The sequence below is a fragment of the Rosa rugosa genome, chromosome 1, assembly GCF_958449725.1.
Source record: "Rosa rugosa chromosome 1, drRosRugo1.1, whole genome shotgun sequence".
In the NCBI taxonomy this organism is placed as follows: domain Eukaryota; kingdom Viridiplantae; phylum Streptophyta; class Magnoliopsida; order Rosales; family Rosaceae; genus Rosa; species Rosa rugosa.
Genome location: NC_084820.1, coordinates 40,928,652 through 41,000,740, shown reverse-complemented (window position 1 = coordinate 41,000,740; position 72,089 = coordinate 40,928,652). Strand labels below are relative to the sequence as shown.

General features: G+C 41.6%; 3 protein-coding genes and 2 long non-coding RNA genes across 10 annotated transcripts; 1 reads left to right on the top strand and 4 right to left on the bottom strand.

The window, feature by feature from the left end:
• The first annotated feature begins 18,329 nt into the window (after nucleotides 1–18,329).
• On the top strand, nucleotides 18,330–28,368 carry LOC133724918 (uncharacterized). Its single transcript, XM_062151833.1, has 2 exons — nucleotides 18,330–18,960; nucleotides 28,046–28,368. Exons 1-2 carry the CDS (start codon nucleotides 18,550–18,552, stop codon nucleotides 28,088–28,090), a joined length of 456 nt encoding a protein of 151 aa, XP_062007817.1. The 5' UTR covers nucleotides 18,330–18,549; the 3' UTR covers nucleotides 28,091–28,368.
• A 15,569-nt stretch (nucleotides 28,369–43,937) lies between these two features.
• LOC133724919 (G-type lectin S-receptor-like serine/threonine-protein kinase RKS1) lies at nucleotides 43,938–47,295 on the bottom strand. The gene is given in 7 exon segments (XM_062151834.1): nucleotides 43,938–44,316; nucleotides 44,391–44,541; nucleotides 44,622–44,859; nucleotides 44,958–45,168; nucleotides 45,350–45,481; nucleotides 45,662–45,840; nucleotides 45,930–47,295. Coding segments are annotated over 7 exon segments (2,532 nt in total). The 5' UTR covers nucleotides 47,248–47,295; the 3' UTR covers nucleotides 43,938–44,013.
• A 1,885-nt stretch (nucleotides 47,296–49,180) lies between these two features.
• LOC133737497 (uncharacterized) lies at nucleotides 49,181–50,787 on the bottom strand. 2 transcript variants are annotated; one of them, XR_009859859.1, is made up of 5 exons: nucleotides 50,566–50,787; nucleotides 50,398–50,476; nucleotides 50,021–50,064; nucleotides 49,583–49,687; nucleotides 49,181–49,335 (listed from the first exon to the last, which is right to left on the bottom strand). It is a non-coding gene; the product is annotated as an uncharacterized LOC133737497 (long non-coding RNA). The 2 variants fall into 2 exon arrangements; XR_009859858.1 differs by lacking the exon at nucleotides 50,021–50,064.
• Nucleotides 50,788–60,393: 9,606 nt separating this feature from the next.
• LOC133724915 (photosynthetic NDH subunit of subcomplex B 2, chloroplastic) lies at nucleotides 60,394–62,555 on the bottom strand. Its single transcript, XM_062151830.1, has 3 exons — nucleotides 62,032–62,555; nucleotides 61,012–61,449; nucleotides 60,394–60,777 (listed from the first exon to the last, which is right to left on the bottom strand). Exons 1-3 carry the CDS (start codon nucleotides 62,461–62,463, stop codon nucleotides 60,583–60,585), a joined length of 1,065 nt encoding a protein of 354 aa, XP_062007814.1. The 5' UTR covers nucleotides 62,464–62,555; the 3' UTR covers nucleotides 60,394–60,582.
• Nucleotides 62,556–62,626: 71 nt separating this feature from the next.
• LOC133724916 (uncharacterized) lies at nucleotides 62,627–70,860 on the bottom strand. 5 transcript variants are annotated; one of them, XR_009854111.1, is made up of 9 exons: nucleotides 70,725–70,860; nucleotides 69,487–69,603; nucleotides 69,232–69,276; nucleotides 69,064–69,138; nucleotides 68,893–68,963; nucleotides 68,633–68,728; nucleotides 64,919–65,201; nucleotides 64,378–64,434; nucleotides 62,627–63,633 (listed from the first exon to the last, which is right to left on the bottom strand). It is a non-coding gene; the product is annotated as an uncharacterized LOC133724916 (long non-coding RNA). The 5 variants fall into 5 exon arrangements; XR_009854107.1 differs by having other exon boundaries at nucleotides 62,629–63,633; nucleotides 64,999–65,201; XR_009854110.1 differs by having other exon boundaries at nucleotides 62,629–64,434.
• Between the last annotated feature and the right edge of the window lie 1,229 nt (nucleotides 70,861–72,089).

Here is a 72,089-nt window from a genome sequence, read left to right as displayed (position 1 = left end):
CACTCTGGGTTCCAATTGATGACTTTCTTGTGAGTCGTTTTAAGGACTTTGAAGAATGGGGCACACCTGTCAGTGAGCCTGGAAATGAATCTAGAGAGGGCGGTTAACTTGCCCTGGAGGCACTGGACGTGTACCTTATACTCAGGTTCTGCTAGGTCGAGGATGGCTTGTACCTTGTCCGGGTTGGCCTCGATGCCCCGCTCACTGACGATATATCCCAGAAATTTGCTGGCGGTGACGCCAAAGAAGCACTTTTCTGGGTTGAGGCGCATGCCATAGGCCAGGAGAATGGTTACTATGATCTTGAGGTTTGCCACGTGTCCGCCGGCCTTTATGCTCTTGACTAGCATGTCGTCCACGTAGACCTCGATTATTTTTCCGAGATGCTCCGCGAACATGGCGTTCATAAGCCGTTGATAAGTTGCGCCGGCATTCTTCAGACCGAAAGGCATGACATTGTAGCAGTATAGGCCCTTGTCGGTGGTGAAAGTGGTGCACTCTTGGTCGCCGGGATACATCTTGATCTGATTATAGCTGCTGAAAGCGTCCATCATGCTAAGGAGCTCGTGCCCGGCGGTTGCATCAACCAGTTGGTCAATGCGGGGTAGCGGGAAACTATCCTTTGGGCACGCCTTGTTGAGATTCTTAAAGTCAACGCACATCCGCCACTTCCCGCTGGGCTTCTTGACCATAACCAAGTTGGAGATCCACTGGGGATAGATGACCTGGCGGATGAAACCAATGCCCTGAAGCTTGGCGACCTCTTCTCTAATTGCTCGGTACTTCTCCTCATCAAAGGCCCTCCGCTTCTGCTTGATGGGATAGAAGGATGGTTTGATGGTCAGTTTGTGCGTGATGATCTCAGGGGAGATACCCGGCATGTCTGCATATGACCAGGCAAAGATGGCAGCGTTGTCACGTAGGAACTGAGTGAGTTCCGCCGCTATCTCTGGGTCCAACTGGGCGCCTATGCGGACTGTCCGCTCAGGGTGCTCGTCAGAGATGCTGACGACCCTTAACGACGTCTCCGGGTTGACCGGCTCCTTCTTCACATATTTCTTCTCTTCATCCCTAGGGTCCTCGAAGATATTTGGTGGCGGTGCCTGGTTTCCTACCGTCAGGATTTCATGGCAGCGTGCTGACCGCGCTATAGTCGTTGAATAACACTCTCGTGCCAACTGTTGGCTTCCCCTCACACAGCCCGTGCCGTTAGGGGTGGGGAACTTCATGAGAAGCATGTATCCGGCGATGATGCATTTGAGCTTGTTGAGCGCCGGTCGTCCAATGATGGCGTTATACGAGCTGAAACAATCGACGACTATGAACTCCGTATGTATCTCCGCCATACATGGACTAGTGCCAATAGTCAACCGCATGTAGTCAGAACCTAGCTGTTGTGTGACGTCGCCGGAGAAGCTGAGTAACGGCTCATGATCCTGGAGTAATTTCCTGTTCCGCCTGAGGTGGTTGTAGCAACCACTGAAGATGACGTTGACAGCGGATCCGCTATCCACCAGGATTCTCCCCACCGAAAATCTGCCCAGGATGGCGTCCACCAGGAATGGGTCGTCATGGGGTAGATGCACTCCGCGTTCCTCCTCCTCTGAGAAGGTAATAGGTTCCCAACCTGACTTTGGGAGTTTGGCGGATCTCTCGTAGCGGATGTTGCAGACTTCTTTTGGGTGATTGGCGCGTGCATAGCGCTTCCTTGCCCTGTGAGACATGTTAGTAATTGGGGCACCGCCGTCGATGGTGTTGATGCGGCCCAAGGTCTCAATGTTGGCGATCACAGGTGGCGGTTGGCGCACCTTGAACTGTTCCATCTTGCCGTCACGGTATAAGGTCTCAATGGCCGTTTTCAGAGCGTTGCAGCTGTTGGTATTGTGACCGCTGTCCTCGTGGTACTTGCACCACTTGCCGGTGTTTCTTAGTTTTCCCGTCTTTGGGTATTTTCCTGGGGGTGGCGGTGGGATCTGATTCTTGCACTGATTGTAGATTTCCTCATACGAGGCTGTGAGGATCGTGAACACTGCGTATCGCTGAGAAGACTCCGTTTGCTTATTGCGGTTATCCCCTTGGGATGGGCGGTTGCCCTTGTTGTAGTGTTGATCCTTTTGCCGCTTGTTCTGGTGATGGCCTTGGTGCCATTCCCGTTTCTTGTCAGTTGGCGGGGCAGCAGGGGTCTTGTCGGCGGTCTCCTGATGACTGGAGGATGGCTGTGTTGACTTTGTTGGTGTTGCTGGTGGCGGTGGGGTTTCTCCATATGTGATGAATTCCGCCTGGGCGTGAATGACCGCCTCACTCATGACGTGGTCATATGCCGCATTTGGATGATTGTAGTTGAGGTGGTAGAGGAATGGCCCCTTGAGGAGTCCCTGCTTGAAGGCCGCCGATGCCATCGATTTGTCCAAGTCGCGGCACTGAGACGCTGCCGCTCGCCACCTTGTGACGAATGCCTTCAGTGACTCGTCTGCCCCCTGCCTGACGCTGAACAGTTGGCTTGTGTTGTGATGTCCGGCGGATAACAAGATGAACCGAGAGAGGAAGGCGTGTGATAGTGCATGGAATGAGTCAATGGATCCCAGCGGACACTCGAAGAACCAGTTCATTGCCTCACCATCCAACGTTTCGCTGAACAAGTGGCACAGGGTGGCGTCGTCAAATCCCTTATTGTTGGTGACCTTCTTGAAGGTGTCCATGTGCACAAAAGGGTCAGACATGCCGCTGTAGTGTGACATCTTTGGAGTTTTTGCATACGCAGGTCTGACGGCTTGCAAAATCGTAGTGGTAAACGGCCCTGGTCTGGACGCGAAAAGCGGACTTGGAGTTGGCGCTGGGGCGCCCAGCTCCGCCAGGATTAACCTCTGCTCCAATTGTTGCATCCTCTCCAGTATTTGGGTGGTTGCACCGCCGGCGGAATCCGCCTGGACATTCCGCTGGACCAGTCTGCGCCTTGGCGGATTGCCCTCCGTTCTTGCCCTGGCCGCCGAGCGGTTGGTGTGTGGTAGAGACTCCGCCTCCTGCTCCAACATTAGCTGGGGAATGGGCGGTGGTCCTCTTCCCAATAGTTCAGGTGGGTCCAGCGGTACCTGCATCTGTATGACTGGTCTTGGTACCAATGTGCCAGTGTTGGGCCGACTGCGCCTTGTGCTGTGTGATTGCTCGCTTCGTGCTGGATTGGCGGCTACTTCCAGCGTCCTTTTTAGTTCATCAAAACGAGACATCAGCGTGGCCACCTGTTTTTGGGCCTCGGCCTTCTCCCTGCGCTCCTCCTCGCGTTCTCTGTTTGCCTTGTGAAGGTCCGCCAGTGCCAGCTCGTACATGGCGGCAAGATCTTGGACCGGTGGGCGGCTGCTGCTTGGATTTACCTCACCGCCGGGATTGGCTGGGGTGTTGAATAGTGCGCGGTTAACACCTACCGCTGGGTTGGAGGTCTGGGGGATGGCGGGCTGGTCCGCCGGCTCTTGAGCGTTTCCCCCGCTACCGTTAGTCATGGTGATTGTGGCGGGATGACCTTTTGTTCAAGGGTTCCCACAGACGGCGCCAATGTTAATGCTCAAAGTCTGGCGGTAGCCAAACCGCTAGTACTCACAGTCGGGCGGTGGCCAAACTGTTTAGTACTCAGTCTGGCGGTAGCCAAACCCTTACTAACGCTGATCCGAGAGGCGGATCGATACTTGTGGTATTCCCAAAGCCTCCGCTACCTGTCAAGTGAAATACAAAGGGCGTCAGAGGGAGACCGCGCTGGGCGGCCTTCAACTCTCCGATGCCTAAGTTAGTCAATGTATTTATGTTGACAAAGTAACAGTAGGTAAGTATTGAATGCGTAATTAATGAGGAGAGAGGAGAGAACCTTTTATAGGTGGGAAAGAGGCCGAGCTCTTCCATGTTTTCGATGTGGGACTGACGTGCTTCAGTTCCCAGCTTCAGGAGCTTCTGATGTTATCTTGACACGGCGCGTGGCGGCGCGTCGGCGGTGATCTGGGGGTGATCCGAGGCTCAGGCGGTAGCTCGCCTGGCAGTGTATCCGTGGGTTACCCCATTGGCGGGAACCAGTACCTTTGGTGGTACAATGAGCGTAGCTCATTATAGCTAATTATGCTTGTCAATGTACATGTATGTACAACTAATTTCCACAAGACCAAACCAAACCTTTAACTATAATTTAGTTTCTGCCAAACTCAACCGAATCTGCAACTTACTCTAGAATAAGACAATTATACAAATCCGAACATGCAGCTCAATGGAATTCCATACAAAGCCTTCAACTTTAATCTAGTTTTGGAATAAGCAATTATACCTAATAATCACGTCCATCACTTTGGCTCCCACAACACACAATTATGTATATAAATATACATATACCAAGACCAAACCATTGACTAGTCTTGCTGGACGTCACCTTTCATAGAACATATTCCAAAGATCCTTTATTAATCAATTATAGTAACCTACACCACCACTAAAAGCTGACCAGATTTCTACTTTAATTATAATTATACTCAAGAATGCTTCTTACCTCAATTTGGTCAGTTGCCGTCCAACAACTTTCACCCAAAATCCTTCTTCTTCAATTTTTGTACTGCACAATCCCACCTTTCAACTGGCAAAGGCTTTCGATTAACTCCAGCTCCAAACTTCTACTTTTCCCCAATTCCAAACCTTGATTTAAGAAGAACTATCAATTTCCCAACCTTATAATCAAATCGAAATTACCAATTGAACACCAAGGATGGGTGGAGATTGTAAGCAAACTAACATTGCTTATGGAACAAGACATTGTTTAGAACTTGTGTTCTGCATATATACTTCATAATACTTCATATATGTAATTAATCTAAGTTTAGACTATAGTATAAGCTTATGATGTATTTCATATTAAGACAAGCTTATCTGTTATTTAAATTTAAATCAAGTTGCAGTTGAAAGAGCAGTTGAGGTTTGATAAGCAGTTAAGGTATTGCAGCAGTTTCTTTATGGATGAAACTGATTTGCAAAGTTGCTATAAAAATGTCAGATCAGTCCCTTCTGATGCACGTGTGGTTCTTGTTTTAGTCCCATATACTAAGAGAACATAAGGGTGAAATCAGGAGAAGGCTATCATTGACAGTGCGAGTGCATCAAGTAAGTTTTCTGGGTTCATGTTCTTATGTTCTTGTTTTCTGCAGGTTCAGGATTGATATGTTGTTTTCAATCCCTATTTCATACTTACATTCAATGTTAGAGTTTGAATGGAAATCAGTTTCCATTGAAGAGGATTAGATCTGTCTCAAAGGGATCCGTTAAGGATTTTCTTCCTCACTCGGATCCATCTCAAGGGGATATTACCTCTCCAAGATCTGTCTAGAGCAGATTTCACCTCACTTGAATCTTCCTCAAGGAGATTTCTTCTCACTTGGATTTAACTCAAGGAGATTTCCAAACACTGTTGGAACACAATTCAGTTTTTGAATATACATGATTTGATCTAGTATAGGTTCTAAATTATGTGTTTGTGATTGCTTAAGCATACTGTTTCTAACAATTGGTATCAGAGCGGCCATACATAGATCAATTACATGTTGAAGAAACTAACTGCATTAAATTGTGAATTCTGGGAATTTTTTGTTCATATAATCCGCATACAGTTATTTACATGTATATTGCATATCTGATGCATCTATCCACATATGCACGCTCTCACCTTTGCAAATCCATTTTTCTCTGGATTGATGTAAATGAAATTGGGTTTTCCCAAATTTATTATCCATTACCCTCATTCATTGAGAGGAGGAGAAAATGACCAGAGGGAAATTAAGACAATCACCAACCTCTATCACTTCGGTTGATCACCAAATAGTGCCTTCTACCAAGTTGGTGTCGATCCAAGTCTTGCTTTATGAACAGATGAGATATGTATCCAAAATATCAGTCTTCGATTTGGTGAGTTCCCTTGAGGCATTATAGTTTTCACTATAATTTTATTTGGTTGTTTGATATTAATGTATGCTATTTACATTGTTAGTGTGTGGCTAGATTAATTGGTATGTGTTTATGTATTACTTTGATTATAATTGATGAGTGGATATTGGAGAAGCATCAATGGACTCTGGAACTGCAGCTTGTTAGTATCACATACTCTTCAGTTTTGATTTCTGGCTTTAATATTTAATTTGGTGCAGATTATATTTTGGCTTTGATTCATATTGCTGTTGATTTACAATCTTATATTTGGCATAGTCATCTTAATTATCTAGCATGTGTTGATCTGTATAATGGCATACTCAGAATTAACCAAAATTCATAATCAATTTATATGCATGATTTGTATGACAGATCTTGACAAATGCTGTTGCTATTTTAATTGTCTCTCAATTGCTATATATGTCCAAGTGTTTACATAGTTAGAGATAACTGTTGACTTAATGGTCAGCAACAAGATCAAATTTGCTTTGCCATTCATACATTACATATTGAGCATTGTATCATGGGGACATAGGATGTTTACTTGTTTAATTGATGTGCTTTCAATCGAGCAATAGCCTTAGAACATTGCTTAGAAATCACAATGCTTTTCTTGGTTGGTGAAAAGGCTTTTGGCCAAAGAAAGAGGTTTTAGCCATTTTCAGATTTTCTGGAATTTCAACCCAGTCGCTTTCTTTTGCAAAACTGTGCTGATCTACTGGGAATTTGAGGTCAGTTTATACTAAAGAGTTTTAGTAGACATCTTAAAGAGTCATTTGGAACTGGAATCACCCAAAACGGAATTTTCTGAGATTAGTTATAATTTTCTAAAGTCAGGAGTCAGTCACAGAAATTTTTGATATCAGCTTATTAAGTTTAGCCAAAGGTAGACTCTTATAGCACTTTTGATTCAAAGAGGATCTCTATTTCATATGAAGATTACATTGTATTCATCTCAATGCATATTTATGTTATCCATGTTATTTTGAAATGCTAAATGATGGATATGCATGTTTAAGGTTTCTAATTAATATTGATTTTGAAAACTTCATATGTGGTGTGCTGTCAAAGTGGCCTCATATATAAATATCCTAAAGGATCAACAAAACTGATGAAATATATAGAATGAATTCAGTTGCATTTTGCATTTGAAAATGCTATCAAAATAGTCTGATATAGATAGCAATGAAACTGTCTTCAATTTCATCAGAAAAGAGATTATGAAACTTAAAATTGAATTTGGTCCTAATTTCCAAAGAAATTCTGCATCAAACATTTGGTTTCATAATCTTGTATATATTAGGTGAATGAGCATTCAGAACTATTAGAGAATAGTACTCCACAAAGGATGTCAAATCTCGAAAATAGAAGAGTTCATTTTCTGCATATATACATACATATTTCAGTAAATGGCTTTCAGGTTGGTCATGATCACATTGTTGATATAAAGTCAATTAAATCTTCTTAGATGCTAAATGCTGTCAAAATGGCTTAGTGTAAAGGAGATTAATTGTCTTATTTGGTTTTCAACAATAAAATCAAGCAACTTAAAATTGAATTTGGTCCTTAATTCCAAAGAAGTCTGGTATCAAACATTTGGTTCTTGATTTTGTATATGATGAAAATTGAACATTCAGAAATCATTGGAGATTAGTACACCCCAAAGGATGTCAAAATCTTGAAAATGATTGAGTTTTATTTTCTGAACATATGCATTTGGTGTGAAATGAATGTTCAAATCATGAATTTTCATTTTATTTGGGACATACAGAAAATTCTAGTATCATGATAAACTAGAATGATTTTACTGATCAATGTCATACACATTTATGCATTTTCCTTTGAGCATCAATTAGGTTGAACTACAGGATGACTCAAATTTTGGGAAATGGTAAAGTGACATAGAGTTGAACTTGGGAGTACAAGATTATGATCAATGTGTTGAAGGAAATCCATCTGAGAACTGGCAGCAAATAAAAGCAAGGAGAAGCATTAAAATGAACCAATCCAGTTCCTCAAGTAAGTTTGTTGTTCTTCAATTTTTGTTTTCTGGAATTCTAAGATTACAAGTGCAGTATCTATTCCAGTTATATTTGCACAGAAATGTTAATGTTCATGTATAGCTTCAACGGACAAGGCAATGTTAGGGGAGTTTATCAAGAAAAGGAAAGGTACACTTTTGGATGGGTCCAAAGTTTGAGTAAGAAGAGCACTAAAGGTCTAGAGTAACTGAAAAGGATGATGGAGGATTTATGGACCGGATTTTATAGGAAATCTGGAGTTTGAGAGTTCCAAATTTCAATTTTTGACTCTTCCTTCTTCATGCGTTAATCACGCGTTGATAATTTCCTAGACATAAATCTTCTTGTGGTGCTCTTGCTTAGTATGTTTATGAAGTCATCAAAATGAGTTCATGTTCTAGAAAGTTATCTAGGCTTTTCAAGTTAGCAAATATTCTCGACAATTTCAATGGTGGCGTTGGATTTCAGTACTTGTTTTTGAGAGCTTGGATTTTGGAAAAGAAGCTGAGGAATATACATACTATTTTGGCTTTTGAATTGGTGGTTACTTGGTATTTTCAAGGCTTCACATTGTTGGTTTTGAAATTAACTCTAAGCATCAGAATGAAGTAACTTTCAAGACTATTGTGCATCCTTGTTTTTGTTTTCTGGAGTTGTCTTTGCTCTATCGATCTTTGGTGTTATTTTCATAAATGAAAGATCATTTTGGTGGTTAAATTCATTGATGAAAATAGAGAGGGAGGAAGTTCTGAAGGATGAATAGATACCGAAGTTGCCTAAAGAAAATAGAGCAGAAAGTTGCAATACGATAGATGTTCATGGAGCAACTGACCAAGCATAAACAAATTGAGCCATCCTCCCAGCCATTAGCATTAAAGATTTTCATGACAGAAAATAGGGATGGTAAAAGATCCTTATTAGATGGAAATTCTATAAGAGATATTCCATGAAGAGGATCAAGTTACTCCTAGACTGATTACAGTTTGGTGGAGGATATTATGGCTGCAATAAATAATAATTTATATAGACCAAAGCTTTCTAATGGTGCTGGAGATATGAAACTAACTACTGGATTTTTGGAGTCTGTACCCATCAAACCTAAGTAAGAAAAGGATGATGTTTACTTGAGGATACGAACAGATGCATTACGGATGAGGAGGTCAGCGTCTCAGCATTCGAAAGCTGCCACTAATGTCTTTGTAAGAGATGACCATTATTCTGCTCAACAACACTCAATCAAGGCTAGAGAGGAATGGTTAGCTGCTGAAAGCCTCAATAAAAGGGCAGCTAAGGAGATTTAAGTATTAGAAATTGCAAAAATGATGTTTGGAAATTAGATTTACAAGCATGGTCTTCATACATCAGAAGCAATTCGTGCATTGCAAGAACACATGGAGAAAATTTGGATCAACTACATCAACTTTAGACATCATCAAGACAAAGACCAACATCCTTACAAGCTATAACAGGTTCGCAAATTGTCTCGATTTTGTGTATATGCATATAAATACATATATTGATAAGCAACAACAATCATATATATAACAAAGTCATCAAAGTCATCAATGTTGAAGAATCCAAAGTAGTTGGATATATGATAAGCAGTGACACAAAAGTACTCGGCTAGGCAGCAAGAAGTATGGTTAATGAGATTAAGGAGTATGTTACAGGAGAGGAGGTTGGGACTATATGTGTTTATGGAATGGCTGATTCTAGCAATATAGCAGCAAGTTGTTCAGAAATAGATGCAAACTCATCACAAGTAGCTAATGAAATGGATAAGTGATTTATCTATCAAGACAGCAACATATCAGTTCCAGATTAGGATTGCAGCAATATATCAATCCTAGACAATGGAGAAAAATCCAAGTGTGCAGCACAATGTGATTCAATTATGGATAATGTCATTATTGGCACAAATGCACAAAATGAGCAGATTGCAGGTGGTACAGTGTCAATACAAACCATAGAAATTGCAGAAGCATCACAAGCTATAATCTTGAGAAAATCCGTAAGAGCAAGAAAACCAGCCACATCAGATGATAATTACATGTATCTGATCGTCATGGTGACTGATTTAGAAGAAGAGAATGATCCTATTTCAGTTATAGAAGCAATGCATTATATGAATAATGAAAAATGCAGAAATTTAAATGCAGCAGCTTGAAGGTTTTATAGAAGATGATCACTAAGGCCGTGGGAGGAAATTCATTTTTCTGATCCTACATGTTGATGATATGTTATCTTCTAGCAGCAACATTTGTGTGTTGAAGGAAACAAAAGGAGAGTCAACAATGTCTAAGGGAGATGAGTCTCATAAATATTAGTACCCCAAGAATGCATCACCGAAGAAAAGCATGGAAAATATGTCCTATACAAGGCTAGTTGGATGTTCGTCATCCTTACGTATCATGGCATAGAGTGGTTTTCATTGTTCTGCAGTAAATTGGTCAGTAAAGTTCATCTACATTTTTGCAATTTCACCTTATTGTCTTTCTGCATACTCAAGTTGTACAAATTCAGTTGGCTATCAATGAATAGCAAATCTTGCAGATTGACAATATTAAGTAGTGTGAAATATAATTAGGTTGCCAATTCTATTAATTTAGAAATTTTGGTAGGACTTTAAACATACATATGTGTGGTTGAATGCATTTATAACACAGGTGTGTTTATACTGTTATTGTAACTGAGATTCATGTGATTTTAGTCTGCTGCAATGTGATTTTGGAACACTAGTGTTTATCCTTATTCACTATAATGTTCTTAGGTTCTTTGTAGTTAGACATTATTGATAGAATCTAGATATGCTGGTTTAAATAACCTAAGTGTCTAAACTTGCAGTGCACACTTTAGTAGATCAGTTCATATGTGAGTATCTATATATGCATTCACTTACAATTTCAAATCAATGTCAAGTTCAGTGGGAGATTGTAAGCAAACTAACATTGCTTATGGAACAAGACATTGTTTAGAACTTGTGTTCTGCATATATACTTCATAATACTTCATATATGTAATTAATCTAAGTTTAGACTATAGTATAAGCTTATGATGTATTTCATATTAAGACAAGCTTATCTGTTATTTAAATTTAAATCAAGTTGCAGTTGAAAGAGCAGTTGAGGTTTGATAAGCAGTTAAGGTATTGCAGCAGTTTCTTTATGGATGAAACTGATTTGCAAAGTTGCTATAAAAATGTCAGATCAGTCCCTTCTGATGCACGTGTGGTTCTTGTTTTAGTCCCATATACTAAGAGAACATAAGGGTGAAATCAGGAGAAGGCTATCATTGACAGTGCGAGTGCATCAAGTAAGTTTTCTGGGTTCATGTTCTTATGTTCTTGTTTTCTGCAGGTTCAGGATTGATATGTTGTTTTCAATCCCTATTTCATACTTACATTCAGTGTTAGAGTTTGAATGGAAATCAGTTTCCATTGAAGAGGATTAGATCTGTCTCAAAGGGATCCGTTAAGGATTTTCTTCCTCACTCGGATCCATCTCAAGGGGATATTACCTCTCCAAGATCTGTCTAGAGCAGATTTCACCTCACTTGAATCTTCCTCAAGGAGATTTCTTCTCACTTGGATTTAACTCAAGGAGATTTCCAAACACTGTTGGAACACAATTCAGTTTTTGAATATACATGATTTGATCTAGTATAGGTTCTAAATTATGTGTTTGTGATTGCTTAAGCATACTGTTTCTAACAGAGATTACCTTAAAAGTGAGCCAATTTCAGTCTAATTTCCAAAGCCAAGCTTCTGTACTAGCAACAGAAAGAGATGGGGCTTCAGTGGCTTCTAACCCGTTGCCATGGTTGGTTTCTCCATTCTTTGGCAAGGTTGGGTAAGAAAGGTGATTTGGGTTTTGGGTGGATGCAGATGAGATTAGTTGGTGTAATATGTGGTTCTGAGAATGGTTTGCATGCAAGTGACGGAAAAGTCTAGAGATATAGGTGGAGAAGGCTGTCAGTGAGGTGGTGAGCGTTGTAGGCAGGAGGTGTAGACGCGTGACTGACCAAGGCTAACGTGTTCCATTTTCAGATACCCACCTCAACTATCTCATGCACTCTTAAGTTGGCTATTGTTCCAATTAAACTCCTTCTCTACGTTTACCAACATGGGCTGACTCAAATCTTCTATAGGCCCAACTTGTACTAGTTTACTATAGTCCAACGAGAACCATTAATTCCGAACTTAACCGATAAGTTCCTACCTAATCGGAACTAACTCATTCTCCAACTCTAGGAGATAAAATTCGAAACCAAAGCCTGAGAAAATTCAAAGTAACTAAACAAAATTACCGGCCGGGGCTCACAGTTCCACCCTCCTAAAAAAAGTAATTTCGTCCTCGAAATTACCTGATTGGTCGAATAGGTGAGGATACTTCTTTTTCATGTCGGATTCCAGTTCCCATGTGGCTTCCTCAACTCCATGGTGAATCCATTTGACCTTTACAATAGGTACTTGCCGATTTCGGAGCTGTTTATTCTCTCTCTCAAGTATACACACTGGTCCTTCTTCATAGGACACATCTTGCTCCAACGGCAATTCATTCCAGGTCATTATTTGCCTAGTGTCTGTACTTTTCTTCAACTGAGAGACATGAAATACATTATGTATATGTGAAAGTTCTTCTGGCAGCTCAAGTTTATATACCATTGCCCCAACTTTGTCCACAATCGGAAATGGTCCGATATAACGTGGAGCCAACTTCCCTTTGACACCAAACCGGTGAATACCTTTGCGAGGACTAACTTTAAGAAATACACTATCACCCGGTTGGAATTCTAGGGGCTTCCTTCGCTTATCCGCATAGGACTTTTGTCTACTTTGAGCAACTTTCAAACGGTCTCTAACAACTCGAATTTTCTCGGTAGTCTCTTTAATAATGTTAGGACCTAAGACAATACGGTCCTCAGCATCGGCCCAACACATTGGTGAGCGACATGGTCTACCGTACAGAGCTTCGTAAGGTGCCATTCCGATGCTACTTTGATAACTGTTGTTATATGCAAACTCTGCAAGTGGAAGGTATTCGTTCCACTTACCTCCGAAGTCCAACACGCACGCTCGTAGCATATCCTCGAGTACTTGAATAACCCTTTCTGATTGACCATCACTCTGTGGGTGGTAAGCAGTACTAAAATCTAAGCCAGTACGGAGTTCAGTTTGTAACTTTTTCCAAAGACGTGACGTAAATCGAGGATCTCGATCCGAGACAATGCTTGTCGGAACTCCATGTAATCGGACAATCCAATCAACGTATAATTTGGCGAAATAGTCGATCGGCGAGTTAATCTTCACTGGCAAGAAGTGAGCAGACTTCGTAAGCGTATTGACTATAACCCAAATACTGTTATGCCCATGCGAAGACCGAGGTAAATCGGTGATAAAATCCATCGTAATGCAGTCCCATTTCCACACAGGAATTTCGAGAGGTTGCATTAACCCTGATGGCTTTTGATGTTCTGCTTTCACCATTTGACAAACCGCACATTGGCCGACATACTTTGCAACATCGCTCTTCATTCCTGTTTGGACCCAAAATGAGCATTTTGGCCTGACAAGGCACGTCTTGGAGAAATTGAGCCAATGTCAGTGGCTCAAGCTATATATTGTCGACAAGTTCGAAATATATATTTAGAGGCTAAATAAAGCCTACTATGGAAGCATGGAAGCATGAAAAGTCAACTTTAGCACATTTTCCTACTTCGGCTAGGAGAAACCGAGCTAAACAAGGAAGGAGGGGCGGAAGACTAACCAAATGAAATTCAAATGAGCTAAAACTGTCCAGATTAAATCTAGACATCCCAAGGATCATTTCTTATGAAGAGTGCCAGAGCTATTTTTGAGTGGAAGGCCTTCAAACAATCAGTCCAATCTTTTGCAGAAGCAAAACTGGAAAACTGGACCTGTAAGAGGTCCAGCAGCGTTTCCGGCCCAACCACTAAATGAAAATCTCTGAAATTTGACCAGGATGATCTACACTCATAGTGGAACATTTGTTATGAAGAAGTCACGGTCAAATTCTGAATGCTTGATGGAGATATAATTGAAGGAATAAAGGAGCCGAAAGTGCTTCCTTATCTCCAAAATTCATCATTCCTTATCTCCAATTATGTGATTTATGCCTCCTTATCTCCTTATCTCCGAAATTCATCATTCTTTATCTCCAATTATGCTTCCTTATCTCCAAAATTCATCATTTCTGATCTCCAATTAATGTTCCACTATCATTTGTTTAATGCTAAACACTTTGGCATGGTAGCCTATAAATAGAGGTTACAATGAAACACAATTCACAAGACAATTCACTCATCAATACATCTCTAAGATGATCTAAGTTCTCTCTAGAGCAAACCTCTCTAAGAGCAAGTCCTCTCCTTCTCTTTCTCTTACTGGTGATCACACTCCTAGTCCTAGTCTTCTCAGAAGCCGACTTTCAGTGCCACCAAACCCTCTGTCAACGTACTTCGGTCCTACTCTCCTCGGGAGCCGATTGTAGTACCACGACCACAACGGTTATGGAACCAGCCAAGAAAGGGTAACGCCCTCGCAAACCAGCCAAGCTAAAGTCACGCTTTAGCAAGTTCTCTCTACTTCCCAGTGGTTCTCGCTCTGCTCGATCTACACCATCGAGTATCGATTGTGATTTTCAAGAAGATTAGCAAAAGTCCTCACCACGAGGCATAAAGAATCCCACGACGAGGTTGGTGCTCTCCTCGTCTACAATTGCTTGAAAGAAGTCAGGTCAAGGGACACCCCCGACGACCGCACCCGAACGGTGCTGGCACGCCCGCGCAGAAAAGAGACTGTTGACCAGCTGTAACAAAATTGGAGCCAAACATTTTGGCACGCCCAGTGGGACATACTGTGAGCTGTAAATCATACCACTATTAAGAAGTTGAGGTTTGTAAGGGGTTGTGAATCATAACGGAATAGGTGAAGTCTCTTTTGTTAATATTGACCTAAACTCCTTATTGGTGCCTAGTTCAGGTCCCTTAAGGTTAAGGGCGGTTTTTATTAACACTTGTTGAACTGTCTTCACACTTATGATCTTTCTCATCTTAGTAAGTATAGCCTATGTGAAATGGTGTCTAGAAAGGGGACAACGTTCATAACAGGTTATTGAATCCAGAAGTGCGTACAAATGGGCCTAAACCACTATGTGGGAGTAGTTCATGCCAGAATGGATTCTGCCTCTTTTGTTCGTCCTCCCCCATCTGGCCATTTCAGTAAGGTTGCCCAAAGGATTTGAAAGAAAATTTGTGTCTAGGCGACTATACTTGGGCCGCACGTCTAAACCTTGATTCACAGTGTCTTATTGAATTCAGCTACTTTCAATTCAGACTTCCAGAAGCCATTGGGAAGTCAAGCGCAAACCCTTATCAAAAGGTTTACGTTAACTGCCCGAAACATAAGACCTCCAGTTACAGACCGCACTCGCGTGCAGACTGTCGTGGTCTTTCCGAAGAACAAGTAATCCAAAGATTTTCTCCCCACCCTCCATCGACAGAGATGTCAACTGAACGAGGAGGAAATCAACATCCTACTACTGAAGGCGAGAAAGTTCCCACCGCCTAGCCTAATCAGGCTGGCGATACGTCTAGCATCACCCAGGTAGCCGTGAGCGCAGTTACAACTATTGACTTTGTGCCTATTCTCGTTCCAGAAAATGCGACCATAGAAGAGCGGCTTGACATCCTTCAACAGAATTCTGCTGCATACCATGAGAAGATGGAAAAAGCCCTTGCGGAGGACCGTCGACGGCTTGATGAGTTCACGATCTCGGTCAAGAGGCTTGAGCTAGGGGCACAACAAACACAAGGGCAATTGGATGGCATGAACCAAAAAATGCAAAAGAACCACGAAGAGCTGTTGGTCGCAAGCAAACACATCGCTTCAGAAGTCGCGGCGATTCGCAAAGAAGGATCCAACGTCGCGACCCAGGTGGCCATGCAGAAGGCTGACCTCGATCAGGCCAGAGAGGTTCTACATAAAACACTGGGAGATCCTAGCGCCATTCTGGGCTCTCTAGGTCAGTCCCCCATATCTGGCAAGTACATACCACCAAATGCTCGAGAAAAAGCAAGCGGCGGCAGTACAGCCACATCCGCTACTGCAGCATCAGTCAGAGGTAAAGAGACTACTCTGGCAACGGGTGGGAAGAACAACGCCGCGTCATCAGTCACCCAAGGGACTAGGACTTTGAAAATCAATGAAGGGGCCTTTGTTGATCATAGCCTGTTTCCCCAATATGACAGCGACGGAGTTGAATACGTGCACCACGATCCACCTCCAGCAAACCATTATGGTACCGACCGGGTTAAAAGTCCAGCGAAGGTCACCACAACCACAAAGGGTCAGCCAGCAGTGGGTTTTACGTCACAGACGTCAACCCTACACAAAGTGACCCATGGAGGCGGCATATCTTTGATTAATCAGGCTTCACAGGCGCCACCGCTGATCTGGCCAGTTGATGATACAGTGGTTCACCCACCTCCTCCTGATCCAAGATATATAAGGAGAGAGGAGGTAGAAGCAATGATCAGGGCCACGAACCAGAGGCCTAACCTGGAGGAGGCCTACCAGGGGCCCTTCCCACCGCATATTACACAGACACCTTATCCTAGGGGATATAAGAACATTACGTTCTCTACTTTCTCAGGAGAGGAAGTCGAAAATGCCGTGGCCCATTTGGTTAGGTTTCGAGTACAGTGTGGCCAGTACCAGAACGACGACAATCTGAAGTGTAACATCTTCGCTACTTCTTTGTCGGGGTCTGCCTTCACCTGGTTCACTAAGCTGCAACCGGGATCAGTTGCAAGTTGGCCCGCGATGGAGAAGCTGTTCAAGGAAACCTTCGGGACTATGGAGCCGGAAGTAGATCTGGCTTCACTCACTCAGATGGCTCAGCAGCCAACTGAATCCGCTGTCATGTACCTTCAGCGCTTTCAGATCCAGAAAGGAAAGTTGAACGTGATTCTGCCGGAGAAAGAACTGGTAAAGTTGGCAATCAAAGGCTTAGAGCCCCGCCAACGCAAAAAACAGCATGGAAGCATGTTCAACTCTATGGGGGAACTGATCACAGAAGTAGGGAGCTTTGAGCATCTCCTCAGGGAAATGGACGCCATGAGAAACTCATCCAAAGGAACATACATGCCCGGGAAGCATAGAACTGTGGCTGCGCTCAGCCATCAATCAAGTTCCTATGATCCTTACTATAGGAGCGAGGAATCCAGCCTGGCAGAGGCTGACGAGTCTGAAGAAGACGAGATAGCTGCGCTGGAACTCACCGGGAAAAAGGATTCAACGTTAAAGCAACTGAAGTTGTGCAAAGAGCCGGTGGAGCTCAAGTCGGTGGTTTTCACCAAACCAGAGTTCGCAAGTTATACTTACGACGCGAACAAAGCGCATGAAATCTTGGATGAAATGATCGCCGCGAAGATGGTGAAAACCGACTTCGGACCATTTCCCAAACCGGAGCAATTAAGGGGAAAAAAAATACTGTAAGCTCCACAATTTGTGGAATCACAACACAGCCGACTGTGTCAGGTTGAAGGATCAGATTCAGATCTGGTTGAATAATGGTAGCTTAAGGTTGAAGCGCCAGCAACAGCTGCGGCGTTGGTAGATTTGGATCCTTTCCCAGACACTGGAGTCAACATGGTTGACGTAGTTTGGGACACAAAGGATCAACAGAGGCTCAGCCCAAATCGTACCACTGGGGCCTTAGAAAAGGTGATGGAGCAGTCCGTGATGCGGAGACCAAAGCCGGCTCCACCTGTCGTGCTATGTTCAAAGTGCAAGGAGGAATGTGATATCCAGGCGTTGCACGAAGAGGAAGAACAGACCGTTCGCTTTGGTACTTTACCACCAATAAAGTTATCAGCACATTCTAGAAGCTTCCAACCAGGTAGTCCGAGAATGCACGCTGGGTCAGGAACTTCTTATCCAAGGGACTCTAATTTGTTCAAGAAATTGAAGGTTGCGAGGGAAGAAGAAAAAGCAAACGAGCGGTCAGACGTTATGACCGGACCGTATATTCCTCCGGTGTCGACGTCCACTATCAAGGAAGGGAGATGGTATACCCAGAAGAAGGGCAAGGCAGTGGAAATGAGCTCTTCAAGGAAGAGAAAACTCCAGCGGAGGTTTGGAGAAGCAAAGCGAACCTTGGAAGCGCTGGATCAGGGGTTGATTAAACCATCGCAGTTGGTGAGATCTCCAGAAGAATACCAGAGACATGTGGAGGCACTGACCTCCAAAAGGTTCATCGCCCCGCGGGTTCTCCAGCGGCTTCCTAAGATGTCGCAACGGGCTTCAAAAACCAGCGCTCGCCAGAAGGAAAGTCACGAGAAGTCCCTAGTTCCCGCGAGGCAAGAACCGCCGCCAGCTCGTAAAGTCAATGTTTGGCGGAGAGTATCTCGCGAAGGAAGAAATAGCGAGCCTTCCATCTTTGACAGGCTGGGGGGCAAAGACAATCGGTCCGCAATTGTGCAGAAAGTTCAAAGCTTGGTGGTCGCTCTCCCAGAGGAAGTGCCAGCGGCAAAACAAATTTTAGAATCACTGAACCAGGTTCCCATGGTACAGGAGCACGAACAAACCAAGGCGGTGATCCCCGCAGAGGAATCATTGGTTGCTTTCATGGTTAAACGGTTCAACGCCGATATCCCAGCAGATGAACCCAAGCTCAATCTTGATGATGACATGGACGAAACAGAAATGGTGGATACCTCTTGCAATATGGTTTATGTGCTCCCTGCTAAGTATGCCTTACCAGTCGCTGCGCAGGAATGCGTAGAAGCTGATGCGATTGGAGAACAGCAGTTGCAGATCACTTCAGCCGCAACAACGCAGGTGAAAGAAGCAGTGTTCCTTGAGACTGAAGATGCTAACAGCAAGGGTTTCTTCATGAGCTTCACAAGACCCACACCCGCCATGGTGCAACACATGCGACCTTTGTATATCACAGCAGAAATTAATGGGACTAAGGTCAGCAAGATAATGGTTGATACCGGCGCGGCTGTGAATGTCATTACTACCAGAACCATGCATCTGCTAGGGATCAAGAAAGAGAAGATCCAATCCACGTCCCTTACGCTAAAGAACTTCGCGGGGACTGTGACCAAAACATTGGGTTTGATTTTCCTACGAGTCAAGGTGGGTCCAGCAGAAGGGGTTTACGCTTTCTTTGTTACAGATTGCTATGCGGCATATAGCGCAATTCTGGGCCGCGACTGGATCCACAGGAGTTATTGTGTCCCATCCACCTTTCATCAGGAGATGATCATGTGGGACAGAGTCGCGGACAAGGCGGAAATTGTTAAAGCAGACCCACGACCTTTTTAGGTGTCCGCCAGCTACGTAGACGCAAGGTATTACCTAGAACCAATCTCTCCTTTACAAGTCGGTGGTATTGATGATAAGGGCCGCCCCACAGGGGTGACGACCTCTGAATTGGCACAATGGGGGCTCGCGGTCGCAAAAAACGACCTCGAAAGGCCTGGATATGCGGTGTCATCTCCAAATGTTAATTAATGGATCACGAACTCATGGAGGAAGAGGTAGAGGCCTTCCATTCCTTGTACGAGAGGCTATCCTCATACATGGTGGAAAAAGAGGCCTATGATCGAGTCGCGACCTTAGAAATTGTTAATGAAGAGGTCACGGACCAAGAAGAGGAGGAAGAAGAGATTCAGCTTGCTCCAGCGACATTGGATGACACACGTCCGAAGGTTAGGGACCCTACTGAAAAGGTCAATCTGGGAACAACTGATGAGCCTATAGAAGTGGCTATCAGCACTTACTTAGAGCCTAGCGAGAAACAGAGGCTCGTCGAATTATTGCTGGAATTCAAGGACTGCTTCGCGGAAAAATACGAGGACATGCCAGGCCTATCACCAGACTTGGTATGCCACCAACTACCAACGCTGCCTGATAAGAGGCCTTTGAAGCAAGAGCCGCGAAGAATGAACTCGGAGACCCAAGTTCTGGTCAAAGAGGAAGTCGAAAAGATGCACAAGTCGGGCATTATCAGGGTAGCCAAGTACAATCAGTGGCTGTCCAATATAGTGCCTGTTCGCAAGAAGAATGGCAAGATGAGGATATGCGTGGATTACAGAGACTTGAAGAAATACTTTCCCAATGTCTGGGACTCGGAGGAGTCGTAGACAGTTTATTCCCTATCAATGGGAGATACTTGAAGAAATACTTTCCCAATGTCTGGGACTCGGAGGAGTCGTAGACAGTTTATTCGCATAAGACATGGGGGACAATTCTAGTGTTCCTACACTCGCAAAGCCCATTCATGAAGGCTTGTTTTTGAGGCCCATAATCATTTCTTCACTATGCCTAGCAACACTAGGGGGGGGGGGCAACACTATACTATACTAAGCCCATTTAGCCTCCAAAAAAAAAAAAAAAAAAAAAATCGTTAACTTTGTTTTAGGTTTTATATTCATATTTCGGTTTTTGGTTTATCTTTGTTCTTTATTTCGGTGGTTGTTTGTTTATTATTAGAGTCAAAATGAATTTTGGGTAAATATCTTCTTCATCGTAGGGCGCATCCAATGGGATGTGAGGTCTAGTTTGGATACGAGAAGTGCTGACAAAGGGTCTCGTCCCCTGTCAATCAAGTGAGCTGAGCTCCGCCAAAATCGTTCCTCTCTTCACCTGGTCATGTTCCAAAGGAGTTACCGACAGGAGAAGAGAAATATCCCTAAGTCCAAAACGTTTTTTCTTGTATGTTGCGTCACTTTATGTGTTGTTCTTGTTTTTATTTTGAGTCTTAGGATGCCCTTTCAACTGTCTATGATGAGTTTATATCTACAAAATTATGGCTTAAATAAATTAAAAAAAAAAAAAAAGTCATAAATACAACTCTTAGGGGGCAATTCTAAGTGTTCCTATACTCGCAAAGCTACTAAGCCGAGTCAGCGGCTCCAGAAACTTTTTCCAGCTTTGCCCTCGCGGGAAAGGCTGAGCTCAAGGGAAATGTGAGAGCCACCACCGTGACCGCCACCTCCATCGGAGTAGTCTTCATGTTGCCAAAGATGTCCTCACCATGCACAGGAAACAGTGAAAGGGTTTCAATCTCCTGGTGATCTTCTCCTCTTTGTTCCATGAAAGTTTGTTCTACATTCATGTCAAAGAAAGTAGAACTAGTTCCCCCTCCAACTGAGATGGAACAATCCCTAGCACTCTTCTCCATGTTCATGGATCCATAACCGCCATAGTTCCCCATCTGCCCGTTAAAAGCAATCATCACACCAGCAGAAGAAGCAGAAGCAGAAGCAGGTGCAGATGAATTGGTAACATTGTCATCACCAACAAGCCCTGATCTTTGCATGGGCACATGAACATCCGAAGTGGACCTCTTCTTCTGCTTCTCCCGAGCCCTTTGGTTCACGAACCAAAAATAGACGTTCTTGAACTCGATCTTGCCGTACCATTTCAGCTGGAGACAGATCCTCTGAACCTGCTCTATAGTTGGGGACCTAACTCCCTTGTTGTAGAAAAGCTCCTTGAGGATTCTTATATGATCTGTAGTGGGAGTCCACCTGCTCCGCCTACAAAGCATGTTAGCACTACTCCCGGCTGCTTTGTTGCTTCCTCCATCCTCGGCTGGTTGCTGGGTTTGTGGTTCCATTGGTGATGGGTTGAGAGAATGCAAGAATTGAAGAGTGATGATGATGAGTAATTAAGAAAGATTGCTGTTAGAAATATTCGAGTTGATGAAATGATTTTGGGATTGGAAATTTGGGTTTATAATGTGGAGGAAGATATAGGCATGCAAATATCCACCCTTGGATGAAGCTCAATTTCAAAACCGATGTCAGTAAATCGAGATTAGCGATTCCAAATCTCGGGAAAAAAGGGACTAGCAGCATGTGAGGAGCGGTTTTTGAGGAGTTAGCTATTATTAAAGGATTAATAGCATGTGGGGAAACCGAACGGTTTTCGAGGAGGTAACTGTTCTTTTCACGAGATTATTTTTCACGACTGTTATTTTTCAACGAGTGATTAGTGCTTAAATCTCGGAAAAGAAGGAGTTATTGACGCTAAGAGTTTTGAGTTGGGAGCCAGCAAGTGGATCCAAAAGATACATATTTTCTCAAAACCCTCGCCGCGAGGCTCTTTTTGACGCGGAGCATATTTTAAAAATTCATATTATTTTCAATATACAACTTTGGGGGCCTATATTTGGGGCCTTGCGAGACACAATTATTGGCTTCTCACGGATATTTGGACATCAGGATAGGAAAATATTATTGTATTCATAAAGTGGCTTTGCGGCCAAAAGCAGTACATTCATTACAAAGCCAAAAGTGGCTAGAATACAAAACAGGAATCTTCGGATTATCTTCTAAATCTTTTCTCAAGTGGAAGCAGCTATGGAATCCAACGTCGGGTTGAGCCGCGCCATTATCTCAAGGAGGGGCAGACTTCAGGGAAGGAAAAAGAGGAGTAACGAAGCCCCCGCGCCCCCTTTACATGGAAGCGGCGGAGGAATACAACATAGGCTTGGCCAACGCCATTATCCATGAGAAGGGGAGACTCCAGTGAAAGAAAATGGAGTCTCCAAGCCCCCTCAATTGGAAGCAGCTATGGAATCCAACGCCGGGTTGAGCCGCGCCATTACCTCCTGGAGGGGCAGAGAGTGAAGGAACCGAATATCAGCTTGAGTCTCTGTACCCCCTCTAGCCTTGGTAACCACCATTAGTTGGACGTGAAGTATAGGAACAGCCATTCTGTAGCCTGAACCCATTCTTTCAAAGAGTCCATCCCTTCTCATCCCTCCAAGATTCTATCAAGAAGAGAAAGGGGGAGAAGGAGGTGAGAACCAAAGCCCCTTCCATCTGGAGGGCACAACACGGGCCAGGTCCAGAAGGAAGGAAACAGAGGAGGAAAGATGAACCACAAAGTGGCCTTCTTCCCTTTCTCCGTTTCGCTCCGCCTGTGGGATTCTAACAAAGATGATCTCGCATGATCGTGGATCCCACACTCGGAGCCCCCTCGAGTTTCTAAACCAATCTGAAACCTGGCATTGTTGTTGCATAATTCCAGAAGGACGAAACAAGGGGTTGCCTAAGATTACGCCATAAGGCCTAACCCAGGCTTAAGATTACGCCATAAAGCCTAAAATTTAGAGGCTAAAGGTCATTTCATGAGGGGAAGATTTGTGAAGAAGGAGAAAAAGAAGCAAGGACTGAAAGGCCATTTCTTGAATATTTCAGAAAAGTTGTTGTGAGTATTCCCTTCCCGAAATACAACTATTTATAGGGACTTCAGGCAAATCCCCACCTTTGGATGAAGCTCAATTTCAAAACCGATGTCAGTAAATCGAGATTAGTGATTCCAAATCTCGGGAGAAAGGGACTAATAGCATGTGAGGAGACCGAACGGTTTTCGAGGAGGTAACTGTTCTATTCACGAGATTATTTTTTCACGACCGTTGTTTTTCAACGAGTGATTAATGCCTTAAATCTCGGGAAAAAAAAAAGGGACTAGCAGTATGTGAGGAGCGGTTTTTGAGGAGTTAGCTATTATTAAATGACTCATAGCATGTGAGGAGACCGAACGGTTTTCGAGGGGGCCTACAGAGATTGGCCCGCAAAGCTCAATTTCAAGCAAAGTTCCTCCACGCGGAGGTTCGCGGCAATAGCACTAGCTTCGGCCTGAGTGGCCCGTTCTCTGAGATGGGCCAGGTTGCGGCCCATTTCTTCAGAAGCATCCAGAGGTTCATCGAGTTGGGCTTCTTCTGTAGCAATCGCGTTTTCAACAAAGGCTAAACCGGTATGGAGGTCCTCGATCCGAAGTTTGAAGTCGGACCTTTGGATTTGTAGTTCCCGCAGGCGGTTGGTTTGCTCATTTAAAATACCGCGAGAGATGTCCATTTCTCGAGAGAGGCTATTCAAAGCCTCTCGAGTGTCGTGAGCCTGGGCGTTCGCGGCTGGTTGACGTTGGCGGGCCTCACCAAGTTCATTCAGCAGATCGTCAATGGCACTAAATTGCTGCAGGGTCAATGCCTTCTCCTGGCAAAGATACCTTAGGGCTTCCAAGATTCGCGAGAGGATGTCAATCTCCAATACCTGAGGACCCAGATGTTCGTTAAGCACCATCTTAGCCTCATCCACAGCAGAAGGAGGAGTTACCTCTAACACCCTCATCAATCTCTCGAATCTGGTGGGAGGAGGAGGAGGCGGCGGAGGCGCCACAGGATCACGAACCACCAATGCAAAAGGGTGGACAACGTCCTCAGTTTCTTCATCTTCAATAGGTTGGTCTGTCCCTTCAGCCGCGGGAGAATCTGGAAACTCAACTCGCGGCTCACCATGGGCAAGTGGAGCAGATTCAAGCACAGGGCCCTCGGCTTCGACGGTTGTCTTATTTATTCACGAGACTTGGGGGGCACCACCACCGTCAGTATCATTTTCCATCTCTGGGGCCACTGTCCGGCCGATAGGACCCTCAGCGTTTGTAGCCACCTCCTCGGTACAAACAGAATCCTGGTTAGATTCAGAAATGTCAGAGAGCGGGGTTGGATCTAAAGGGAAATGGAAAGTATTGGCCAAACAGTGGCTTACCTCTCGAGCTGTCGGGTCAATATCTGGTACGTGGTCACCAAGAGGAAGAGGCCCCGCCTCATTCACCTCTTGAACCTCTAGTGCCGCGAGAATCTCTGTCGTCATCATTTCCTCATAAGCGGCAGAAGTCTCAGGGTGGCTTTCCACGCTTTCATCCTCCGAGGAGTCGTCATCGGAGATCGTTATTAGAATGGTAGGACCTTGCAGATGCTCTGTAGATGTGGGAGACGGAAGAGGCGCCACGGGGTTAGTTGATGCTTGAACTAGCGAGAGAGTTGGTTCTTCTGCAGTGGCTGAGGGTCCAGCCTCGCTCAGGCGAGAGGGATTAGTGGTCCTTTGACGGACCTGTCAAAAGATACATAGTGAAGATCCTGCCCAGATTCTAAAATTTAAATAGGATAAGACGGGGTCGGAGTTTACCAATCGCATTCCCAGAGGTTCGTCATCTTCAAAACTCTCTTCGACGAATTGAGCTCGATCGCGTTTGCAAGCAAAGACAGCAGTGGCCTGTACGAGAAAAGAGTCATAACTCAAAAAGGGGGGAAGCACCAAATATACAAGTTTGGGATCATTCTTAACTAAATTACCTCAGCGGGATCTTCATCATGCGAAGACTCTCCCTCAGAAGTCTCCTCTACTATTGCCTTTTGTTTCCCGGCCTGAACAGAGGCTATCCTGCTCCGGGTAGTTTGCTGCAAAACACACTCAGGAATAAGAGCGGGAAAATCAACACAAGGAAAAGGAATGGTGAAGAAAGACAAAAACTTACTGTTGCCCTAGGCTCGTGGATTTGTATCCCGGGAAGCGATGAGCGAGAAGGTAGAATAGGTCGCGGGGGTTGTGCTGCAGGGTTGGAGAAGCGCTTAAGAATCTTGCTGTCCTCCGGACCAGGACTACTCATGCCACGAAAGATCAGGACGAAGAGTTCGTCATGTGGCAGGTCCCAACAGTTCACGGACACTTCTTTCCACCAATCAGCATAATCATCGTCGACATCGTTGAGGGGGTACAGCGCTCTGACCCAAGGGGGAATCACTATCAAAGTAAACTGACTCTGAAAGGGGGCAGACCCAGGTGGGGCTAATCTCCGCCAAGAGGTGTAGTAATTGGCAGAATCAACCAGAGGCCAGGGTACCAACTGGGCCAACCCAAATTGGCGAGCGAAGTGGTTAGGGGCATAGAACTCATAACTTACGCGGTCGGTGGCAAGACGAATATCCAAGCAGGAGATGGCACGACGAAAGGCCAGGAGGGCTCTTTCGCTATGATCCCATCCACTGGGCAGAAAGCCATCGTCAAGGGGAGGAGGGAAACTCCTAGAAAGGACTATTTTTGGGTCCGGCATCTCTCCCAGCAAGTACAAGTAAATAAAACACTCGGAGTTGGGAGGAGCTCGATACCTTACGTTACGGCAAAGCCAGTTCCCCAAAAGGGAATCAACTGGAGGTTCCTTTGGAATATCACCGCGACGGAAGAGAGGGAAATAAATCTGCAGCCAAAAGGCAAGGATCCAGAAGGGACCACTAATTTCGATATCGAAGGGGCGCATTACGGCTCTATAAAGGGAGCGATATAACGCACCCAATACAGGTTGCCCAAGGCCAACGCAAATACCATTGTAGAGATCAGTGGCCAGAGAATTCCAGGGCCCAGTAGGTTTGTTGGAAGAAGTGCAAAAGATAAATTTGCAAAGCCAGAATTCCAGGAATGGGATACCTCCTGTATGGTCACGCTGGGTGCAGTAATAGTCGCGCCAGAATGGGTAGGATCTGCTGTGATGCCCTCGACCAGCCATATCCATTCTCAAAGAAAATTGAATGCCATCAAACTGACCATGCACATAGGGGTCAAAGTCAATGGGCAACCCCGTGATGGTAAGAACATCCAGCAGAGTTATGCTCATCTGCCCAAACTGGAAGTCGAATGTATTGCTGGAGGTGTTCCAGAAGCAAAGAGCGGCGGCCAGCGGTGCAGGGCTAGTATTATGGGGAAGACAGAAGCATAGATCGATGGTTTGGGTGATACCCACCGCATCCCATCGGGCAAAATCTATCGCTCGGACCTCCTGATACCAAACCTTTTCCTCGGGAGCGACGGTAGGCCAGAAGCCCACTTTCCTCCTTGGTCCCCAACTGCTAAAATCACCAGGCACCTGCCGAAGAGCTGCTATGGGACGACGGATGGGAAGCACATAATAGGCCATAGCATCATCTGGCAAACGATCGCGAGGTGTGGGACCCAGACTCGCTTGACTATCGCCGCCACCAAAGCCCATCAGTCGACTTCTCTCCTCTCCGGTCTGACTTCTACATCGAACACTCATGTTAGTCCGCTAGGTGAATGCGGCTTTCTCAGTGATTTCATCTGCCTGATCGATAACGAATGGTTTCTTGGATACCATTTCTGGGTTGTGAGGAACACTTCTCCATTACACCTTGATTTATAGCTCAGATCTTTTTGGATATTAGTTTATTAGCTGGGCCAGTGAGTGGCCCTAGTTGATAATTAATGAATCATTATTCCATTTTGAGAATCGCATCTAAGGCGACAGTGAAGATACTTCTCCATTACACTTTGATTTATAGCTCAGATATTTTTGGAGATTAGTTTATTAGCTGGGCCAGTGAGTGGCCCTAGTTGATAATTTATGAATCATTATTCCATCTTGAGAATCGCATCTAAGGCGACAGTGAAGATACTTCTCCATTACACTTTGATTTATAGCTCAGATATTTTTGGAGATTAATTTATTAGCTGGGCCAGTGAGTGGCCCTAGTTGATAATTAATGAATCATTATTCCATCTTGAGAATCGCATTTAAGGCGACGGTGAAGATATTCCACCTTTTCCTACCACCGCAGGGCCAGCATAGTGGCCTGATGTTTTTTAAATAAAACATGATTAAAACCGATGCGGTTTTAGATGCTAAAGTTGCAGCTCTTATGGTGGTTTCACTTGGTCACACGTCATGATGTCGATAACCATGATCCAATCATCCTCTTCGGCATAAGACTCGCGAAGGATTAAATGACAGCAAACAGTTTGCTATTCTGCATCTTATTTCACCAAGTACTATAGGCCTTGATCTAGCCAGGAAAGCGGCTCCAACACCTACATTTGAGAAAATCAACAGAGAGCCAGCGGACAAGGCAGATACTTGTTGCTATACACATGGCGAAGCTACCACCAAGGAAGAGAAGGATCCTCATTCGCGATCAAAAGCAGTCTCCTTCGCATGGGGGGCACGCTAAAGTTCTGATCTCCTACAACCTGCCCAAGTTTCGCCAGATCCATGGGGGGCAATAAAGTTGGCAAAGGAAGCGTCAGTTCATGACAAAGGCAATTCAGTAGTGGCATTCAAGCTTTATGGCCTATTTAGAGGCCTATATGGAAACAGTCAAGCCAATACAAGTGGCTTTGGAGCAACAACATTATAAGAGTAGTGTTGATTCAAGACCTCTTCAGTCAAGACGAAGACCTTTGACTTCGAGGTCTGGGGGGCAATGTTTGGACCCAAAATGAGCATTTTGGCTTGACAAGGCACGTCTTGGAGAAATTGAGCCAATGTCAGTGGCTCAAGCTATATATTGTCGACAAGTTCGAAATATATATTTAGAGGCTAAATAAAGCCTACTATGGAAGCATGGAAGCATGAAAAGTCAACTTTAGCACATTTTCCTACTTCGGCTAGGAGAAACCGAGCTAAACAAGGAAGGAGGGGCGGAAGACTAACCAAATGAAATTCAAATGAGCTAAAACTGTCCAGATTAAATCTAGACATCCCAAGGATCATTTCTTATGAAGAGTGCCAGAGCTATTTTTGAGTGGAAGGCCTTCAAACAATCAGTCCAATCTTTTGCAGAAGCAAAACTGGAAAACTGGATCTGTAAGAGGTCCAGCAGCGTTTCCGGCCCAACCACTATATGAAAATCTCTGAAATTTGACCAGGATGATCTACACTCATAGTGGAACATTTGTTATGAAGAAGTCACGGTCAAATTCTGAATGCTTGATGGAGATATAATTGAAGGAATAAAGGAGCCGAAAGTGCTTCCTTATCTCCAAAATTCATCATTCCTTATCTCCAATTATGCCTCCTTATCTCCTTATCTCCGAAATTCATCATTCTTTATCTCCAATTATGCTTCCTTATCTCCAAAATTCATCATTTCTGATCTCCAATTAATGCTCCACTATCATTTGTTTAATGCTAAACACTTTGGCATGGTAGCCTATAAATAGAGGTTACAATGAAACACAATTCACAAGACAATTCACTCATCAATACATCTCTAAGATGATCTAAGTTCTCTCTAGAGCAAACCTCTCTAAGAGCAAGTCCTCTCCTTCTCTTTCTCTTACCGGTGATCACACTCCTAGTCCTAGTCTTCTCAGAAGCCGACTTTCAGTGCCACCAAACCCTCTGTCAACGTACTTCGGTCCTAGTCTCCTCGAGAGCCGATTGTAGTACCAAGACCACAACGGTTATGGAACCAGCCAAGAAAGGGTAACGCCCTCGCAAACCAGCCAAGCTAAAGTCACGCTTTAGCAAGTTCTCTCTACTTCCCAGTGGTTCTCGCTCTGCTCGATCTACAACATCGAGTATCGATTGTGATTTTCAAGAAGATTAGCAAAAGTCCTCACCACGAGGCATAAAGAATCCCACGACGAGGTTGGTGCTCTCCTCGTCTACAATTGCTTGAAAGTCAGGTCAAGGGAAACCCCCGACGACCGCACCCGAACGGTGCTGGCACGCCCGCGCAGAAAAGAGACTATTGACCAGCTGCAACAAAATTGGAGCCAAACAATTCCCTTCCACCAATACGTCCTTTTCAGATCCTTGTACATTTTTGTACTGCCTGGATGAATGGTGAAGCGAGTACGATGAGCTTCGTCCAAGACCTGCCTTCGCAAATTCTCGTCCCTCGGCACAACGAGCTTATCCTTGTACCTCAAACTACCGTCAGAATGAACTCTCCATTCTGCAGGCATTTGATTTGCCATCGCTTGTTGGAAGATTCCTTGCAATTCCGAGTCGTTCAACTGCTGTTGAATGATGCATTGCCTTATTTGTGGTTCCACGTTGATGTGAAACAAGAACATCCGTGCGTCTTGTTGCTGCAGCTTCAAATTATACCCTTCCATAATGGTGACTATTTCACGATCTGCGAGCATTAAACTACACAAACTACCCCTTGTCTTTCGACTTAGGGCGTCTGCAACTACGTTTGCTTTACCGGGGTGGTATTGCAAATCGAAGTCGTAATCCTTCAAGTACTCCATCCATCTCCTCTGCCTTAAATTTAAATCACGTTGCGTGAATATATATTTAAGGCTTTTATGATCGGAGAAGACGCTGAATTTGCTTCCGTACAGGTAGCACCTCCACACTTTAACGCGTGCACGACCGCAGCAAGTTCGAGATCGTGTGTAGGATAATTCATCTCGTGTATCTTCAGTTGCCTCGATGCATATGCCACAACTCTTCCATTCTGCATGAGTACACAGCCAAGTCCTTGGCCTGAAGCGTCCGTGTAAACTTCGAATGGATCGTCACTGTTTGGCAAGACAAGTACAGGTGCGGTAGTCAACTTCGCCTTAAGTTCCTCAAATGCGGACTCACATTTGTCACTCCACTCGAACTTAACACCTTTTCGAGTCAACCTTGTCAACGGATTCGCAATCCTAGAGAAATTTGATACGAATCGTCGGTAGTACCCGGCCAGACCAAGGAAACTGCGAACTTCCGCGACGTTTTTTGGTTGTTTCCAGTTCAATACAGCTTCGACTTTACTTGAATCAACGGATACTCCATCACTGGAAATTACGTGTCCAAGAAATCGAACTTCCGACATCCAAAACTCACACTTCGACTTTTTGGCGTACAACTGCTTCTCTCGCAAGGTTTGTAGAACTGTACGAAGGTGTGCTTCATGCTCCTCCACCATCTTTGAGTATATGAGAATGTCGTCTATGAACACAACGACGAACTTATCCAAATACGGCCGAAAGATGCGATTCATGAGATCCATAAATGCAGCTGGCGCATTGGTCAAGCCGAATGGCATAACCACGAACTCGAAGTGTCCATATCGCGTTTGGAAAGCCGTCTTTGGAATATCTTCTTCCTTTACTCGAAGTTGGTGATAACCCGATCGCAAATCAATCTTCGAGAAATGCCTCGCACCACTATGCTGATCAAATAACTCATCAATCCTTGGCAGTGGATATTTGTTTTTGATCGTAACTTGGTTCAGCTTGCGATAATCCACACAAAGCCGCAAAGTCCCACCAGCCTTTTTAGCAAACAGGACAGGTGCTCCCCACGGTGATGTACTTTTGCGGATGAATCCTTTCTTCTCTAACTCCTCGAGTTGAACTCCGAGCTCTTTCATTTCTGCAGGTGCCATTCTATAGGCGGGCATTGATATAGGCATGGTTCCCGGCACTAAATCAATGCGAAACTCCACCTCGCGTTGCAGAGCAACCCCGGGTAGGTCGTCAGGAAATATGTCGGGATACTCGTCGACAATCGGAATAGATTTCTCTTCAACATTCCTAGCGTGTGTTGCTGCAATAAGCGCGTAACACAATAGTGGTCTCCTACTTTGGAAACACGTTTTCAATAACGGACTAGGTGGCGTATAACGATTGTCGAGACTCACTACCAAAAGTTCCCTGCTAGGTAGGGTTATCAGTACTTTCCGCCGCTCATAGTCAATGAGTGCCCGGTACTCCTCTAACCAGTCCATTCCCAAAATTAATTCGTACTCCGGTAAATCCAACGGATACAAATTGGCTGTAACCCGGTGACTACCAACCAGTAATTGGCATGCAGGATAAATTCTATCAACTATTGCTTTGCCTCCTAGCGGTGCATTTAAACACAATGGATTCTCTAAAAGTACTGACTCTAAATTTAAGGCTTTAGCAAACCAATCCGAAACAAAAGAATGTGTTAACCCAGTATCTGCTAAAATTTTAACTTCAGAGTTAGACAAGAGAAGCGTACCCTCGAGTGCAGTGCGAGGTTCATTCTGCATTCGTGCTCCAGTTACAGCAAACACTCTTCCTCCACGAGCAGGACCTCGTCCCCCAGCATCGCGCCCTCCAGTACCACGACCTTGACTACCCTGATTTCCTCCACGTAGCGGAGCATTAACTTGCTGGATAGTTTCAGTATTTGTGGGGAGTTGTGGTCGAGCCAGAGGCGTCATTGCAGACCCAGTAGCCTCTCTGTGGGGACAATTAATTCTAATGTGCCCACGTTCTCCACAATGATAACACTGATATGGCGAAAACCTTTGACCCGCAGAGGTTCCGCTGCTGCTAGCCTTCTCTTTCTTAACCTTGAACCTATTCCCCTTTTTGTTTCCCGCACCGGCGGAGCTTTCACCGCGCTTAAAACGACCACGAGTGCCACTCAGGATGTCTTGCTCAAGGCTAAAAGCTGCCCCGACTACTTCATTGTAGGTCTTCAGCCTCAGTGCTACAATATGCCTTCGAATTCCATCACATAGACCTTGTTGAAACTTAGTGGCTTTCAAAGTCTCATCTTGCATAATCGAATGACAGTACCTACCAAGTTCGGTAAACTTTCCTACATAATCTGCCATTGACGAGGTCTGTTCCAATTCTAGAAACTGCTTGATTTTAGTTTGCCTCATGGCAGCCGGAAAGTAACGTGCGTAGAAGTGCTACACAAACTCCTCCCAAGTCATGGTGCTTACGTCATGACGTTCCGAAATAGATTCCCACCACGAATCAGCGTCGCCTTCCAAGACATGAGCAGCCAAGTTGACTTGATATTCTGGTGGGGTATGCAGAGTTTTAAGCTTTTTCTGCATACTCTTTACCCATGCTTCTGCCTTTTCAGAATCCGAAGTGCCAGCAAACTTCATTGGTTTGAACTTCAAGAACCTATCGAGATAGCTCAGTTCTCGTTCACGTTCTTGATCCTCGGCAGTTAGCCTATAACGTGGCCTAGCTCTAGACTGACATGCTAAAAACCTCTGAGCCACACGTCGAGCAGCAGCCGAGTTACGAGAACTTGGCTTGGGTGCCATCCTTCAGAAAAGATAACAACAGAAATTCAAGAACACAACAAATATCGAACACCTAATTGAACTTATAAGGATGGACTCCGAAGGATAGTTAAGAAGAAAATGAACTTCAAAAATTAGATCAAATTGTGGAATGAAACAAAGTTATAAGAAAAATCAATCTCAGAAACGAGACCAATAGAAGGATGAGGACTCGAAAGAAGATTTGAAACGAATGCTCTGATACCACTTTTTCTGTAACGCCCCGGAAGGATCACGTTACAGCGCCGCAAGCCTCTGAACACGAGCCTGCAGCTTGTGCTACAACCCCATGCCACAAAAGCTTGCAAGGCCTTTTAGAATTGTGGTGAGAAAAATGTTTACAATTGAGGTTGAGAGTACGATTCGGAAGCGTAAAGATTTTACAACAAAAGAGTACTTTATTTACATTCCACAAAGTCACGAGTCCAAGGTTCGGGTTTCAAGTTCACGCAAAGTAACACACACCAAAAGATAGGCAGGCGGATAATAACAAATTTACAAGGTTCCTACAACAAAAACAAAGTCACATTCACAATTTCAAAAGAAGGGAGACTAATCAACACCTGCCAGACCAACAGTCAAGTCCAAAAGAAGCTATTCACAACTTGACGATGCCAACACCCAAGTGTCTTAAGTCTGGTCCTCAGCTGGCTCCTGCTCAGTTCCTGGAGGGAAAGTAGGGGTGAGCATCACATACGTTCATCGCCCAGTAGAGGAGCTCAACCCCACTAGGTTTTATAAATAGCATGTAGTAAAACGTGATATAAAATAAGAAATGCATATACCTTATAACATATAAGTAAGGTACGTAAAATTATAAAACATACGACTCATAGACGGGATCCCAGTATCTCTATAACCAGATGACCGGTCCCACGGACCCACTACACGGCCTTACCTTAATTAGAATGATTACCAGGTAAGCGTAGCGAGAGCGTCCACTACCTAGTTACACACACGTACCGGGCCCGTCATTATGACCGGGATACCCGAACGACCGGCGTAACTAACCCTCCGGAGGTTTAGGGGATCGAACCCAAGGAAGTCAGTGCCACCCTTCGCTCTCAAGTCATCTAACTTACTCAACCGCATGGCACGGCCTCGACACGTTATTAATAATTTTCCGTGTCGATAAAAAAAGATAAAATATAATATAATAAAATAAACCGAAACCGTGTGTAAGTCATGCAATACTTAAAACGAATATATATAGAAAACTCTAGCGAGGCGTAGGTGAGTCCCCCCTACCTGGAATCCGTGCTTTGACAATCTCCGAGCTCTCACCGTCGTTTGTCAAGCCGTGGGTCATTGGAATCCTAAACCCGACAATTCTAAGTTAGTAACTTCCTTAGACCAAATATTTTATCCTTCACCTATATACCAATTTCGACCAATCCTAAATCACGTAATTAGTTCAAGCGAACAACTAATTTCCACAAGACCAAACCAAACCTTTAACTATAATTTAGTTTCTGCCAAACTCAACCGAATCTGCAACTTACTCTAGAATAAGACAATTATACATATACGAACATGCAGCTCAATGGAATCTCAAAACCATACAAAGCCTTCAACTTTAATCTAGTTTTGGAGTAAGCAATTATACCCAACAATCACGTCCATCACTTTGGCTCCCACAACACACAATTATGTATATAAATATACATATACCAAGACCAAACCGTTGACTAGTCTTGCTGGACGTCACCTTTCATAGAACATATTCCAAAGATCCTTTATTAATCAATTATAGTAACCTACACCACCAGTAAAAGCTGACCAGATTTCTACTTTAATTATAATTATACTCAAGAATGCTTCTTACCTCAATTTGGTCAGTTGCCGTCCAACAACTTTCACCCAAAATCCTTCTTCTTCAATTTTTGTACTGCACAATCCCACCTTTCAACTGGCAAAGGCATTCGATTAACTCCAGCTCCAAACTTCTACTTTTCCCCAATTCCAAACCTTGATTTAAGAAGAACTATCAATTTCCCAACCTTATAATCAAATCGAAATTACCAATTGAACACCAAGGATGGGTGGAGATTACCTTAAAAGTGAGCCAATTTCAGTCTAATTTCCAAAGCCAAGCTTCTGTACTAGCAACAGAAAGAGATGGGGCTTCAGTGGCTTCTAACCCGTTGCCATGGTTGGTTTCTCCATTCTTTGGCAAGGTTGGGTAAGAAAGGTGATTTGGGTTTTGGGTGGATGCAGATGAGATTAGTTGGTGTAATATGTGGTTCTGAGAATGGTTTGCATGCAAGTGACGGAAAAGTCTAGAGATATAGGTGGAGAAGGCTGTCAGTGAGGTGGTGAGCGTTGTAGGCAGGAGGTGTAGACGCGTGACTGACCAAGGCTAACGTGTTCCATTTTCAGATACCCACCTCAACTATCTCATGCACTCTTAAGTTGGCTATTGTTCCAATTAAACTCCTTCTCTACGTTTACCAACATGGGCTGACTCAAATCTTCTATAGGCCCAACTTGTACTAGTTTACTAAAGTCCAACGAGAACCATTAATTCCGAACTTAACCGATAAGTTCCTACCTAATCGGAACTAACTCATTCTCCAACTCTAGGAGATAAAATTCTAAACCAAAGCCTGAGAAAATTCAAAGTAACTAAACAAAATTACCGGGGCTCACAATCTCATGATGACATGCCAGGAATCAAACCCGAGATCATCACACACAAGCTCAGGATTGACCAGGGGGCTAAGCCGATTAGGCAACTGCGGAGGCCATCCGATTCAGAAAGATACGCTGCCATCAAAGGAGAGGTTGACAAACTCCTAAGGAATGGATTCATAAGACCCGTGGACTACCCTCGATGGGTGTCGAATGTCGTGATGGTGAAGAAGGCAAATGGGAAATGGCGGATGTGCGTGGATTACACAAACCTAAATAAGGCGTGCCCAAAAGATAGCTTCCCCTTGCCTCTTATCGACCAACTCGTGGATGCTACCGCTGGACATAAGCTTCTAAGCTTTATGGATGCCTATTCAAGATACAACCAAATTCTCATTCACGAAGAAGATCAAGAGCATACTTCATTCATCACCGACAAGGGGTTATATTGTTATCGTGTGATGCCCTTTGGTCTCAAGAATGCCGGAGCCACTTACCAACGCCTTGTGAACCACATGTTTGCCGATCTAATCGGTAACACCGTGGAAGTCTACGTTGATGACATGCTAGTCAAGAGCACGCATGTTACAAACCATGTGGAGAATTTGGAGAAGGCATTCAAGATATTGAGGGAGTATGGAATGAAGTTGAACCCTGAAAAGTGTGCATTCGGCGTCCACTCGAGAAAATTTTTGGGTTTCATGGTCAGCTAAAGAGGGATAGAAGCCAATCCAGAGAAAATCCGAGCATTGCTTGACATGAAGTCCCCAAGGACGAGGAAAGAGGTCTAAAGCCTCACTGGTAGGGTAGCAGCACTGAACCGTTTCATCTCGAGGTCCACCGACCGGTGTCTCCCATTCTTCAAAGCCTTGAAAGGAGCAGGAGGGAGCATTAGCTGGACTGAGGAGTACGAGAAGGCTTTCATAAGTCTGAAGGAACATATGGGAAAAGCACCTGTGCTCTCTAAACCAAAATCGGGGGAAATTCTCCTAATTTACCTATCGGTATCAGGTGCGGCAATTAGTTCCGTACTCGTTCATGTAGAAGAGAAGGACGAAGAAGCAATATACTATGTCAGCAAGGGATTCACGGATGCAGAATTCCGGTACCCGGAGATTGAGAAATTGGCTCTAGCCCTCGTAACCTCAGCCAGGAAGCTTAGACCATACTTCCAAGCCCATTCCATCAAAGTAATGACTAATCAACCACTGAAGCAAGTGTTGTGGAAGCCCGAGAGATCGGGAAGGCTTGTCAAGTGGGCGATTGAATTGGGGGAATTCGACATCCACTACCACCCACGCACGGCCATCAAAGGCCAGGCTGTGGCAGATTTTATCTCAGAATTTACTCGCTCACTTTACCCTGAGGTCACGACTGAGGCCCAAGAAAGTGATCAGCCACCAAGAGATGAAGCTCGACCATCAACAGAAAAAGTTCCACCTCTGAGAGAAGAGGTTTGAGCATCAGAGGACAGCGATCAAAGTCCAATATGGATGCTCCACGTCGATGGATCCTCCAACCAAGTAGGGAGTGGAGCAGGCCTGGTCCTCACAACCCCACACAAGGCAGAATTTGAGTATGCCCTCCGATTTAACTTCAAAGCGTCTAATAACGAAGCGGAATATGAGGCTCTCATCGCAGGCCTTCGCATTGCAAGAGAGCTAGGAGCAGCTCAAATTCGGGTACACAGCGACTCTCAACTCGTGGTCAACCAAGTATTGGATGAATATCAAGCAAAAGATCCTGCAATGGCTGCATACCTTGGGAAAGTGAAATCTCTTCTATTAAGCTTCGCATCATATGAAGTCATACAAATACCGAGGGCACAAAATGAGCGTGCCGACGCATTGGCTCGACTAGCATCAGCCATCGACTGTGATGTCGGGCGAAGTACCCTAATTGAGCATCTAAATAAGCCGAGCATCAAAGAAGACCTGGAAATATCCTAAATCAATGGTGTACCCAGTTGGATGGACCCTGTCTACAACTATCTAGCTAAAGGAGAGCTGCCGAACGATTCTCTCGAATCAAGAAAAATCAAGTACCTAGCTGGCCGCTACCTAATAATCAATGGGTCCCTGTACAAGCGCGGCTACTCTGCCCCTTACTTGCGCTGTGTAACCTTTGAGGAAGGAAGGAATGTACTGGCGGACATCCACGAGAGGCTCTGCGGGAACCACTCCGGTGCTCGCTCCTTGGCTCTCAAGACGCTCAAGCAAGGGTATTTCTGGCCAACCCTGAAAGAAGATTCAAAATTGATGGTCCAGACCTGTAAAGCATGTCAAAAGAACTCTACCATTCCACACCAACCAGCAGAACCTTTGACATCAATGAGTGCACCGTGTCCTTTCGCCATTTGGGGTGTCGACATGATAGGACCTATGCCCAAAGGAAATAACAAGGCTACTCATGCCATAGTTTGTGTCGACTATAGCACTAAGTGGGCAGAGGCTGAAGCCTTGACGACCATCACTTCACTCCAAGTGCAAAAGTTCCTATGGAAAAATATCATTTGTCGTTTTGGAGTCCCTTATGCGTTAGTGATGGACAATGGCAAACAATTCGATTGTACTTCACTCCGGGAATTTTGCTCAAAGTTGGGAATCAAGACACGTTACACATCACCATACCACCCGCAAGCCAATGGGCAAGTAGAGGCCATAAACAAGATTATCAAAAAGACTCTCAAGAAGCGCATAGGTCGTGCCAAAGGAGTCTGGCCCGACCTACTTCCTCGGATTCTTTGGGCATACAGGACAACACCCTGCACTTCCACAAAGGAAACTCCTTTTTCACTGGCCTATGGCTCAGAAGCAGTGGTACCAGTGGAACTGAAGACATTGACTCACCAAGTAGACACGTTCAACGTAGAGGAAAACGATCAACAATTGCGCCTCAACCTAGACTTGGTTGAGGAAAGAAGGGAGGATGCGAAGCTGTATCGGGCCGCATATCAACAGCGAGTCACCAGATACTACAATCGCAATGTCAAGGAACGAAGTTTTCGAGTTGGAGACTTGGTCCTCAAAAAAGTCACACTTGCTTCAAAAGACAAACCTTCTGGAACATTGGGCGCCAACTGGGAAGGGCCCTATAAGGTCATTGGCATCGAACGTCCAGGAACTTAATCACTGTCCAATCTCGCCATGAAAAGACTCGCCCACCCTTGGAACGTCCAGAACCTGAGGATCTACCATCAGTGAATGCACTGGACCACCATCACTCCGTTTTTACCAGGAAGACCTTCTCTCCATGCTTCCTCCCCTTGGGAGGAGACACTTATTCGTTTTTGTATCTTTCCACTTGGGCGTGCCCATCCCACTATCTTTTGTTTATGTAGTGGCACGCTAGCGCATGTAATGCCTGTAGTATATTTATCAAGCATCAGTTTCATTATTTTACATTATATGTTCTAGTTGCATGATAAAATCGTGTTGAGATCGGAATTTGCAACAATCGAATTAGTTTGAAAAAACTCTATTGAATCAAATAATTCGGCAAAGACTCCCGTGCTAAGCATATGACTGATTAGTTCTAGTTATGTCAGCTCATTACTGACAAACTAGTGTCAATGCCCAGACGCGGACCAAGTGAGGTACCTGTTCCATATATCCACCCACACGCGAACACAAATAAGTTTGCCGGAACCCAAGGGTATAGCTATCTCAACAAAAAGTCTATCTAAGTTTGATATAAGTGCAAAACAGAAAAGTAGGATGGTGCCTGCCCCGGCGGGCGCCCAAATAAAAGAAACTAGACGTACCAAGGCTGATAGCTGGATATCCAACAACACAATTCTAGAAATACAAACAATTCCATCAAACAAACAAAGCATAAGTCCATAGAACGACACTCTATTAAGATTTAAATTATAGTTAGCAAAAGATACCCTAGGATGAATACTGACAGGTCAAGATACTCATCCTTGGACATATCTAGATTACATAGAAATCATAGATATTCAAGAGCTGTATACCCTACCACAAAAGAGCTAATCGGCCATCCGAGTTAGCAAAATAAAGGGTGAGACATCCGCAACGTAAAGTAAACAAATCCAAAGAGTCCCTACTACATGCAAGAACAAAATAGAAATAACAAACTAAACCTTACGTCAACCCTTGACACTTTAAGGATCGGCATTTGTCACCTTAGCCCTTTCATCCCCATCTTCCCCATCCCCAAGAGCACCTCCTTTGTCCTCAGCCGGAGTGTCACCAGTGCCAGACTTACCTTGCTGACGGTCGTCGCTTAGTGCCTAGGTAGGTTCGTCTCCCAATACCGACCCGCTTGCCTGGTCGACTCCTCCACTGTCCAATCCCTCAACTTCATGGCCTGACAGGGCAAGACCTGGACTTGCATCAGCAAGTGTAACCTTAGAAGGGCTACTCTTGATTTTTGAAGGCGCAGCATCAACACCCAAAGAAACTGCCCATTCCATACCCTTCTCACCAAAATGCTCTATGCATAGGTTAAGCAAGTCAGTATACCCCTCTGAGTAGCTATTCTCTAAGATTTCCTTGTACTCTTTAGAATCCTAGAACTCCCTCAAAATACTATTACGACCAACCTTGGCCTTGCTCCTGAGACCCTCAACCCTCTCTCTAAGGTCTTGGACTTCCACCTCCAAATCCTTGTTTTTCTTACACTCTTTGGCCTTAACCCTGAGTTCCTTCTCCAGGCCCTTGACCTTTTCTCCCAGCTGATCAACCTCTGTTTCTTTTTCCTTCAGCCTTTTGTGATAATCCTCCATCTTAGCCACATCTTTCTTCTTTTGACCCAGCTGAGTCTTGTGATAGGAGCACAAAGTGTGACGTTTTTAATATGTATTTTCCCTCATTTGGCTAAGTTATTCTCTTAAAATTACTAATTATAACATAATTTATGTTTCTAGGTACTTCAAGGTCGGAAATGGAGAAAAGAGGCGAAAAAGAGCAGAAATGAGAGTAAAATAAGGACAAGTCATTTTAGAAACTTTCCTCTTTCATTTTAGGAAATATTTCCTATTTTGTTTTAGGGAACTTTCTTTGAACTTTCCTATTAATGAGAAAATTTAGGAGTCCATCAAATTAAGAACTCTTGAGTGATGAAATCAAGGAAAAATCAGGAAGAATTCAAGGAGATAAAAGGGAGTGTTTATAATCAATATTTATCCTTGATTATCTTATTTTCTATTGATTATAACACTAATTAAATTCTGATTTTTCTTGATTGTAGGAGTTTATTGTGTGCACAATTCTTGGAAAAAATTAGTGCAATTCAAAGGAGAGGAATAAGGGATGTATCTGGTCACTATTCAAGGAATATACAATAAGTCATTAAGGGCAAAAAAATCAGAAAAATCAAGACTTTGTCATGAGAAAATCAAGCAAATTTGGAGAAATCACCTCTAGATAATTGGCCATGATTGCATCACAAGAGAGGAGAATTCCACTATAAATAGCAGCCATTCTCTACTCCAAAATCATCACTTCTACACAAAAAATTCAGTTCATTAGCCTAGCTCTCTTCTCTCCAAAACCCTCTCCAAAATTCAGAAGAAAAAGCCTCTTGTCGTGAAAAGCTTTAGGACTTCTCCAAGGTTGTTCGTGTTCTTGAAGCCAAGCCCTGTGTTCTCTTGACGTTCTCCAAGCTTCCTTGAAGATCAAAAAGTGTAATCCATGACCCTTATTTATGTTTTCATACTCTTTAGTATTGAATTTCAGATTTTGATTATGAACTTTATCATTGGAGTTGGATTTTTGTTACGAACGAGTTTATGTTAGTAATTTTCAGATTCATTTCTTTATGTTCTTGAGTTGTTTATGATATCTTTGCAATCTGATTTTGTGCCATCCTTTTATATCTTTAAGCATATGATTTTGGTTGAACAATGATGTTAATCTGCAGGTTAATAAAGCCAAATTTGTGTTCTAATTCACCTAATCGTTTTATGGCAGAAATTAAAGTGGTAAAGGCTATGTACAATGGTCGAGATTATATGCTACATGTTTGTGCGTTTGTAACTTCTTATGGATGCATACATGTTTGAATTCAGAATTCTAATTGCACTTAATGATTCATATTTAATGTTGACGGATGCTCTTCAGTATTAACGTGATGTTTTATATGAAATATTTGAAGTTATGGACTTTTCCTAACTTAGGAGATTAAAAAGAAGAATTAAAGTGGTACTCGATCTCTTCAGACTTGTACTTCGAATTCATTTCTGATATTTAGTGTTGGCACGATTTTAGGTTGTATAGATTGAAACAACTCGTTGCGTGTTGATATGGTTTGAAAATTCTGATTTGAGTGTGAAGAAGTCGATCACATGTATATAATTATCTCTTTGTTTTATTTTGTAGGAACTTAGAAACCAAAAGTTGAATCCCCCCTTTTATGGTTGTTTCTTGTGTAAATTTGTAGATAAATACTTGTTAATACTTGTTTTAAATAATTACTAATTTAAATCGACCCATCTTTGCAGGAGTACCCTCAATCCCCGGTTAGAACGATCCCTACTTGCTTATATACTAACGAATGACAACAGGGTTTTAAATTGTGAGGCTATTTCAGCCGCATCATCTTGGTCGCCCTGAGCTCCTTGTTAGTTGCAAGCACCTGGGAGTCCAACTCACGAATCCTCTCCGCCATCTTGTCAATTATGAGATGATTCTTCAAATTGGCCTGCAAAAAAGAAAGAAACAAGAAGAGTCATACGTACAATAGATGTGAACGTGTGAACATGCCATATATGTATAGTTCACTATTTTTTCTGAAACAATCTCACTATTTAGACATACTTAGATATACGTAACTAAGTATATATCATCTCGGATTGTTTCAAAATAAATAATATATATATATATATATATGTATATGTATATATATATCCTTTTGTGAAAAAAAAAAAAAAAAAATTCCTCCTTACGAAATTATGTCCGCTTAGCATATAAAGTATTATAATTTTAGAAGAATTTTCGCCCAGCAAAAATCAAGAGTTTGCAAAGCCACCCAAAAGAGCAAACCAAATCCAGTAAGGATTGATAAAGTTCCCCGCCCAACATAAGACCCGGTTGGCCGAGGCACTGGGGGCTTGTTCGTGTCGGAATTTGGACAGGGTAATGTCTATGACTTTTCAAACCTTGTACACGTAAGATGCGTTGAAAAGTCAAAGTGTCCACTAGGGATTTTGACTTTTCAACGACAACAAAATAATAAATGTCGAACAAAAATGTTCAATCATACATTACAACTAAATAAATCTCAGCCTCGACTTCCAACCCTCGTTACTCGAATGCCATGGGTCTTAGAACTGGAAGGTCACTCTTATAGCTTGGTCATCACCCAAGCCTGCAATGTCATGATCGACCAGCACTGCTCAGTTGGACTGTCAAAGCCTCCCTCTACATGAGATTGCTCACAAATCACAAGGGCTTGATTTACTCAAATCAAGGAGCAAATCTCACCTAATTGGACAAGTGTCACAATCCCATGACCAGCATGGCCATGAACGTGGGTTGAAGATGATGTGATTAGAAGAGACCACAAAATGGTGACATCTGTCACCCACTCGACCAAACCCATGCTGATGGCATGTCAAAAAAGGAGCTGACACCCTTATTTTCGGGGCCAAGCCCATACTCCAACAGTGTACCTCAACTACCTCCAAGCCCTATAAAAAGAAGGACTCTTCCTTCATTCGGGGTCTCTTGATCACTTTCCAAAAAATACCAAAAAAACTTCTCCTCCTTCTCACTTTCTGATTTGATCATCGGAGCCTGACAGGCCAGCACCATGTTGAATCGACCAGTCAACCCTATGGAGAGAAGATAAACCCCACATCCAAGATCCTACCCCACTACCCCACCTCGGATTTCAACGGAACCCTGTTGACTTGATGCAAACGAAATTTTGCATCAACAATATGCAGTGGGTATATGTCACCAGAGTATGCAGTTTTTGGAAGATATTCAACAAAAGTCGGATGTCTTTAGCTTCAGGATCATGATAAGATCGTAAGTGGCAAGAAAAACTCTGTTTCTTACCATGTACCTTCATTTACCTCATAAAAATTCTTGTTCTGGTGATGTTATTGGAGCTTAGTAGGTTCACAACTTGCTGTGGTGGTAGCAACTTGTCGCCAAGTTGGCCATAGTTGATACCAAGTGATGTAACTCCTTCTAGGAGACAGATCAGCGAACAGAAAAGAAGCAGCAGTATTGATTCTGCTAACTTTTGCCATAGAGACTGTTTAGTGAAAAGTTTGCTTGCAATTCACTGAAAAACTAAGCACCAGAAGATTGCTTGCATTACTTGATCGCACTCCAAGAATACATCTAAATTGCCCCAGAGGCAGAAATTTATAAGATCCAAAGTTGCTAGGACAAAATTCTGTCTCTCCCCTAATCACTAGGAAATTATACTTTCCTTAACAAACTTGGAAACCAAAGTCTAGCACAAGTAATCCTATCTTTAATCAGCTGATCCATCCATTGCTAGTGATTTCCTTCTATTGCAATTAAATCCTGACTTAATGTTTTTTCCATCTTTAAATGTAGAAAACCCTTTGGCCACGTTTGGTACCCCTGACTGGAATAGACTGATATTAGGAAATGGATTGGATTGGATCGTAATATCCTAATCTTAGCTGGTGTTTCCAGTAAACAAATAGAAGATGGATAGGAAATTAAAAACAAAAAATTCTGATGAAAAATTAGTTAAACTAAAAACAGGTACATATTGTCAGAATTTTAAGTTTCCAATTATCGAGCTTCCATTGTAGTTATTGTCAAGTCGTTTTTTGAATAAGATCGGTTTGGAAATAATGGATCAACATCAGCGTCGGAATCTCTTCTGAAAACAAATGCTGGCTGCTTGGGCAATGGAGGAGATGCTTCACCACTCAACATGATAACAATGGCTGACATGTCAGGTCGGTCCTTTGAATCTTTTTGTACACACAAGAGCGCAACTTCTATGCATCTCATGACTTCATTAGGTTGACATGACTTCAGTGTCGAATCAACAATATCTAAGGCTCTACCTTCTTTCCAGAGCTCCCAAACCTGCAGTTGGAATTTAGTTTAAAAAACAAATAAATACTCAGAGATAAAATGTTAGAAAAATATGTGTTGCTTACACGTCCTATTAAGTTCACGGAAGAATCCTCCAGATCAGAACTATTGTTTTTCTGCCCACTTATAATCTCCAAAATTATGATCCCAAAACTAAAGACATCAGATTTCGTGGAAAATCTCCCAAATACTGCGTACTCCGGTGACATGTAGCCACTATATATAAACAATATAGAATGTTACAGCAGCCAAAGAATAGCATAATGAAGATTAAATGTGATATTTATTATTCTTACTATGTTCCGACAATTCGGTTCGTCTTATCTTGCAGTTGGTCCCCTTGGAATATTCTAGCCATGCCAAAATCAGAAATTTTTGGGTTCATCTCATCATCTAGTAGAACATTGCTAGTTTTTAGATCTCTATGGATAATCCTCAATCTTGAGTCTTGGTGAAGATACAGAATCCCACGAGCAATCCCGTTGATAATTTCAAAGCGCTTTTTCCAATCCAAGAAGGACCGTCTTCTGTTATCTACATCAAAACGCAAATGCTACTGTTTAGTAAGAAGCTTGAAATATGTTCTTTTATGAGAAATGGCCTGAACCAATCATTATTCCTCGTACACATACCAAAAAGAAAGGAGTCCAAGCTTTTGTTAGGCATGTATTCTAGGACTAACATCCTTTCTTCTCCCTTTATACAACAGCCTAAAAGTTTCACAAGATTCCTATGCTGAAGTCTTGCTATAAGTGCAACTTCATTTTTGAATTCCTCAATCCCTTGTCCTGAAGTTTTGGACAATCTTTTCACAGCAACTTTTTGTTCATTTGGTAGCTGACCCTGAAGTTATAATACAATATCAATCTTTCACATATTCATCAACTTTTGAGGAGCAACTAAACTGTTGAGTAATTAATTAAGAATAGTAAAAGAAATAGCCAGGCCAGAACCTAACATTGCTAGAACAACAAGAGATTTTTGGAGCTTAGAAATGTTTAGGATATCTAAATTTTTTGCTTACCTTATAAACAGAGCCAAAACCACCATGGCCAAGTTCATTGACACGAGAGAAGTGGTCTGTGGCTGCCATTATTGTGACAAGATCAAAAAATTGTAATTCGGGGTGTCTCTGAGATTCCTCAAGCTCCTCTGCCTCCACAAAATCTATGCCTAAACAATAAATAATTATTCTCTACATCATTTTATCCTCGCTGTTCTAACTGCATAACATCATCACTTTAGTCCGTGTTTATAAGATGCACATGACCATGTTAAAGTTCTTTCATGTGATTTACAGACGGAACAAGTGTTACCAGCTCATGAAAATTAAAGCAGTTTAACTAGTTAATCAAAATAGATGAGAACTTCTTTCACCTTTTGTGTTCCTCTTCTTCTTACGCCACCAATAGAGAAGCATAATGATTAGTACCAATGCCAGCACAGCAGACAGTATTGGAATGGCCGGCATACCCCTCCTTTCCAAGAAACCTTGTGATCTTCCGGCATTTGCAGCTACATAAGCATGGAAAACAAGTAATTGTGATTCTTGAAACTTACATGTAGTTAGTTGAGTTTGCTATTGCAAGCAGATTAATTAGTACCTAACACAGTTGCATTCACACGAACGTAGAGATCTTGTCCAAACTCTGTGTACGTTAAAATGTCCATCAAGTCATCATACCATGTCAAGCAATCAACAATCCCTTCATTTTCAGTGCTCAAATATGCTTTGCAAGAACAATTTCTTAGGCACTCCTGCTCACAGTCTTTGGCACTCATTCCTGATTTTAACCATGCTGCTATCGATGTGTCTGGATATTTAACTCTTGCCACCTTCACAAACCCGTCTCCATCTCCACACTTCAACAAACCAAGTCGATTACTCACACATCCACCTGACCCATTTTTCTGATTCCAATCACTTATAGAATTAGGCACATACCCTGATAAACACTCACACTCAAACGCTAATACATTGTCAGGGCTACATCTGCTGTTGGCACCACACTCTCCATACCTTTCACACCGGGACGTCGGTGCAGACAAGTCTACCTTCCATTGAAGGCCATCATCATCCCAATGAAGGCGCTCAAACGCAGAATTAGTCACTGTTACTCTTGTAATTGCATTGGTTTCATTCATGGAATAATAAGTTTCCTCTTGACTAGTGACCAAACCAGGCGTTGGCCCTGGTTGAGTTCTGTAATACTTACTCAAACCCTTGTACATAAAAAATTGGGGGGATGCGATCTGATATGGATAGTGCCTAAAGGTATACTCTCCAGTTCCAGGGTCATCTTGTGACTTCCTAGATGTTAAAACCCATTCCAGCCCAGTTTTCCAATTCACCCCAACTTTCATACCTGGAATTAAAGTATCTGTAGGATAATCAAAACTTTGCCATACATAGATTTCATTATTATCAGCCTGGAACACAACTAAATTTCCTGTATCTAAAAGCTGTGCAGATAAAGTGCTTGTGTTAGCATTTTGAACCGACCGCGACACATTAGTAGACCAAATAGGAGTGCTCTCCATGTTATAAGCATAAAGGACTAGTTCTCCATATCTGTTTATTGTGAGCACACCAGAGGTATCATTGATGGGATTGTTCCTGTTTGCAACCCACACCACCGTTTTAGTGGATACTCTAGTCTGAGAATACCAAATTCCAACATACCTGTAGCTAGAATTTCCGGGGCTGAAGAAACCCAATTCAAACATGCTTTCTTTGGACGCTAAATAGTCTCCATCAACATCCTTCAATTGTTCTTCATTCCCTTTTATGGTGTCCCTGGAAGTGCAGAACTGAAAGAGGAGGAAGAGAAGCAGAGCTTTCAAAAACATTTTCTGGTCATTAGCAACTTTCCAGGTGTGACACAGTGACATTTTTCTGATTTTCAGAGTTGGGAGTAACATATTACGTTGATCTTCTTATTTTCTACTATTAAAACTTTCCCAAAAGTCCAATATGATAATAATGGTATACGTTTTGTCAATTATGCACAACAAATTGGACAATGAGCTATCTAGAGTTCATTATGATTATGACTCATATTATCATATAGACGTGGACTTGGACTAGTAATATAGACTTGGACTTGGATATATAATCAACGACTCATATTATAATGTAAGAAAATGATTTTCTTTTGAGTTGAAAAGGTCAATACCATATAGTATGTATTAACAGTCATTAACGAAGTATCGATCTGATTACTTGCGTGTAGTAGTAGGATCATATCAATATTAACCTATTTTAAACATTCAAATAGACTTTTAACCAAGTTTTTTGAAAAATAACCATATAAAGGGTTTAAAAGTCCCAAATGGCCTCATTTAAATTTCTCTCTTTTCCAAACCTGCTTCACCATCTTCACTTGCTCTTGCTGATCCTGATACACGTAGGGCTTCTGAATGGTTTGCACCTGTACTGACTACTGTCATCAGATATTCCTAGGATTGCACAGGAGACGTACACTAGATGCATATGAAGGGGGGTGTATTGTATTTGGATTTGTGCATACTTTTTTTAAATGACAGACTTTTTGAAAAGTCCACAGACTCTTTAAAAAGTTGATAGACTGTTATGGATTTCTTAAAACCATTGATTTTAGCAACAGACTTTTATTAATTCATGAAAATCTATATACTTTATTATGAATGACTTCTACAGATTTCCTAGCATGTACAAAATATAAAAACAAAAAACAAAAAACAAAACAAATGCAGCCCAAACACAAAACAAGATAATAACTCGTTGTCTCTTCAATGCTCAAGTATCTTTATTAGCTCAAATGAATGATCGTTAGCCTGTCTAGCGAGTTTGTTCTCATTCCTAATCTCCCAACAACATAAATATGCAATATAGATCACTTGATGTTTATGGTTAATTATTCTCATCAATTTTGTTTTCGCTGATTAACTTATATTGTAGCAAATATTGGTCAATGTCTTGATCTATAATCAATCAATTGAAATTCAATTGTTCAACCTTTCTTTGAACCATAATATAAATTCAAATTAATGAGAATAATTAATTAATAAGATAAAATTTAGTATGCCATAGCAACACTATTCAAGGTATTCAAGGTCTTAGGGGTAGACCACAATATTTGGGTTTTAGGGTTTCATAAATCATTTTTATTGCTATTAGGGTTCGAAGTATCACAATTGAAAAAAAAAAACAAAAAAACAAAAATCACATTCAAGAACTACAATGAACATGTTGGGTATCAAAAAACGTTGATATCATAAAAGATTAGAGAAAAAACAAAAAATTAAGAAAGAGAGATGATGAAGGACCAACTTCTTCGTGCGTAGAGAGAAGAACTTTGGTAGACCTTTTTTTTTTTTTTTTTTTTAAGAGGAAACTTTGATAGACTTTTTCAAATCTTTGGTCTGGAGGCTGGAAAATTATTGGAGTTTGGTATGTATAGTTAACACTACAAAGTCCATGATTATCCATGATTTTCTAATTCCATAAGTATGAATGATATTTTGAATACCTCTGTACTTTTATTCATTTTTAAAAGTCCTAATTGAATACCCTTAGATTTTGGTGGAATTCATGAAGTCTTTAAAAATCCTAATTGAATACCTCAAGACTTTCATGGACTGTTAAAAGTCTATATTGAATACACCCAGACTTTTAAATTTCATAGATTTCTTTAAAAGTTCCACTAATTCTATATACAATACCCCCCCTGAAATTGTGAAGTCTGGAGTGACAAAGCTGATGTTGAAATGCAGTGTGAAGGAATGTGGGTATTGCTCGGAGGTTCATGTAGGACCTTGGGGTCAGAATGCAAAGCTTTGTGGAACTCACTATAAGGTCTTGCGGGTCAGAAAATTATCAATTGTTTTCTTTCTAACTGAACTCACTATAAGGTCTTGGTGTTCTACTATATATTTGAGAATAATACGAAGAAACAGGCGTCTTTGCTTGAAGCTACTCTTTGCTCATGTTTTTTGTGCCTTCCTTGCTAGTGCTACCCGCTCCTTGACCTGAAATAAAGATTTACAACATGAATTTCCCAATAGTTGGGATATGCTGAGTTCCATCTCTTCTATCATCTAAACTCTTGAGTATATATCAAATCAGGCACAAAATGAGAACTACATCAATTTCATCACCTTAACATCATCAAATGAACCCATCCATTTAGAAGTTAGCAAAGACTCTATAATAGCTTACTACACGTTCACTACACCAATCCACAACCCCAAGTCCAAATATACACAACAAACTAACCTCATCAGGTGTCAATGCAGGGTAATCTCCCAAGTATTTCATGGTTGCAGGTTCATAGCACTGAACCGTGGTCTCTGATTGTGGTGTCCTTCCCCTTGGAGGTCCCTGCACAGTAAACAGCAATTATACAAATCAAACAACATAACAACCTTATGCAGCCACAAACTTCCAATAACCTTCTTCATGTGCTCTCTTCTTGTCATTACTTTACTTATTTACACTAACATCCAAGTCTAAAAAGTTCAAATCCCCAAAACTATAAGCAATCACACAGCAGTTTCATTCAGAAGTGATTAGGCAGATTAGCTAAAGATCTAAAAAGCTAAAAAATGTAACACCACAGATGAACAAAAACTGACTACAAAATGTAGAATCAGAAAGAAACACGTGTGAAAACGAAAAATGTAATAAACAGTACAATCGAAAATCAAAGCTCACATATATGAAACTGTTCTCCTAGGTCTGATTCCCATTGTCCAACACTGCCATTGATTAAACCAGTCAAATCAATACACAAAGTTCAATTATATCAATTATAGAGAGAATCAGAGAGAGTTCTTAAATCATCCAAAAATATGCTATTATAAAGTAGAGGAAAACCGGTTTGGCCTCAAAACATCAGCTCCATCATTTTGATATTTGAGCAAGTCTAAGAACTATCTATTTAATCAAAGCACCAAATATTCACAACTCCCAAAATCATTTTTCCAGTTCATGCTTTTCTGCAATAAAGTACCAAGGCAGTCTTTATCACACTCTACAAAGTGATTGGCTAAGATTAAGAGAAAGATATGTAAAGCATATATCATACTCACAAACTCCCTCTATCACATTCAGTAGGAAGTGAGCTTGAGCTTTCCCAGTGAAGTTGTTGTAAGAGGAACCCCTGCATGGCTGCATACCAAATTTCAACTAACTAATCATAACAAAACAGTAAGCTTATAAGTAAAACAAAATAGAAGCTACATTTTAGCATTTCATACACTGTCTTAATTCGTTTGAAGACCCATCCAGGTATAGTTTCAGTAAGCTTGTTTGCTGTAAAATATCTTGCTCTACTTATATGCTTTAGTTATAGCATATGAAGCCCAGCTGTGATTCTTTATAGTGGAAGATATATATCAATGGATTATGTGCCCTTCTCCATTTCCTGCCCTACAATATTCCCTGAACTGTTGACATTCAGCTTTCACCTTTTTGGCTCCGATGCTGCACCAATTGGCAAAAGAAATTGTGAGATTAAATTATGTTCTCTTAAAAGCCAATACAGAATATACTAATCGGTTCTTTTGGAATAAACCATATATTGAGATTGAGATGTTTACCTCACGCTACTTCCCAAACTGATGTATATGATTGTCCAAATTATAAAAATCATGAGGGGTTTTCTCTCTGCACAGAACAAAAGCAAGCATTATTCTGACCAGCTAGAAGTGTAGGTGCAGAAAGTATTATTGAAGCACATTGACTTATAGAATGATCAGATATGCTCATCAAATAAAGTATGATATCTACTGTAAATAGAAAAAAGCATATGTGAAAAGCCAAAATAAATGAATGATTAGAAGACAATGTGCATGGCAAAGAAGCACCCGAACTAATTGCTCAAACTATTGGAGGTGAGATTGAAAAGAAATTGGAACTAATTGCTCAAACTATTGGACCTGAGATTGAAAAGAAATTGGATACAAATACTACCTCGCAAAAACCCCATTACTCATCTAAAATACAATGCAGAAAACTTACTTGTTAAACAACTCAACCCTGTACTCCATCTCCTCCTCTGCCATACCAAAAATCTGCGCACAATTATTTAAAAAAGCATGAGTTCCAGGACAACAACTCAATAGCAAAAAAGAACTAATCCATCTCTAAGAGTAAAAATAGACCATCTTGTTGCCTACTAAACTCTCAGGAAATACCTTTGTTTCATTAAGATCAAACACTCATGACTGACCAATTAGACAATATGCCAAAATTGATTGCACCCAAATTCACAGAAAACACAGGTTCCAAATACCCACTAAGAATTTCAATCACAAAATCCCAAAACTTGCCCAAAATCCAATCTTTGGCACACCTAAATTCCTTTTCACATTCATACATTTGCAAAGTAAAGGCAATTAAGAAAAGGGTATGTACCAGTTCCTTGTCCAAACCCACTGAAACAGTGTTAGCAGCCATTGGACCCTGAAAACCCGAAATTAATCACACACAGTCCTTCAAAACAAACCCAAAATTGAAGTCTTACTGGGTGTCTTGCTCATAGACCCTCTCTCTCTCTCTTTCTGTCAGGGAACAATTGGGAGATTAATCTCTCAAATTTTAAAGAAGAGATTATTCAGCTTTCAACATTCTCTTTCAGGTAAACCAACTACCAAAACAGACGGATGGATGCGGTGGGCCAAATAAGCAGAACCCATCAACTCCCTCTCTCTTAACTCTTTCTCTTTGTGCACATCAAACAGACTCCAGAGCAAACACGCAGAGCGAAACCAAAACACACTCGGCGCCATCATACAAAGTTGACAGGCCCCATTTTCCCTTAGGTAGCTGGCCCGCGCATGTTTCGAGAAAAATCAACTATTTGCATATCAGTAACTCAAATGAACACTGTTACATAATATTGTTCCATAATGTCGTAGCAACTCTACTACGTTTGGCAGCTCTACTATGTTTGTGATTCTAAATTTCAATCCATCCACAGAAGAATATTAAACATGAATAAGAAGAGAAAGATTGAAATACGAGAAATATTGAGTGTTGTAAGCTATTGGGCACTAAAGTTTATTGTTTAGAGGGTCAAATGAATCAAATTGTTTGCATATATATCTTAAAGTACAAGAAAGAAACAAAATTCCCAAATCTTCACGACCCTACCTCCCGACGCCTATGCTTAATGCCAGGATCTTTTGGAGTGGATGAGCAACTTCTTGGATCTCTTCTATGCCTCGAGAGCCTATGGCTTGAATCTTCATGTTTGTAGGTCCCTAACAAGGTAGTTTACGCAATCTCGCCATGCCAATGTGAGCAATTTTATGTTTAGCTAATGGGAGATAGGATTTAAGTTTTAGTTGTAAGCTTGTATTCTCGTCTCTAATAAATGATCTTCTGTTGTAGTATATATGAGTCATATTGTATGAGTCATGTTGTATGAGTCATAGCATAAATGTCTATATCATGTAATAGGTATTTGAGTGTATAAATATAGGTACTTGAGTGTATGAGGACTTGTGTGACATACTTTATGACACTTATCATCATTGAAGACAGTGTGTGGAGCTGCAGCCCTCAATCAACCAAGAGAAGATTATCACCAAAATGATAATAACTTAGAGCTTTCACACTAGCTTTGTATTCCTATATAAACCCTCCATTGTGAGAAGAATAAACACACAATTACTCTCTCCCTCTCTCTGTTAATTTATGCTTGTTCTCAAACACGTTATCAGCACGAAAGTGCTCTAGAATTAGAATCGAAATTGACAAGAGTAGAGGAAGTTCATAATCCGATCGAAGTCATTTTTCCAAACCTACAAAAAACCTCCAAACCCTAGCAAATATCAAAGCCCTTGATTCAAGAAGCTCAGAACCGGCCTCAGAATCTCAAGAACCGGCCGGAAATTTCCTGAACCGGCCACCTGAAAATTTGAAGTGCTGTCGGACCGCTGCCGAGTCCTGCCGAGCTGCTGCCGAGACCTGCAGAGCAGCTGCGCAGAAGCTGCCGAGAGGATCTGCCGAGAGCTGCCGAGAGCTGCCGAGAAGACCTGCCGAGAGCTGCCGAGACGACCTGCCGAGAGCTGCCGAGACGACCTGCCGAGCAGCTGCCGAGAGGATCTGCCGAGACCTGCCGAGAGCTGCCGAGAGGACCTGCCGAGACACCTGCCGAGCTGCTGCCGACAGATCTGCCGACAGATCTGCAGGGCAAGTTTCCGACGACATTTCCGGCGACTTTTCCGACGACTTTTCCTGCGATTTTCTCAACTTTTTCCAGCGATTTTTTCGGTCACCTCCAACAACTTTTTCCGGCCAAAATTTCCGGCAACATTATTTCAAGGTATTATTTACTAAAAGTTCCCGTTTTTGAGTTTTTTCTCCTTTTTCCTATCTTTCTTTTTTCTTGGAAACTTACAATTAAAAGCGGAATTATAGAAATTCGCGCTAAACGAACTAAGAGCGTTCGTAATCAATGAACTAAGACTGTTCATAATATTCAGACTAAGAGTGTCCGCAAGCATCGATTTATGATCATATTAAACATCATTGTTTTGGTCTAAATCTAAATATTATTGGAAATTGATTTCTTGGTAGCATAGCTCGGAAATTGATTTCTTGGTAGCATAGCTCGGAAATCTTATTATTTTAGCTTTCGTGGAAGTTTAAACTCCGAAACTAATATATCTTCTCTTCTTATTTTCAAGGATGTCGAATGAACCTAGACTCGACTTTCAAATGCTTGACTCAACGGGTTCGGAATATCATAGCTGGGTAACCGACGTTGAGAACCATCTCACTTCAAGAAGGATATTGCTTATAATCCAGGCACCTGACCAGGGTCTTGTGTTCCAACGAACACCCACAAAGCACGCACAAGCTATTATCTTGATGTGACGCCATATGGATAAAGCACTGAGATTGGAATACATGTCAATCAAAGATGCAAGAGACCTATGGGTAGCGCTAGAAGAGCGTTTTGGTAATATCCAAGATACCATCCTCCCTGACTTGAAGATTCAGTGGAACAATATACGCTTCTCCGACTTCAAGTCTGTTGCTGAATACAACTCAGAAGCTCTTCGCCTCAAAGCCATGTTGAGGTTCTGTGCAAAACCTCTCACAGAAGAAGAACTAATTGAAAAGACTCTCTCCACCATCCCCGTCGCAGCACTTGTGATATCAAAGCAATATCGCACTGAAGTCAATGCTGGACGAATTACGAGGTTCAATGAGCTCATCAATATCATGTCGGTAGCTGAAAAGCACGACAACATCCTCGTAAAGAATTATCATTCAAGGCCAATTGGAACCAAGAGCGTTCGCGAGGCAAATTATAATGCACCCAAAAGAGGGCGCAAGGAGCGGTACCCTAATAACAGGGGACAAGAAGGACGAATGGGTCCATATAACCGCCCCAATAAAGAAGGAAACCGCAACTTTAGCGCGAACACACGCGGTGGCAACTACACACGTGGTAGCAACTCCACACATGGGAGAGGTGGATACGGTAGCAACATGGGCCGAGGATATGGTAGTAACATGGGCCGAGGATATGGTAGCACCATAGGTCGTGGAAGTAACAATTTGGGCCGTGGAGGTCGCACCATGAGACGTGGTAGTAGCAGTAACCCTCCTAGGGAATATCCACAACGTGGACAATCTGCACCTCAAATGAAAGGAGGCAACCACAATGACATGTGTCATCGGTGTGGATCAATAGAGCATTGGTTCAAGCAATGCCATGCAAGTACCCAACTAGCTGACAGCTACAAGGAGTATAGGCAATTCAGGGAGCAAGAAACCAACCTTGCCGAAGATGAAGATAGTGAAGATGTCAATCTCACCATAGAGGACTTCAAAGCTAAACAAGTGCACGAAGATGCCGCAGACTTTGATTCGAATAGTCCTTTCTATTTTTCAATAATGGCAAATGTGCCTTAGTCAATAAATGACAATTGTATTAACTCTTTCTTATGTGGCGCATCAAATGAAGTATGATGTCTAGGAAAGTAATTGAGATCGGGGTACTTAAGCGAGCCTCGCTCCACCAACATCTCTCTCTACTTTCCTGGTCATATTTCATTGGAGTTACCAAACGGATTGAGTGACTACAATTTGTCTCAAGTTTTATTTTGGAATAGACTTTGGAAAACCTTGATGTAATCATTGGCTATTTTCCTCATTAATAAAAGTATCGCATTATCATTCAATGTCATGGACATGTGTTAATATTCCGAACTTTATTATTCTTTTTCAGTATGTTCTCCGGAGAAATGGAATGCCTTCTTGATAGTGGCACCACACATACTATATTACGACATAGGCAATTATTTTTATGGATGACGCCTAGTCGATCTTCAATAACTACGATGGCAGGATCATCACAATTGATTCATGGTCGAGGACCAGCTCAATTTTTGTTGCCAAATGGCACAAATATTAATATCACCGAAGCTCTATATGCTCCTAGGGCTGGAAGAACCCTATTGAGTTTTAAAGATATAAGAGCCAATGATTTTCATGTGGAAACACATTGTGAGAATGGACAAGAGTTCCTTTGCAAAGGTAGGATCGAGACCATCCTATGCAAAGAACACTAAAGAAAATATACCATTCTTGCAAAGAATACAAGGTGATATTTGTGGACCTATCCAACCAACTTGCGGACCATTTAGATATTTTATGGTGTTGGTTGATGCCTCGACACGTTGGTCACATGTCATGCTCTTATCCACAAGAAATGCTGCATTTGCTAAACTCCTAGCACAAATCATTAAATTAAGGGCTCACCACCCTGATCATCCTATTAAGTCAATTCGTCTTGACAATGCTGGAGAGTTTACATCAAAAACTTTTGATGATTATTGCATGTCCATTGGGATTGAGGTTGAACACCCTGTCCCTCATGTACACACCCAAAATGGTCTCGCAGAAGCTGCCATTAAGAGACTTCAAATGGTTGCTAGAGCATTGGTTATGCGCACCAATCTCCCTATTTCTGCTTGGGGCTATGCAATATTACACGCAGCTGTGCTTATTCGTCTGAGGCCCACTGCCACCCAACCATTTTCTGCGTCCCAGATGGTAACTGGCTATGAGCCTGATGTCTCACACTTACGCATATTTGGGTGTGCAGTCTATGTGCCAATTGCGCCGCCAAAGCGCACCATGTTAACGTTAGAGTCCGCGGGGGTCTCTAGTTAGCTTTAAAGAGAGAGAGAGAGAGAGGTTGACACGAGATGTATAGTGGTTCGCCTCCGCATGAGCGGGAGACTACGTCCACTTGAATGTTGTACTAGTGTGTCGAGCCTTGCGGCCTAACAAGATTACAAAGTATGTAATGGGATGTCTTGAGTTGTGGGAGGAGGCATTCCTTTTATAGGTGAAGGAATGCCTCTCCTCTACATTGTTTTCGATGTGGGACAAGCAACCACACAATTCTAGCTAGTCCAAGAAGCATGTAGAAAGCCATGTTGTGGAGGCATCTTGACAAGGGCGGGAAGGTGGCTTCCCGGCGTCGGTTTTGTGACTTCCGGATACCGTGGCGTAGCTTGAACATAGGGCTACACGATGGATGTCGTGGTTGGGCCTTGCCATGTCTCGTGGATGTCCCAACGTGGGTGTTACTTATGCTTGGTGATGTAGAGAACTAGTCTTGCTAGTGTAGGTATGAACACACCAAAATGGGTCCTCAAAGACGATTAGGTCTTTATGTTGGATATGACTCTCCAACCATTATCCGCTACATAGAACCCTTGACAGGTGATCTATTTACCGCTAGATTTGCGGATTGTCACTTTGATGAGACAGTCTTCCCGTCGTTAGGGGGAGACATGAACACTAATGTTCAACAGAAAAGACAGGAATTGTCGTGGTTTGTCCCCACTTTGTCTCATCTTGATCCCCGAACCGTACAGTCTGAAATAGAAGTGCGGAGAATTCTCGATCTTCAGAACGTAGCAGAATCAATGCCTGATGCGTTTTCTGATATCGCTAAAGTGACAAGATCACACATACCTGCTGCAAATGTGCCTGCAAGGATTGATGTCCCTAACAATAGAGGACATGATGCCATCTCAAAAGTACATGAGAATGGCGCCAACGTCCCCTATATGGGTGACGTAGTGGCTAGGCCCACGGCTCCTGCCAGGAAGCGCGGAAGGCCCATAGGTTCGATGGATTCTCGCCCAAGAAAGAAAGCGAGTTTGGCACAAAATAATCCATTAATCATCGATACAAATAATCCATCTCATGAGAATATTCCAGATTATGGTTATGTCCAAGAGACATCATTGGAGGACGCTCCAATGACAGAACCAATTCCAGAAAATAGAGAGATCTCCATAAATTACACTAGTATACATGTGATAATGGATAGAAATTCTATGACTATTGATGATGCATTTGCATATCATATTGCAAAAGGAATTATAGAATACGATGATATCGAACCTCGCTCCGTTGAAGAATGTCAACGAAGAGCAGATTGGTCTAAATGGAAAGATGCGATCCAGACTGAATTGGATTCACTAACAAAGAGACAGGTATTTGGGTCTATAACGCTGACACCACCAAATATAAAACCTGTTGGCCATAAATGGGTCTTTGTTAGAAAGCGTAATGAGAAAAATGAGGTTGTTAGATACAAAGCCCGCCTTGTGGCGCAAGGTTTCTCACAACGCCCTGGAATCGACTACGAGGAGACATATTCTCCCGTAATGGACATTATAATGTTCCGCTACCTTGTCAGTTTGGTAGTTTCCGAAAAACTTGACATGTAGCTTATGGATGTGGTTACAGCATATCTCTATGGGGATCTAGATTTAGAGATATATATGAAGGTTCCAGATGGACTTCAATTACCCAAATCAAAAGGCTCTAAACCACGGAGCGCGTTTTCAATAAGATTGAGACGCTCACTATATGGATTGAAACAATCCGGACGGATGTGGTATAACCGTCTAAGTGACTACTTGATTGGGAAGGGATATATTAACAATGAAATATGCCCATGCGTGTTCATTAAAAGGACAAGTTCAGGATTTGCAATTATAGCAGTTTATGTCGATGACATGAACCTAATTGGAACTCTAGATGAGTTAAAGGAAACTGCTAAATATTTGAAATCCGAATTTGAGATGAAAGATCTTGGGAAAACACGGTTTTGTCTCGGAATAGAACTCGAGCACCGTAGTGATGGGATTATGATCCATCAGTCAGCATATACTGAAAATTACTAAGGCGCTTTAATGAAGATAAAGCAAAGCCTGTGAGTACTCCCATGATCAGCCGTAGTCTTGAGCCCAGAAAAGATCCATTTCGTCCAAAGGATGAGGACGAAGGCTTATTAGAGGCTGAAGTGCCATATCTAAGTGCAATAGGTGCATTATTGTACTTAGCTCAATGCACAAGACCGGATATCTCATTTGCAGTGAACTTGTTAGCTAGACATAGTTCTGCGCCAACACGCCGCCATTGGATTGGTATAAAGACAATCTTTCGATACTTGAAAGGTACGATTGATATGGGCTTGTTTTATCCCTACAGAGAGAAAAGAAAAGACGGAAGCATGGGATCAGACCCCACAAGGCAAAAAGCCACCTTCCGTAATATAGACGCCGGCGACACCATTCATGGTGGCCGACGTTCTCCTCCTCTCTTCCATCAAAATAATAATGATGTTTTGATGGGCTTTGCTGATGCAGGGTATCTCTCTGACCCTCACAAAGGTCGCTCCCAAACAGGTTATGTCTTTACCATGGGAAGCACCGCGATATCTTGGAGATCCACAAAACAGACTCTTGTTGCTACTTTCTCAAATCATGCAGAGATTATTGCTCTACATGAAGCTGTGCGTGAGTGCATATGGCTAAGATCTGTAAATAGACACATTCGAGGAGCTTGTGGTTTGAAGTCTACCACAAATGAACCTACATGCATTTACGAGGATAATGCAGCTTGTATTGAGCAAATGAAATTAGGTTTCATCAAGGGTGACAATACCAAGCATATATCGCCAAAATTCTTCTACAATCAGCAATAACAAACACTTCTAAATATTGAAGTAAATCAAATCCGATCAGAGGATAATGTAGCAGACTTATTTACTAAGTCGCTACCAAAATCCCCTTTCGAGAAACATGTGAAGAGCATCGGATTGAGAAGGTTATCCGAACTCCCACGATCTTCAGGGGGAGTCTAAATCAAGGGGAGTATCCAGAAACATACTCCACACTCAAACGCGCGTTGTGCTCTTTTTATCCTTCGACCAAGGTTGTTTTTTCCCACAAGGTTTTATTACTTGGCAAGGTTTTTAACGAGGCAACTCAGAAGCGCACGGCCTAGACAAATACTATTGACATGAAATATCCAAGGGGGAGTGTTGTAGTATATATGAGTCATATTGTATGAGTCATGTTGTATGAGTCATAGCATAAATGTCTATATCATGTAATAGGTATTTGAGTGTATAAATATAGGTACTTGAGTGTATGAGGACTTGTGTGACATACTTTATGACAAGAAGCAACAGCATGACACTTATCATCATTGAAGACAAGTGTGTGGAGCTGCAGCCCTCAATCAACCAAGAGAAGATTATCACCAAAATGATAATATCTTAGAGCTTTCACACTAGCTTTGTATTCCTATATAAACCCTCCATTGTGAGATGAATAAACACACAATTACTCTCTCCCTCTCTCTGTTAATTTATGCTTGTTCTCAAACATCTTCAATTTTCTTGTAATGAATTGTATTTTTCTTCCAGATTCTATCCGAGATCGAGATTTGTAATGAATGGTGTATTATCTACAAGTCTACTGTCTACATGCAAATAGAATTTCTCAAGCAGTAAATTACTAGTACTATTTTCACAAGTAGGGACTGCAATAGTTGAGTCGGGGTAGATCAAGGGGGTACGCCATTCTCGTCCCCACGCAGTTTGGTAAACGCAACTCATTGTCCAAAGTTTTTCTCCCTCTCTTGGCCTTTTTCATGGCTACAATCCATACAACACAGAAGGTGATTGTGTTCCTAGCTAGCTGCTTGTTCATCATGTACACACGATCAGTGACATAAAGGAACACCTCAGATTGGTATGATGTGATCGATCCGCACCATCAAAACTATATATATATACGTTTCTTGTGCTAAAAGAACGTTTGGTTTACATCCATAGCAGGTGATCCAACTAGATAGAAGAAACAAAAAGAGGAAAAGCCAATCGCTCTCTACAGATATTTAAAATGAACAAGAAGAATATAATTTGGAAGATAGATTTACTACAAATTGTCGTGCTCAATGACCTGTGCTCCTCTCCATTCCTCACCAGGTTTCACAACCACAGGTACTAACATTGAAGCAGGGCCGGTGCATATAAAATACTCATTCCCATATTTCTCGGACAAAGAACCAGGGCTGGATAAGTAGATGTCATCAAATCCCATCCTTATCACCCTGAAGAAGAGCTCTCGTCCCTGAAATGAAATGGCCAAGCATTAAGTCGGAAATAATGTATACAACTTCAAGTATCGGCGGAGGGATCATATGTTTAGACCACCTTAGCTAAACATATATACAATGTGACTACATACTTATTACTGATCAAGTTCAACCAAAATTCTTTTGTAGAGATTACAGAAGTAAAACATAAAGGTTTTCTTAGGAAACAAGTTGTTCAACTAATTCAATAAGAAATGGGATTTGGTTACCTGATCAAGTGTATCATATTTTGAAGGAGGAGTGTTATAAATGGCCTTCAGTCTCTCTTTAGGAGGCGCAGCATAAACTCTGCTGAGCTTGTTTTTCAAAATGGTGTAAGGTACATCTTGTTGAGTCCAAGAACCTGGTTTTTCTTCAGGCTCAGAAGAGAACCACCCAGGTGATGGATCAGCTTTCAATGCTTCGTTTGGTGACAAAATCTCGAATGGAGAAGATAGTGGAGGTTGTACAGTGTAACTGCAGCCCTTGAGACCTTGGATTGCTGCTCCACTTCGTCTCTTAAATTTGAAATGGCTGAGTATAGCACTTGTTAGAGTCGCATCCTTTCGGCCTTTGTTCTTCACTTTAACTGCTGTTGCAATGCTTACCGGGTACAGTGTGACAACATATGTTATATCAAGTTTTCCACTGGTGCTGCTTAATTCAACCTGCAACATAGCACCAAATGAACTGAGAACAAAAAACCAAAGAAAGAAAGAAAGAAAAAAAAAAAAATGAGGAACCACCAAGTTATATGTCCTCAAAATCATCATTTCTAGATGAACTTAGTCAGGCTCTTAAGAGGATGGTTTGGTTATCATCCTGATCATTCCAGTGTGCGCCGAGTGTCTACTCTTAGGATCGCAATTAGATGACTAAGTGGTTTTTGGACTGAACGTTTCTTGCAAGTTCATTAAAGAGGAGAATTCAGAGCATTACATTATAATGCAGGATGTCTCCACTCAACGGAGCTAGCTTCTTCTTTTTCAGGGACCAAGACACAGTTCTCATAAATTATCTAATTATCACATATAGTTAGATAATTATACTAAACTTTTATAAGATTTTGAAAGAACAGCATAAAAACTTGGTGGTGTAAATTGTCCTAGTCTCTGCTTTGATGACAACAAAGCCAAGATACCAGCATTATTTGACAGACTAAAGTTTAGGAAAGCTTTCCCTATTTGTGTATTATTACTGTTTCAAATGTGTGGTTCCTGAAGAGTAAAGACTATGACATTGTATAATACCTGCATAGCATCAATGGAATCCGAATCAACATCTTTCACTGTCCATTCAGAAGTGGATACAAGTGTCCCTTTAGAACCTGCCTGTGATACATCATTTAAGACCAAACCAATTCCCCCCTTGGCTTTGTTAGGCTCAGTTCCTTTACCTGGAATTGTGTAAAGAACCTCCTCAAAGCCATCGTCTTTCCAATACACCTTAGGCTTATACGAAGTTACATGAGCATTCGGTATTTGAAGCTTTAATGAACTGCCATTTCTGACTGTGAGCTCAACAAATGGAGTGTTGTCATACTCCACAAACTTGATGCCTTTTCTGCCAAATCTGTCAGTAAGGCTCTCTGGCACAGTAATCGTCGTTGCAGAAGTTGATGGTGAAGAAGCTCTTATCATCATCTTTGAGTTGGGAAGAGAGAAGGAAAGAAGAGAAGCCATGAGGAAGACAATGAAGAAGCTTTTAACAGCTTCCACACACTGGTCACTAGTTTGCTAGGCTCATCCTTATTTTTCCCCCAAGTGTTTTGTTTGTTTGTATACTTTGGACTTATGTATGTCACCACCCACCAATTTTTCTCCTGCACCTATCTGTTCAAAGTTCAAAGATGTATCATTTCTCTTAACTTCAACCCCATCAAAATGGTGGAAAGTTAATTACAGAATTCAGTTTCCAAACTCACTGCGAGAGATTTTACTCTACTCCACTAGTGTACTTTTCTTAACACCAAGAATTAAACTCGTGATTAATGATTTTACCTTCTTCACTATTGAATGAGATGGAGTGCATAACTTATCATAGTTCTTAACCTTTCTCTTTTCCTACATTTCCACCTGACTTGATTACGAGGTGCAACTCGCAACAAAAGAAGCATACATACATAAGGATAGTTTCATGAATTGCAGGTATCGTTTGACCAATTTGTAATCCTATGCCTCATCCTTCGGTAAGAGTAATAATTTCCCTTGATGAATCTTCCTTCTTTAGGAAGTCCTCGAGTATTTAGTTAATTACTGAGAGCATATAAAGCGTGATAACAACCATCACTGTGCACAAAATAAGTCATTAGCAAATAAATAAGCCCCAGATCCCATGCGAGATTAGAAACCCATTCGACAGCCAGAAATTTATCCTTTATCATACACTTCTCCCTCATCGTTAAATTATTTATACAAACCCTTGCTGAACAATTAGATCTTCGGAAATCAGGACTAAAGCTTTTCAACGGGAACTAGTAAGCCCTTTTCAACATGCATGATAACTTGTTCATTTTGGAAAACATATAACCTATCTGATAGAACTAAACAATCTAGTAAGCCAGAAAGCCTATCGAACCAACCATATTAAAATTTTCCCCCATCAACCTCTGGGCACTGATGCAGTGATGCCATACTTAAACTAAAAATTCAAAATTTTCTAGATGACAATGTTTGGGTCCTTTGATAGCAGGACTGCAACTATAAAGTGGATGAGTAGAAACAGAACGTCTGTACAAAAAAAAAAATGACAGTTCCAGCAACAGAGAGTGTGTGCTTGCACCCAGCGCCCAACCAAGTTGTTCCCTCACCAACAGGACACTGTGACCCATGTCTCTCCTTTGTTCTCCATCCCTTTCGGAAAATGTAAACATGATCATGTTGCCAAAAAGTCAACAAAAAAGGTTGCAATTTGCAATCAAATGAACTGTGGGTTTGCTACAGCTTCAATATATAGACAAAAAGAAAACAAACAGAGAAAAAGTTTTAGCATTTCAAATACCCACTAAGAACACCCCAGCAATCTTCCTACACTCCTTGGGTACATCAAAGTCAATGTTGCTAGAATGGTTTGGTGCGGGATTAAGTCCGAGCATACTAGTGACGGCATCCAGTGAACCGCTGGAACTGAACCTCCTCTAGGAGGAGTTGAGGAAGGATGGATAGAGGTGAGAAGATGGGTTTCCACTGTCTCATTACTGACTTAGTTGGAGGTTGAGTAAAGCAGCGCGAACTTAAAATCTATTAATTGCTCGAGATTCAAAACAGGTCAATTTACAGTCCCATGTCATATATAAGTGCAGGATGTAAGTTCTTGCTGCCACAGGACCAAGCATCAGCCTATTAACTATCAAATTTTTTCTTTGAAAAAGGTACCATTGCTAGCTCCATTCTGAGTCTGCATGGATTTTTGAAGGAGCAAAGATGAAAAGGAGAAATAGACTACTAATCCACTACTCAACCAATGCCTAAACCAGGTGCAGCTATTCCCTTTTTGCCGCTTTGGCCTCAAAGATGCAAATAGGGATTTAAACACCAACTCTGATACACAAAAACTACAAAACCCTACTACCAATACTTACTTAATTACAAAATTACCTGGTCTATCCTAGTATAGTGCATGCAGCAACTGCAGCATACTTAAGAGGAAAGAACCTGTAACAAACAGTCAAGAAAGATGATTGAAGTCAACATCTCATAGAAAAAAAAATATATATATATGGCCAAATAAAATCTAATGGTTCCAATACATAAATCAGAATGAAATATACTATATTAATCTTTGCAAGTCTGGTCATCAACCCTAATGAATTTTCACTTCTACCAAAATACTATCAATCATTGTGCACAGCTGAAGCTCATACTGACAATCTTAATAAGAACCCACCCAGTTTTTCCATAAACGAAAACGTCTATTAGGTTGCATTTCACTCTCATCATCTTCAAGAAACCAATCATTACGAAAAGGAAAATATTGTTTCAAAATTCGTATAAAAGCATATGTGCAAATGTAAAAAATGAAGCAGTACAAACTAATAGACTGGGTGCCATGGTAAAAAGAAGGCTTTGGGCACAGCAAGAATTGAGAATAAAAAATTAGAAATGCATGTAGCCCCCATTAGCCATATAGTTAGTTTACCTTCAAATTAATCTTCAGAACCAAGGCATAATAAGTGAAAACCTTCACATAAGAATGGTTACAAGTCAAACAAAGCTTACTTAGTTATGCCCAAACATTTAAAGTTGACACATCTTTGCAAATGCTTTTGTCCATGACAGTGCCAAGTTTGGTATTTCCAGATGCAGGTTCAGCATATATAGAAGAGATGATCTCCATTGCATAAAGTAACAAATACTCAGGGAAGAACTTTAGACACCATCTCAAAATTTCTGTAAATTTTGCTATAGCATAGTGATATCATCTGCACAAACATTAGCTCTTCAGTAGGTATTTCACTGATGCCAAAGCAAAACCGATGATAGGCAAGTATAAGACAAATATAAAGTTCACATATTTGGTATAGATATCATTCTACTTTATGCTTTCAGGGACAACATTTTGAGTGCAATATGAAAGCTAATGTTCAGATCAATCTAACAGAATTCTAAAGGATTCATTCAAAATCACGCCATTTGCTATCATCTTATCTCAACTACGCTTTTTCAGACATTTAATCCTGATAAATCTAAAAGAACTCCAAATGATTCATAACAAAATCACATCACTTACTATTACCTTATCTCAACCATGCATGACATTCATCACAATATATCTGTTTCTTTTCCCCCCCCCCCCCCCCCTCCCTTTTTTTTTTTTTTTGCAGGCAATTCTTCCTTTGCGTATTACTTCCAGGGGGTGTTTGTTACATGGGATTAGATGGGATTGGACATCATTATCAGCTTATGTTATACTAATCCCATGTTTGGCAACAAGCGGGACTATTTTAAATGAGACTCTAGAGTCCCAAATTCTCCCTAACACCTTCTTCCATAGACACCCCAAAAACCATGGGATTGTGGAAGCCCGAAGCCCTCATTCTCTCTACTCTTTGCATCAGTGATTGACGAACTCTCTCATCGTTCTCACCTCCTCAAACCATGCCCGATGAACTCTCTTGAAAGCTTCTACAAATTTCACCTCCTCAAACCATGTCCGACGAACTTCTTTGAAAGCTTCTGCAAATTGAAAGCTGAGAAGAAACCAAACTGAATGATTGGGAATCAGATAATTGCAAAGGTAATGAATCAATGAAAGATCGTATTTTGAGAATTGGGTATTGGATGTTTTGTTGTTTGCTTAGATGGGTATTGATTGGAATTGCATAATTTTGGATTTGGGTGAAGGATTTCGATTCTGGTAGTAGAATTTGTTTGGGAAGAACTGCAGGCACCTTGGCTTGACTGGAAGAGAAATTGGCTATGGCTTTGATCTGAGAAGTCTGAGAGAAATTGTTGATGATGTTGATGGTGTTGCAGGTCTGTGGTGTTGATGGAGTCTGGGTCTTCATGTTTCTTGTAAACTAGAAGTCTGGAACTTCTAACAATTCGTTGGCATGCTTGTATAATTGAAAGCATGTAGATACTTGAGATAATCATTTAACTCATCTGTTTATTGTGGTTGGGTGCTTGCGCGTTACTCCCATGTGCCCAGATTAGCTTTCTTCTGCAGAAGTAATTGTTAAGAACAACGAGCAGAGGTTGATTGGGGGCTGTAGTTATTAGTCCCTCCAACACCAAACATGAGTCAGGACATAGTAAACATAAGCCCAGCTTGAGGAGTCCGGGACAATTATAAAAATTAACGTGGGGTATGACAATCCCAGGAAACAAACATCACCCCATTTGATTATTTAAAAATGTAAAAAGTAAAGAGAGCAGAAGAGAGAGGACAAAGCAGTCACAAAGCTTCAACGACACTCAATTTTTACTAATTCCAATCTGATTTGCCTTAGAGATAGTGGACAGCATTATGGATACAGTTCAGATACATTTTCCTTTGACAGACCTATAAGACTCAATGAATAACAAGAGACCTGTAGAGAATTTAACGACATTGTACTAACCCCAAGAGTCAAGAGTCAAGACTCTTAATAGACTTAACACTTAAAATGACTCCTGATTTATTAATTAGTAACTTTTAGTGTAAACCAATCCTTCAATATAATAGGTCACCACCAGCAGATGCAATACAAGTTTCTTTATCTGCGAAAGCTAGCGATCAATTTGGCATTGTGCTGAATAATAGCCAAAAAGCCTTAGCATGCCAATATTTCACTTCAGCTCTAGCTTTGGAGTTAGTAAAAACATTCTAGTCTTTTGTGTACTCTTGGGAGTAGACGAACTCACCAAAATGGTTGGTAGATGATGCGAAACCACGATAAGAAAAGTGATCTGACTCTACTGGGTTAAAAGTGAATCCACCATAAGACTTACCAATTGACTTTCCTTTCCTTGAAATCACAATGGAAGATCTTTTTTTATAACCTTTTCTCCATTTAGTAATTGCAGCCAAACCCAAAGAAATATAGATATCCTACATACTATGATGATGCCTTCCTTCCATGTAAACTCTTTTTATTCCGCAGCCAAGCTAAACAACTGACTATTATATTCTTCAGAAGATCAGCTTCATTGCACCAATTTAATGAAATGCAAGTAAACTCATCTAATTCTGTTCTAAAGTTCTAGTGACTGCAAAATTAGGTTGTTGGTATTTTTTCCACAAGACTCTAGCTGTCCCCTTAATATAGCTTCTGCAAAAACAAGATCTTTCGCTCATCTATGAATTGTGCTACCTAAATAAATCTCCCAGCTATATGACCAATCAAGGATCACTTCAGGATAGCTAGCCAGCAACTTCCAATTTTACACCCCTTTCTGGACCAGGCTGCCTTGATTCTTCTTTTAGCCTAGAAGATGAAGATGAACCAACACATATTGCTATTCAAGTTATTTCACTCTCCTTAAGCATGGTAGAAATGGATTGAAAGTTATTCCAGTTTTACAATCACCTCACTGAGTGATTTCTATTATCTTCACTATCATGAGAGCAACGCTTGATCTCAATTGTAATTGAAAGAAGAATGCAGTCCTGTGTTATGAACTTGATGCAGGACAAAACAAGTGAGTTTTGGCTATGATAATAGTGTGCTTAGGATAGAAATTTTAGGAAATAGAATAGTTTCAGAAGACAGAAAAGGTTTAAAGCTGCAGTAGTTTCAGAGAACTTGGAGGAGTTGAGAGGAGAGAAAGGATGGGGTGGGGGAAGAGATATCAATACACCAAGTGTTTCAACAACAGTCTTCATCAATTCCAATCTGATTAAATTGCCTTACAAGATAAGAACCTATGTATTGGCTTCAAATACCTTATGTGGACTTATTAAGAGACTCATCAAATAAGAAGAATCTTGGACACCTTACAGACTACTTGCCCTAAGAACAGAACAAACCCAAGAAAAATAAAAATAAAATCTTTGTAAAACTCAACATTTAACTCTAAGAAATTCTAAGAATGACCCAATCGATTTCATTAGTAGCTTTTGGACTCTTAAACCACCATGAGAACTTGTCTTTGGACCAAAAAGAACTTAGTTTTAGAGTTGGGCAAATGAGCTTAATCTTGGGATTTCAAAAGGGTAGCCTGCTCTATCATGCTGTTGCTGTCTAGTTAAATTTAAATGGGTATGGCTTCATTGTGTTACACAGACTATTACATGCTACTTAGCCCTCAGCTGAGTATATCAGTATATCTTTATTATTTTCGACATTTTTGTACGAATCAAACAAAAATCTCTAGCAGCGATGAACGCTATATATATATATATATATATTCCAAATTAGAGACAATTTACCCTGTTTCCTTCAAGGAGAATTCCTTCACCCTCCTAGCTAACTCTATATCAGTAGCTGCAGCTGCAGGAAGAATAGGGGCTATCATTCCACATTGCCTGACAATGAAATACATTGAATATGAAATACTAGTCTCATTGCTTTTGGACACCTGATTAAATTACTTAAAAGTTTCACAGAACCATATGCTTATAACAATTACAGAGGTAAAACAAAACCAGCCCTAGAATTTACAAAATTCTAAATGGTCCACATAAGTTACCTGGTAAGTGTTCACTCCATTATCAATCTCCCTTTCAAGGTCATCTAATATACTATCAATAGTCCTTAGACCTGCATAATAAAGCACTTGAAAAATAACAGAAAATAAGAAAAAAAGACAAAAAGCCAACAAAAGCAAATATATTGGCAAATACTTGGGAAATAAGCATACCCCAAGACCAGCAATTTCCTAAACCAAGATAGTCAACATATCCCTGATCATTGTGTCAGGCTGGCTAAGCTTCAACTGTTGCAAAAATAGAAAATACGTCAATAAGCAGTCAATGGGCGCTCACATATTACAAAAAATGCTAGCAAAAAATTGACATATTAATGGCACTTGTTGTACAGCAAAATCTCTGTTCAAGTTATCATCACCAAGAGCCTGGAACAAAATCAAAACACTAAAATTCTCAAGACTCTTAAGTGATGAAAATAAATTTAAAAAGTATTTACATATGAACTATCTTTCTAAAGTCATGAGGCTCAAAATACAATAAAAGTACAACATAGTGCATATATACATATATGCATGACCATAGGGTTGAACAAATAGAGCAAAACATTAGAAATTGATACTAGCTGTGATGCTTACAGATATGTAGTGCCCATCTCTCCAACTGCTGTTCCACTGACAATTACTTTGCCACCTGATATGCAACTGCTTTGATGAGCTCCTCAATATCAGCCTCTTCATTTTTTGCATAATTTTCTGTTATAAGATGCCAAAAGAACATGGATTAAAGCCATTTTGCAATGACAGATCAACGACATACAACCTCGCTTTGTAAATTAATTACAGAACCATATAGGCAAAAGGGATTCCTGAATCCCTGCCAACCAAGACAGGAAGATCAACACAATGATACACACAAGTTTTATATACCAAGATTACCCTATCAGAATCTACACACACACACACACACACAGGGTGACCACTAGATAGGGATGATTATTAACCTGCTACATAAGATAATAAAAGACCTCTCTCAAAGATAACTGCAATCCAGAAAGAATCCACTCTTCAACAACTACTTACTCAGCAGTATGAATTAGGACAGTTAATTTGGTTTCAGTTGCAAAGATATCAACAGCGCCACCAAAGAAAGCAACCCGAAAAGGTGAAACAGAAGAGAGAAGCTGAGAACATGTATTCCACATGAAAAGGCTAACGGGTTGTTCTAATATAAGATTGCTATTATCACACATTAAAAAAAAAACAAGTACTGGCAAGCCCAAATTACACAAATCAACCACAATGGGAGCACATTTGAGTTAAACAACACCACAAGACAAAGTCAGTCAATATTATGATATCGTCCATATCAACAGTTCAAAAGCGCACACCAAACCAATTCTGTGTGTTTGTGTGTGCTTCTATTAACAACAACACTAAAACAAAAACATAAGCTGATCCTTGTTAACTTAATCTATTGACAAACACACATGAATTCCAGCCTCTAACCTGTCAACAGGCACACCAATTCCGTATATATTATCACCTCACACTATCTAATTCTAACGAACGGAAATTCGATTAGAACAGCTGGCATTTGCAATCACAACCCGCTATAAAGATAGCCTAAACAAAGGCATGATAATCATGATCAGTTTGGTATTCTATTCAGCAAGGAAGTTGCAATAGCATCAATTACAAGTTTCGATTTGATAAGATTATTCACAATAAACTGTCTCCTTACAATTATACTCATACAACAACCAATAATTTGTGCCTTTAACTGAAACTCCATATATAGCTATAGAACAAATGAACCAATAATACATCTGTTTCCAGAAATACTACTAGGATTTTTAGAGCAAGAAAAACAATACCTAGCTATGAGTCGCTTGCAGGCTTCGATCCTCCGTCAGGCTTCAGCAATCAAGTCTTCTCTTTCAACTTAAGTACTGAGTTTCACTTTCTTCCCCCATTAACACCCGCAAGAAATCAAAGTTTCTCTGAATTTTTCCGATAATGTTTTAGTAAATAGCAAGTTTCCTTTCGCCCCTTCAACGCACATGTCAATTGCATTTTTTTTTTTTTTTAGACAGTTATGAAAAAATAAAAAGTAAAATTGAAAATTGAAAATTATGTTTTTCTCTATCTAATTCTAAATATACTAAAGCGAATCACTGTTTACAAAATGAAGTAACGGTTTTACCCCGTCTTTTGACTCAAATTATAATTCTGCCATAACTTTTCTCTCTCTCTTTTTTTTTTTTGTACAATGCTACCATATTCTCTTTTTTTTTAAAAGAAAACAATTTTGTTTTGTATTTGTAAATTTCTATAAATCATAGAAAAAGTTTGTTTTTTTTTTTTTTTTTGAAGGGTGGATTTCATTAAACGCATGTCAAGATGGCCATTACATATCCTTCTGCTGCCTTCAACTAGACAGATCAAGAAGTCGTAGCAAGAGAACTACTGTGATACATAGAGACAGACCATCTATATTCGAACTAACCGCTCACTTATTTAAAAGTGAGCCTATAAACTATGGAAATAGCAAAGACATAGTAAATAGGCTCCTACCACAATGAACTAGATTTTTTCCTTGCCCTTCAAGCTAGGGCTTGGAGGGTTGCCCGAGTACAAAACAGTTAGGACTTCTTCAGCAGAGACCTTTGTTGCCTTAGGAGTTTTATTTTTGGATCCCAAAGGCCTGCCCCTCTTCTTTTTTGTACTTGGCAACTCAAGTGATGGTTTTGGCAACATAACTTCAGCCGGGACCAACATACCTCCTGGAGTTTCTACAAGGCCCAAAGACTTAGCGCTAAATTTCGAGGAGAATTCAGGCATTCGAACCTTTTTTGCAGAAGCAATTGGACTTGATCTTCCTTCAAGCAAGTCAGACATCAAGAAATGCAATTTTTGTGGGGAGGGAAAAGATCGGCCCCTCTTAGCTGGGCCATCTGCCTCAACTGGAACAAGAGCAAGGGAGTTCCCATCAGTAGGTTCCTTCATACTGGCATGTTTGATGATCACCGGCCTTCTGGGCTTGCTGGACTCAGGACCCCCAAACAACGACCTACCCACCGGTGGCAAAATAGGCGTGGTGATGCCCTGAAACCTAAAAGTTCCCTCCTTGAACTGATGGCCGTGTACTCTAAGGAACTGTTGAGTGAGATCTAGCTTACGAGCAACCTGTTGTTCCATGGATTTCATAGCATATGGCATCATGTTAGGGCTACATGGGC

Coding starts and splice junctions, on each gene's coding strand:
- LOC133724918 (XM_062151833.1), top strand. CDS start 18,550: ATGGTACAGGAGCACGAACAAACCAAGGCGGTGATCCCCGCAGAGGAA. Junction 18,961..28,045: donor CAGAAATTAATGGGACTAAG/GTCAGCAAGATA, acceptor TTTGACTTCGAG/GTCTGGGGGGCAATGTTTGG.
- LOC133724915 (XM_062151830.1), bottom strand. CDS start 62,463: ATGGCTTCTCTTCTTTCCTTCTCTCTTCCCAACTCAAAGATGATGATA. Junction 61,450..62,031: donor ATTCCATTGATGCTATGCAG/GTATTATACAAT, acceptor GCTATGTTGCAG/GTTGAATTAAGCAGCACCAG. Junction 60,778..61,011: donor AATATGATACACTTGATCAG/GTAACCAAATCC, acceptor ATTTCATTTCAG/GGACGAGAGCTCTTCTTCAG.